Source organism: Glycine max, chromosome 20 (assembly GCF_000004515.6).
Source record: "Glycine max cultivar Williams 82 chromosome 20, Glycine_max_v4.0, whole genome shotgun sequence".
Taxonomy (NCBI): domain Eukaryota; kingdom Viridiplantae; phylum Streptophyta; class Magnoliopsida; order Fabales; family Fabaceae; genus Glycine; species Glycine max.
This window is the reverse complement of record NC_038256.2, coordinates 42452649-42523944: the sequence shown is the minus strand read 5'-3', so window position 1 is coordinate 42523944 and position 71296 is coordinate 42452649. Positions and strand designations below refer to the sequence as shown.

At 31.4% G+C, this 71296-nt stretch overlaps 7 protein-coding genes, 1 long non-coding RNA gene and 1 pseudogene across 11 annotated transcripts; 3 read left to right on the top strand and 6 right to left on the bottom strand.

The window, feature by feature from the left end:
* Positions 1–1128: 1128 nt before the first annotated feature.
* On the bottom strand, positions 1129–5395 carry LOC100791652 (organelle RRM domain-containing protein 1, chloroplastic). 3 transcript variants are annotated; one of them, XR_420391.3, is made up of 11 exons: positions 4886–5392; positions 4709–4806; positions 4247–4487; positions 4066–4163; positions 3924–3989; positions 3509–3598; positions 3060–3128; positions 2847–2953; positions 2593–2692; positions 2000–2167; positions 1129–1903 (listed from the first exon to the last, which is right to left on the bottom strand). XR_420391.3 is itself a non-coding variant. In XM_006606216.3 (10 exons), the coding sequence occupies exons 1-9, from the start codon at positions 5209–5211 to the stop codon at positions 2615–2617; spliced, it is 1173 nt and encodes a 390-aa protein (XP_006606279.1). In that variant the 5' UTR covers positions 5212–5392; the 3' UTR covers positions 1129–2167; positions 2593–2614. The 3 variants fall into 3 exon arrangements, 2 of the variants coding, with proteins under 2 accessions (XP_006606279.1, XP_040869320.1); XM_006606216.3 differs by having other exon boundaries at positions 1129–2167; XM_041013386.1 differs by lacking the exons at positions 1129–1903; positions 2000–2167 and having other exon boundaries at positions 2387–2692; positions 4886–5395.
* Positions 5396–5635: 240 nt separating this feature from the next.
* Positions 5636–10964, bottom strand: LOC100785094 (uncharacterized; annotated as a pseudogene).
* On the bottom strand, positions 8640–10789 carry LOC121172699 (uncharacterized). The gene is made up of 6 exons (XM_041013571.1): positions 10607–10789; positions 9825–9936; positions 9591–9628; positions 9110–9156; positions 8841–8961; positions 8640–8729 (listed from the first exon to the last, which is right to left on the bottom strand). The coding sequence occupies exons 1-6, from the start codon at positions 10787–10789 to the stop codon at positions 8640–8642; spliced, it is 591 nt and encodes a 196-aa protein (XP_040869505.1).
* Positions 10965–15512: 4548 nt separating the features above from the next.
* LOC100791122 (R3H domain-containing protein 2) lies at positions 15513–22489 on the top strand. 2 transcript variants are annotated; one of them, XM_003556221.5, is made up of 5 exons: positions 15513–16079; positions 16927–17629; positions 19852–20218; positions 20899–21303; positions 22202–22489. In XM_003556221.5, the coding sequence occupies exons 1-4, from the start codon at positions 15815–15817 to the stop codon at positions 20947–20949; spliced, it is 1386 nt and encodes a 461-aa protein (XP_003556269.1). In that variant the 5' UTR covers positions 15513–15814; the 3' UTR covers positions 20950–21303; positions 22202–22489. The 2 variants fall into 2 exon arrangements, with proteins under 2 accessions (XP_003556269.1, XP_006606278.1); XM_006606215.4 differs by having other exon boundaries at positions 15566–16079; positions 22208–22489.
* Positions 22490–24457: 1968 nt separating this feature from the next.
* On the bottom strand, positions 24458–29700 carry LOC100790595 (probable aspartyl aminopeptidase). Its single transcript, XM_003556220.5, has 8 exons — positions 29269–29700; positions 28919–29191; positions 28320–28473; positions 27337–27576; positions 26851–26983; positions 26157–26338; positions 25208–25320; positions 24458–24811 (listed from the first exon to the last, which is right to left on the bottom strand). Exons 1-8 carry the CDS (start codon positions 29682–29684, stop codon positions 24703–24705), a joined length of 1620 nt encoding a protein of 539 aa, XP_003556268.2. The 5' UTR covers positions 29685–29700; the 3' UTR covers positions 24458–24702.
* Positions 29701–41205: 11505 nt separating this feature from the next.
* Positions 41206–43627, bottom strand: LOC100789537 (transcription factor HHO3). Its single transcript, XM_003556218.5, has 5 exons — positions 43191–43627; positions 42777–43060; positions 42330–42606; positions 42132–42208; positions 41206–41842 (listed from the first exon to the last, which is right to left on the bottom strand). Exons 1-5 carry the CDS (start codon positions 43324–43326, stop codon positions 41471–41473), a joined length of 1146 nt encoding a protein of 381 aa, XP_003556266.1. The 5' UTR covers positions 43327–43627; the 3' UTR covers positions 41206–41470.
* Positions 43628–46464: 2837 nt separating this feature from the next.
* On the top strand, positions 46465–47235 carry LOC100784572 (histone deacetylase complex subunit SAP18). The gene is made up of 4 exons (XM_003555407.3): positions 46465–46485; positions 46619–46717; positions 46845–46988; positions 47089–47235. Exons 1-4 carry the CDS (start codon positions 46465–46467, stop codon positions 47179–47181), a joined length of 357 nt encoding a protein of 118 aa, XP_003555455.1. The 3' UTR covers positions 47182–47235.
* Positions 47236–58245: 11010 nt separating this feature from the next.
* LOC100784037 (zinc finger protein WIP6) lies at positions 58246–60499 on the top strand. The gene is made up of 2 exons (XM_003555406.4): positions 58246–58744; positions 59253–60499. The coding sequence occupies exons 1-2, from the start codon at positions 58268–58270 to the stop codon at positions 59691–59693; spliced, it is 918 nt and encodes a 305-aa protein (XP_003555454.2). The 5' UTR covers positions 58246–58267; the 3' UTR covers positions 59694–60499.
* Positions 60500–61392: 893 nt separating this feature from the next.
* Positions 61393–62122, bottom strand: LOC102663627 (uncharacterized). The gene is made up of 2 exons (XR_420390.4): positions 61883–62122; positions 61393–61810 (listed from the first exon to the last, which is right to left on the bottom strand). It is a non-coding gene; the product is annotated as an uncharacterized lncRNA (long non-coding RNA).
* Between the last annotated feature and the right edge of the window lie 9174 nt (positions 62123–71296).

Genomic DNA, 71296 nt, shown 5'->3' with positions numbered 1-71296 from the left:
TAGCCTACCGTTGGGGGTAGCCATCAACGTTTATTTAAGGAGGAAAATGTTGGAAAAACTAAAAAAATAAGGAATGATTTACGATATGAGAAAAAAAAAAAGATTACCTTTGTCATTTTATTTGAAAATTTTACCTCTTTTAGAAAAGATTTTAGTTTTGTGGTAAATTTTGTGAAATCAAACAAGTCGGAGTATGACATTTACAAAATTTATTCACACGTTATTGAAACACCACCAAACAAGTCGAAAACACAACATGAAGTGCATGAAACATAAGCGTGTACTAAAGAATACTAGTGCAGATTTACAAAAATAAATAAATAATTGACATAGTGTTACAAAATCAAATAAATAGAATGAGAATAGAAGTGGAGAGTACACATACTAAAAGATTTCCCACTGCATGTCACATGCGGTCATCCAACTTGACAACATTTACTTCACCCCCTACAACAACATGTTGTAGCTCGATGGTTGTTTCGTCAAATACAACAATGTCACCTTCATCAAGATCGAGGACGTGACGACAATTTCATTAGATCTTCACTTCTTTTTTCTTTTTCTCGTTATCTTTGATAATATTAGTGGGTCAAGGGATCACAGTATAATAGATGGTAAAAAAAAAAAAAAGTCTTGTATATGATAAAAAAAAAAGGAGTGAGATTGAATGTAATAAGGACTAACCTCAGAAAGTGTGAGGATACTTTGCTCTAAATATAAAAATAAGGAAAACAAAACCAATTAATTTTTTTCACCATTCTTTCTACTTAATTTAGTTTTAGAACCATCATAATAAGATTTGAATTTAATACTTGGTGTAAACTAGTAAAATCTTTGTAAAAAAAAAAAAACTAGCTAAGTCTTTTGTTGTTAGATCAACCCAAATAAATTATCTTCCTTCAAAGTTAGATATTATATATATATAATAAATTTTAATTAAATAATGGAGTAAAATTATTTTACACTTGTATAACTATTGAACTATTTATATATGAATTTTGTTAACTTACCCCACTTATGTTTTAGAAGGAATAAATTAATAAGTTATAATTATAAATCTTTTTAATTACACTCAACATGTAACTTTCTAATGTACTCCAAAAAAAAACAAGGGGGTGTAAGGAAACAAATTCTTTTATATATTTCTAAAAATTAGTTTATTGGAACTAATTTTGTAACATTTATGATTTCCGAAATTAATTTCCGGAAAGACAACTTTGGAAGAAAATTACGACAACAGCATTCAAAAACAGATCATTAGCTGCTTATATCAATAGGAACAACTCGAAGGGACTGAGCCTTTAGTAAGGTAATTCCAAATTTTTCTTCCTCCATCCATGTCCACATCTTCTGGTTTAATGCAACCTTCAAGCTTCCAATCAAAGGAGTTGATTAGCGAACCCAACATCAAGAATAATATCCTAATAGCTAGCATCATTCCAGGGCATATGCGCCTTCCAGCACCAAAGTTCATGATAAAAAACTCGAAAAATCATGATGTCTACTTTGTCTCTCGAAAATCCATTGTTACCGTTAGTTCTTCACTGGCCGGTCATAAGATTTTATGGAAATATGAGGTACTCTTATAAGGCCAACTAAGTTTTTTGATTCTCATGTATGCATTAATGTTATTTAATCGAAGAGAATATGGAAATTTAGTCCAAATGGCTAAAGCTTCATCCCTCGTTCAGAATATATTATTTTACAACACTATCTCAACCAACAATATGTTAATTTCAAATGGACTCTTTAATGTCCAAAGACCTAACAATAAGAACCCAGATCCCAAACATCACCATTCTTTTCAGTTCCTTAACAGGAAGCCAGATTCCTATAGAGGCTACAATATTGCTAGTCAACTGCAGCATGCTACGGTCTCACTCTCGCACAATCTGTAGGAATCCTGGTCAACATAGAGATTTATATTTTCACTCACATGGGCAAGTGTTGTCATAACCGCCTAATCATATCTAGAGAATATGATTTAGTTGTTAGATACCTGCTAGCATACCGAAGACAAGTCTGGAATCAGAATGAAGGCTGAGGGGAAGAATAAGCCATGAAGTAATAAAGAAGTAACTTGTTCAGCGATGTTACACATGTTGCTAATAACATCTCCCAGCCAAGACTACTTGCAGGAAGTATGCATTGCATTTATCTCCCATATCTGGAAGTTATGAAAAGATTCAAAGTTAACAGCACTGGCGTGACAGCGCACTGAAAACAGAATGCACGATGAGAAATGCAGTACAAATAAGTTACATGCACGATGAGTGTAAGAAGTCTGGAAGAATAGACAAGCATTCCACGGTCAAGAAAATTATATTTGATAAATGATGGGAAAATGAAAGTAAAAAAGAAGAGGTTTATGAAGTATGACAACAAGTTAAGATAGAGGACTAATTGAATTAAAAATGGAACTAAGAAACAACTCCTGACATAGAGGACTAGTTGATCCTATAATATTTACATGATATTCAGTCTTGTGGATATTCCAACATGAACATGAGCCAAGTTTACACTATCATGCCTTGAAAGCATAAAGATTGACAGGCACAAGCTTTTCAAAGGAACTAAATTCACACAGCAGACCTTTTCTCTTTTGTCAACTTGATCATCCAGCATGATTCCTGTGGTATCTTGGTGGGTTAGGCTTGGCAACATCTACCACTATCATCCAGCCATTGATAATCTGCACACAGAATAAAATCTTCAAAGACTGCAAAGCCTCTTTCATTTCTGAATTATTAAACCCATGTTCTTTTTCTCTCTCCATGACAGTCATGAAGCAGAACTGATTCTAAGCAAAACTACATTTTTCAAGCAAGAAAGAAAGACAAATCTACCTTGCCATTCATCTCTTTGAGTGCTGCACTTGCAGCCTCCTCTGTGGTGTATTCAACAAATGCATAACCCTTGGACCTTTTTGAAATTTTGTCCATAATAACTTTAACTGCCAAGCATAACCATTTGCTAGTAAAAGCTGGGATGAATTTGTTTCTGTTTTGAGACACTAAATTATGATGAGCAAAGAAAATAATGCATGAAGATGAAACTACCTTCAACTAACTCGCCAAAGCCTTCAAATGCTGCACGCAAGGTTTTCTCAGATGTATAAAACGATAGCCCTGTTGAATAGACAAATAATTGCCAATTATATCATCTCTTGCAAGAACCAAAAATGCTCTCCCCAAGCAATAATTAAAGCTCCCACAAAGTAAAGAATATGTTGCGAAATTAAAGTAAACATGAAAAATAGAAACAAATACCATCTGACAACTGACAATTTCCTAATAAAATGATTTTATTTTTCAAAAAAAAATGTTCTCTAAAAATGATTTTCTTTGACTACTTTTTCTTGTACCATGCTTAGTATCTCGTAAAGGAACGTAAATACCAAATTACTTGTTCTTGACAAAGTAATTCACATATAATTCTTAGTCGAATATCCATCATATGAATAGTCAGATATAAAGCGGATAACCTATAATAAATGTCGCGAGCATACCTGTCACAAAAAGTTTCTTTGTTTTCAAGGGAGCTTCCTGACTTGCTTCAGAAGAGTTGGACACATTCCAACTATTTTCTAAGTTACTGCCTGAAGATATATAATTAGTAGAAAACCAGAGAGAGAATTGCCATATGATCAACACCAAAGAGTAGGAAACCATGAGCAGGCATAGTTGAACATCAGTGGAAACCAGATCCTCATTAAAAACAATTAAATAAGTTTATCGATTACAAGTAGAATCTGAGTCTTACACCAATTTTTAACCCAGTTTTACCTAAACATGCACAAAACCAGCTTGATACAAGGACCATAATCACACATAACTCTGAGGACTTTAATCAAGGCAAAATTATGATATTAAAAAGAAGTTCCCATGGAAAATATTTGTGGAGGAATTTAGAAAATGACAAACCTGCATAATCCTTATTTTCAGACTCAAAATTGTTATCTGGCTGAACTGACAAGACACCTAGCACACCTGCACCACAACAAGCAATTCATTTGATGGGTAAATTTTAACTTTGACACTTGGGTAAAGGTTCTACAAGGCTAACCAGCAAGCTCTTGTGCACAATCCTCATCAAGTTCACAGCAAAAACCGAAGTTGGTTTTCCAGGAAACATGATATATACACATCTGTGCATCCTTCTCACTGCAGAAATTATTGCTATATACTTTTAGGGAAAGGAGAAATCCAATAACGAAAGCAAAAGAATTAGAATTCACTGTCCTCACTTTCCCATGACCTTGGTCAAAATTTGAGCATAATAATCAACAATCTGAGCCTTGGTAACAGCCTCAACCCCGGGCTTATCCATTTTAACAAGCCAATGCTTTGAATTTCCAGCAGGGAACAACATATTAGTTCTAGTTCGTAATCCTGATAGGTGGCCTGCCTCGCCACTTGATAAACTATAGTCTTTTTTCAAAGAGTTGAACTCCAGGTCAGGCCTAACCAACAAGACCTCAGGTAAACCTGGCAACATGTATGCAATAGATTCAAATTCATTTTAAAAATAATATCAAATGCAATATCATTTCCACATGACTAAAAGCTTCAAACATCTATTTTTGCAGCAACAATATATTACATTGGACAAAACCACATCTGAAATTGTGAACAAACTAGCCTTACTCCTAAGACTCTATCACATCACCAAGGAATTGGGTTAATCAGAGAAGAAGAAAACAACTTACTGGCCAGCTGGGCGGATATTTCTTCATCAATGTCACAACAAAAACCGAAGTGAGTGTTCCATGAAGCATCATATATACACATTTGAGCATCTTTCTCACTGTTAAAAGCCAAATTCAAAGCAATTTTCAGCTAAACAAGAGAGTACGAAAAAGAGACAAAATCCATTAAAGAAGTACCTGCCAAGAACGGTTTGCAGAGTTTTCACGTAATAATCAATGACTTGTGGCTTGGAATTGACCCCTTGAGGAGGCGTGTCCATGAGCACCATCCAGTGAGGGTTCTGAGTGGTGGAAGGATTGAAGGAAGGGTATGTTGTTGCTGCTGCTACCCTAGTAATGGACCAATTACAACAAGGAGAAGAAGATGATGAAAGACTGAAATGATTTGTTTTGTTGGGTAATCTAATGTTTAATGGAAGTTCGTGAATTTGGGGTGCCTTTGGTTTCGGAAAGGATAATGTTTGGCATTTGCTAAGTGAGACAGACACAGAGAGAAGTTCCATGTCTGTGTCACAATCCTATGGTTTGGTTCGTGGATATTCAAACAAAAGTGAGTGTCTTTCTCAGTGGAAATGGCAACACAAACTGAGAACAGTTGCTTATCTGCCGAAGCTGCTGTTATGTTACAACTGAACAGCTGAACTTGTAAATGGGCTTCTCTTCATAACCCGTGGATTAGGAGAAATATAAAATATCTTTTTTATAGGGAATAATTCTTTTGCATAATTTAAAGAATTTTTTTAAAAAAATATTGTTCAAATATGCACTTAATATACTAGTAAGTAACTAAATATTATAAATTACACAAGTATTTTAAATTTAAATATTTTAAAAAAAATTAAACTAAATTATATTTTATAAAACAATTGACATTATATAATCAAGCTTTACAATTGATTAAAATTAAAATATTATTAAAATCTAATTTATCTAAAAAAATGGTATTTTTTATTTTCTATAATGTATCAAAATTAAAATTTCACCCAAAAAAAAATCAAACTTCAATCGGATTTAATTAAGTTTAAGTAACACACACAATGTCCATGTGACTTGATAAGGAAGAAAATAACTCATAAAAATACTTTCTCATTAAGTATGAAGACTCTGATAAGTCTGATTTATATAAGGATGGAATAGTTTTTGCTTATAAAAAATAGTTCAGACCCTACTTACTTTACTCTGCCTCGTTAGTCGTTAAGTAGCATATTATTATAAATGAAAAAGCACAAAATATTCCGGAATTGTTTTTTCATCACATAAAAAATGTTAACCGTAAATAATGTAAATGTATTGCCTTCAAATCTCACAAACCCATTCCGTTGTTTACTATTTTATTGCAAAGCATAGAAAGTGTTCAATGATTAATTTGACTTGTTTCAGTGTTCAATATAGCTGATGACGCCATCTCTCTCTTTCTCCCACCCTTTCCCTATACTTTTGCTCATATTCTCCCATAGCCAATTCTATACAGAAAAAATGATGGATATTTGGAGCAGAAATTATTGAGGCAAGGCTGCCTATTGGCCAAGCATGTGACCAATTGATACAATCAGTTATCACTCAGAAGCGGGGTTTCAGGGCTGCCTTCTATGTCATTACCCAAACTAGTATCTGTATCTGGCTTTAGAATGCAAGCAAAACAAAGAGAAATTATCTGAAAAAATTGCAAGATTTCAAAGTTAGTGGAGAGAAAGTGTGTACAATACAAGAGAGAAGGATGACAGGATTTAGAGAGCTCACCATGCATATGAATGCACATATAATGCTAAAACCTTTGCATTCAAAGGCAGCATTGCTGGATAAAAACCATGCTGAAACAATAGTTAATTAATTATATCGTCAGCATTGAGAATTGTCAAATGGTCTATTAAGCATCTAGCGAAGACAGTATTCTACTCACAAGTCAATGGACTCATTGCAATAGGTGATAGCAAATCAGATATAGATTGTGTCCCGGCAATAAAAAAGTTTGTGCTTTTCCCTGCAGTGAAGTTAATTAAAGCATAAAATTCTGAGAAGGAAGATCCTATAAAGTGCGCTAAAGATGATTCCTTGGAAGATATTATTAATTTATTATTATATACTATTGTGGTTATCTTTCTTATAGAAAAAGCCTTATTTCAACTATGCCATCGTCTCTCATTGTCACTATTCTTTAGTCAATGCAGCAAACTCAGCCAAATACTCTAGAATATTTCACTTGAAATATATCATCATAATTGACAAGCTTGCTCAAAGACTTTTGCTTCATATTGTTTTACTTAGTTTCTGCATTTTCATGGTCATCTGTATCTCGTTGCACCCAGTTCAGCCTGTACTTTAGAGATTTCAAATCCCAATATTATAACTTGTTAACTATATAACATCATAATAGAACAGAAAAAATTGAGAAATCTTTTATTAGTCCACACCAATCATAACAGGACATAGTCTAATTTTAAATTCAATTGGTTAAAAGAGAATTTTGCAGGAGATGACGTATTAGTGAGAAGATTCTGTGTTAGTTGCTTGTAACTGACAGATAATGCTGTTTTGTACAGCATCTTCTCATCTCAGCATTCTGTGTAATGTTTTGTGGCTTGATGCATAAAAGGGAGAGCAAACCTGATTGGTCGAGCTTGATGCATTTGAAATAATAGCGTAAGTCTGCACAACAAGAGATTAATAGACATAGCACTATATCAGGATCATAAAGTTGGTTGTAACTATAAAAATGGGGAATAATTTTATCAATAATAGAAAAATAGATAACTCACAGCAGGTTTCACAAGGACATAGATGATAACAAAAGAGGCACTTAAGTATGGTACCTGCATTGGTGAATTAAATTCTTACTATCAGTAAGAATAAGGAAATGTAAATTTGAAGATTTTCAGCAAGACATATATTTAGTGTAAATTTGTATGGTATTGCAACAAGTGTAAATTTGTAAGGTATTGCAACAAGTACATGACACAAGGTTCCAGACTCCAGTTATAACTTTTCATTCAAGTTATTTAATAAGATTACTGTAGATGAGGTGATAAAGTTGAAGTGCAAGAGTTATAAAATAAACAGTGAATCCATAGAGCCAAGCCTACACAGAAATAAAATATGAATAGCAATGGTATCAGCAAGTTTTCTTTCAGGAAGCAAGGGAAAAGTAAAGGAATACAAGATAACTTACATATGCTATTGATGCAAGCAAGGCAGAGCAGAGTATAACTTTCTCTCCAACCAATGGATTGAGTATTGGAAGCAACAACATCTGGAAGCCAACTGAGGGTAAGTACTTAAAAAAACGACTCTCAAGCATAATCAACTTATCAAACACTGTTAGAAGCCCGACTGAATATCACCAAGTTAGAAAAAATGAAAGACAAGCAGAATATTAATTGCACAAACAAAAGGACAAAGGTTTCTGAATTCGATGGGAAAGTATATAATGAAAATGAGAAAGCAAGCTAGTGATACATAAATAAACAAAAGGAAACAATTCAGAAAGAACAAAGAAAAGAGACCAAGATGATTAGAGATAAATAAATAACCTTAGTTTAATAGAGGTAAAAGCATACTGTAATTAGTTGACAATCAAAAGGTACAAAAACTGAGGATTCTTCGGGTGACAATGATGACATGAACTTAAATAATTAGTTGACAATGATGAAACATACCAGCAAAACATTGCTTATGCCTGACATTCCCAGCTCATAAAAGAAGGAAACAAGAGCTATGCCCCTCAAAGTGGGACTGAAAAATGAAATATATCACAGTATTTATGATTCATGCACATAAAATATTTCATAAAAGAAAACTATAAAGATAATTAAATATTAAATAATGCTTAACATTAAAAAATGACAGGAAACCTGAAAATTACTATTTCCGCAGCTCTCCTCATAGATATATATCTTTGTCGGGGAACATCAACAATTTTAGCCCAGCAACCTGACTATTGATCATTTTTCGGAGCCCGTATCACCGTTTCAACAAGGAAGAATTTCATATAAACAGGACAAAAGGTCAATAGTACTATTGAAACCTGAAATCATTAACTGTAAATAAGATTCATTATCAAAGGGGAAGTATGAAAAAAATGTGATATGATCTGAACAAAGTGAACATTAATGTAGAACTCACCACACAGACATACCGCAAAAATGTACTTTTCAGGAAGAGACCAAGCCAGTACATCCCCTAGAACGTGTGAAGCAGAAAGGACCAGTAATCCAACTAAATACTGCTGCCCTTTTGCTTTCATTGACAACATCTGCCTGACAGAGGAAATATAAAAGGTGTATATAAAATTCTTTACCATCTTATGTTTATATTCAATTAGTTAAGAAAAAATCTCACTGCATATGCAACCGAAATGCAGAAAATACTCCCTTGACTGATTATATTTGAAATTGTGTGAAGCACATAATAGGCATCGACATATTCCTCAGACTAATGCCAGACAAGTAAAACTGCAACAAGAATACAGTGAAAAAGAGTAAAAAAAAAATCCATGAGTAAACAAACTGACATGGAACTAGAGAAAGTCATCATCACAATTTCTCTGTGTTTGTGTATTCATCATCTGACATCTTTCATTTTCTGGATCATTTATTTTGTCATCGTTGAGATTTATTAAAAGGATGAAAATGGCATTCATTTTTCCTTTCAATTTATTTTTTGAATTTTTATGTCCATTTCTAAAATTATAATTTGAAGTAAATAATGTTGTTATGGGCAACTTAACATCACCAACACGTTAGATTGAGCAAAATGTTGACTTCATCACAATTTTTTATGCATTTCTTTTCAATTTGAGAAGGTACACAAATCAACATTAAGCTGTTAGTACTTAGTAGACAACATGAAGTCTAGAGTAATACAGTAAGAAGAAATAATTCAGTACTTTGACAGACAAAACTTCAGCAAAGCATATCAGATTATCTGTAATAAATGAATCTTCAGTTCAATTTGGTATCAATTTTATGAACAAACTACAAAAGGAAATTGAAAGCACAGCAGAATAAAATAAAAGGAGTATTAACAACGAAATTTATAGGTTTTGCTGTGAGTTTAGTCAGAGATACTGAGATTGTAAATTTTCACATGTCTTATATGCATTTGATGTCAACGAGCATACCGAAGGGAAATATGGCCGTGGATATGGTAATCAGGAGCAAGGGTTTACGGCCATACTCATCTGAAAGCTGACCCAGTAGTGGAAGTACCACCATCTTGAAAATTCCAACAATCTGCAGAATAAAATACATTATTAAATATAAAATTCTATTAATTATAAAAAAATAAAAATCAGACTTCCTCATTATAGACACACACCCCAAATATGCCAAAGAAGGACATCATGTATTGGTAAAATAAAGAATCAGCCATATGAACATGGACCAAATTGTTAGTGAAGCAAGAGAATAAATGGAGGAAGTAGAAGTATGGAGAATCTGCCACATATAGTCATATAGTCAAAATGTGAACTAGATGTCAAAGTTTGGCACAATAAAAGTGTAAATAAATATAGGGTTGTGGTGAGCTAGCTGACAAAAGTATCTCTCGTTCTCCCTTTCTTCGTATCTGTATAACATCTTTTTGAATGGTGACTTCATCCATCAATTAGATCTTGTCTCTAAGATCAATGATTTGTCGCAATTTCAGCTCACCTTTCCCACTACCTTACAATAAAATACTGCAGTGCTTCATTAAAGAAACAGACAAATTGCACTCACTAACATGTCACCAAAACAATCCTAGCAATTGAATAGTATAATACTATAATCACACGGCCAAAATGGAACACTTGATTCCAAGGCCTCAGAACTCTTATCCCTCATTTTCCCACCAACCCAAAAGAACATGGTAGAAAAAGTAGAAAGAAAAAGGGATCCTGAGTAATGAGGATCATATTGGTACCGTTTGTTGGACCCCATTGATGTAAATAGCTTTGGAGCAAGTTGATTCCCCAGGGCACAAAGCAGAGGTTGTGACATCAACAAGAACAGAAACTGTCATCTCCTCAGCAACCCAATGGATGCTAAGGGGCAGCAGCAAGTGAAGCAAAGGCCTCAGTTCTCTGATGCCACTCAACCATGACATGTATGTGCACCTTTGCAGCATCAAACGTTGTACTAGTACCTTGTTCTGGGACACCACACGTAAGAAATTGGTTGTGTCAGAAACTGAGCATTGGGATTTGTATCTAAGTACAGAGGGAGAGCCTGTGAAACGGAGAAATTATTATATGATGTCCAACCACTACAGTCTAAACTAACTTTCATGTAACACTAAACTCTTTTATTTTATTTTAATAGATCATAAATATTTTCCATCAGGGACCATCTCATTCAAATTAAATAAAATTATTGTAATTTCCAAAAAAAAATTATTGTGGATGATAAAATTCTTCTTCCGTAATTAATACAGCTCCACACCAAGAATTAATAGTTGAAATTAGAGCAAATCACACTAACATCCCATGAGGTTAACTCTTATTACACTCAATTTTTTTCCTTTTTTTATTATACACAAGACTTTTTTTTTTACCATCCATTACACTTTGATCCCTGGACCCATTAACACCATTAAAGATAATGAAAAAAGGAGAAAGAAGTGTAGATCTAGTGACATCGTTGTCACATCCTTGACCCTGATGAAGATGACATGGTCGTACTTGGTGAAATAGCTCTCGAGCTGCAACATGCCGTTGCAGTAGGTGAAGCTGAGATTGTCGAGATGGGTGACTGCATGCGACACGCAGCAAGGGTGCCGGTCCTTGGTGTGGTTGATGCAAAATTGGAAGAGGCTGTAGATGACGACGGAAGAGATAAGGACGGTGAAGTTGTTGTGATTGGCGAAGGCAAAGGAGTTGACGAGAAAGGTGATCATGTTTTCGTAGGCAAAACTTGCACTAAAATGATAGTTATTCTTAGGACACTTCACAAAAGATTAACACTATTAGTAACGGTTTAGGAGAGACAAAAAAAATGATTTTACAAAAAAAAAAATAAAAGTGTAATAAATGCTAACATCAAGCAAGAAGTATAATTTACTCTTAGAAATTACCAATTAACCTAGAACAATCACGAAGCGATTGGCGCTCCAATGGTCACTAACTAACTCTTTCTTATAATTAAAAAAAAAATTGACTACGAAATAATTTCCCCTGTGGACTGTGGTCCTGTCCATTGAAAAGAGAGGGGTTCGGTTCTTCTCCATTTCCTTAAGAAATGGACATTTTCATTTCTCTTAATATACGTGAAACATGTGGCTTAAAAAGTTTTTACGGCTGATATCAGTTTTCTTCTCTTTCTGTCCTTAACCAAAATAATACAATATCGCATCACAGATCCTCTCCATGTCCACATTAAGATCTCAATCTAGCCTTGGCAGTTGGCACTACAGTGAATGCGTCACAATAACCGTCTTGCTGCCTTTGAAGGTTTCGGGTTTGTTTCTGGGGGAGCATTATCTAATTAAAAAATGGATGCAGTGTTCTGCAACATATGTGATTCTCATGTTTAATTAGACTAAAAAAGAGATAAAGAGAGCTTGATTACTAATTAGAGCCAGAAGAAATAAGCCTTCATTTTGCAGAAGAAATGTAGTACTAGTGCAACTCTACAGCATATCCCTGTACTCAGTACCTAGGGAATTTTACAACATATCTCTGTCTCTAGTACTTAGCATGGCAACATGAAGTAACTTATTCAATGGCAAGTTATTCAAGTCACACCGCGCACCACTCAGATACAATAATATGGGTAAAACTCTCTGCCTATGCTTTTCAACATGTTTAAGTCCAATTTCAGATTAGTAACCTTCAACATTTCTTATTTCTATTCATCCTATTTTCCCCTTATTTATTTCCTTCTTACCTAACAAACATTGCTAAAAAAAATTGATGTTTTGGTTCAACTTACCTTCAAGTGATTCCCAACAAAAAAGAAAAGGCAGATCCTTTATAATATTTTTATAGAAGAGTGTAAGAATTGAGTGAAAAGTGAAGGGCAAGTCGCTATAAGAAAAAATAAAATTAGTAACGAAAGAATTTACATGTAATTTTTAAAAATTCACCATTAAATTTTTTGTGACTCCAATATAACAATGAAAATACAATTTTTATCTCTAAATTTTATCATTAATACATTAATTTTTTTTATTGAGTTAACTTTTATAATCGTCAAACTTTAATTTTATTTCTTTCTGTTTTTTAAATTCAATTTAATTTCAAACATTTTTCTCTCTCTAATTTTTATTTATCCATTCCAAACACATCATTAAGTAGTCATAAATACAATTATTAAAAGCAAAATTATATTAGGTAACCATTGTCCATCGAATTAAATCCGTATTTACTCCACGGTTATTTTTTAAAATTATAATTTACTTCAGAGACTTGTTTGTTGTGTAACCATGCTTATATTATATTTTTGTTAAAGGACTTTTGTTTTTTATTCTGTGGAGAAACAACAAGACAAGAAGACTACCCTAAACTAGCTACTTCTGTTGAAAGACTTGAGAGGGAGATATTCCTCTAAGAAATAAATTTTTGTAATGGTGAGTAATTTCATTACTTGTACCGATTACCAAGGGTTTATTTGATAATAGTTTATCAATAAAGCATTATATACAAAAATTGATAGCAATCAATAGTGAGTAACTATGACGACTATTTGTCTCTTGACATAAGTTAGGATGAGTTAATAAATTAGAATAAATTTTTGTTGATCTTAATCAAAATCTGACTTGAAAATCAAACTCTTTCTTCTATGATGGTTATTTTCTCCAGGGTGGTGCTAATGAGAGATGATTAACATGTGAGGGGGATTAGTTTTTTTTTTTTTTTAGATTTCAGGGAGTAATATTTGCATTAATACTGTGATGTTTAAGTTAATAAGAGTTTTACTAAGGTGATAACATGTATGATAATAAGCGTATCTTGAGACTTGAGTTATGCATTGTGCTATCTTATATAACACTTACAAAAAAGAAAATATTGTCCTATTTGAACTCGACTCATTGTCCATGCAACATTCCACGAGTAGGCAATCCAGCTAGCCAACTTTAGAATCAACCATCATAAGTAAGGAAATAGGAAAAGTTTATTTTCTCACCTTAAAGATAAGAAATGATAGTATCTTTATTTCTATCTCCAAGATCCACGTTACCATTAATGACACTTATATCATGTATCTAGATCTATGGATCTAGAAAATTCTACATATACAAAACTCATAAGACCAAGTAACTCAATATGAATTGTAACCTACTTTTAGATACATGACTCTTATTGTACCATGAAAGTTGAGTTATGTATTGTGCTATCTATGAAATTAATATTTGTTAAAAAAAGTATCATATCATCATCAACCTAGTAAGTAATGTTGATTTTTTAAGTGAAAGTGACTAAATTATATAATTTTTGTACTAATATCTTAATGAGTTTTATCAAATAACTTGTTTAAAAAATATTACGTTAAAGATGGCTAACAAAAGTTATTCAATTTTTAGATATAACATTTGTTAGATGTTTTCTTCACTTCAAAGTTCAAACACTAATTTCCAACAACATATTCAAATTAACTGAACAAGTTTAAGGTTAACCAATTAATCCAAAAAAATCATTAAGTGTAGAAGACAAGTGTTGACATAAAACTATATATACACCGAATAAATGATCAAAATATTTAGAGAGAGTACCTCTAGCTAGTACATCAATTCTCTTAATTAGGGTAAGTTTAGCTTCTCATTTAGCAAGAGAAGTACAAAAAATGGAGTGGAGTTACAAAATAATTGAAAAGTTTTTCTCTCTCCAAAATCTATGCTTTGTATTTTGTACCTTTCACTTAATGAGAGTTGAAGCCTCACTAAATGAAACTCATATTTTGGCGAAGGAGACTCTAGGAACTTTCTGTCCAAAGAAAGTTGTGACTTACTGAGCAAGAACTACATGTCAAGTGGCTTCAATCATCAAACTCACTATTAAGCGAGGCTTACATTTTGCTCAGTGAAAACTTGCAAACCAACAAAACTCCTTCCACACTCCTCTCTAAGGTGCATCAATTTCCTATAAAGGAAATTAAACAAAGTCAATAATTTTAAATTTCACTCCGAGTTATTCTAATTTTTAAACATTCATAATTTAACTAAAAATAGAGCAAATATCACATTAAATAGTGGGAAAAAAAATAAAAGAGATGATTGATTAAATTTATGATCTTGGATTAGCAAATATATCAATTATCATTCTTATTTGGTTTGAACTTTTGATTGGGCCATTTATTTAAATCCAAATCCAATCTGATTGGCAATTCCAATAACATCAGTTTGATTAGATGAAATGAATAAAATTTGTGCATTTTTTTAAAACTCAGAGAACTAAATTGATAATTAAATCATTTTCATTTTCATTTTAAATATGTTTAAATTAATTAAAGATTAGAAAAAAGTAAGGATATAATTGATAAAAGAATAATTAATGTAATTTTAAAAGTTACAAATCAAATGACAAAAAAAATCAAAAAATCTGACGATTTAAAAAGAACGAAGGGAGTATCATATTATATATAATATTATTCATTAAATAAAAGTTTATTATTAATATTTAAGAAAAAAAATATTTTTTAAGAACATAGGACACTAAACTGAATTGGAACGACTTAAAACATAAAACTTATTCTAGAAAATATACGGAGTATAATTTAAAAACTAGAATTTGAACAAATCAATCTTGGACTGGATTGAGTAAGTGATACTTTTCCTGAACTTAGTGAAACTTAAATGATATTGCTTATATATTTTTATATGAGGTTAATCTCTTATATTATTTATATACAAAATGGAAAAAATATAGCGTAGTATTAGAGGCGGTGGACACGTGGGAGAGAGTGTAAGGAAGGAAGCTGCATCCATCCATTCATCCATCGTCGTCGTCAAACCAAACCAAATCCTATATCTCGCATTCTCATTCACTCTGCCCCCAATTCCAAATCCCCATTCCCTAACCCTAACCCTAAAACCGAATCTTCTCATGAAACCTCCCACGCCACACTCCTCCGTATCAGAATCAGGTTCGATTCCCTAACCCTCCACAAATCGCTTTCTTCTCTTTGCAGTTTCTCCATGGAGGGCTCTGCAGAGGATTTCGGAGCCCCCGAGTCATGGGAGGTCGCTGATTTGGACGAGTCCATGAACCGCTTGAACCTCATGCTCTCTTCCAACAACGATTCTAAGCAACCTCACCAACGTGTCGCCGATGATGACGATGCTATGCCGCCTCCTATTCCGCCTCCTTCGTCCAGTGGCGACGAGGTTTCCGATGACGTCATCAATCAGGTTGATCAGTTCCTTCGCGAAGCTATTCAGAACCCTCGCGAACGGCTTTCAAGTAGGTTTACCTTCGAATCGGTGGAAGACATTTATTTATAAGCTTTTCTGAGAGAAATTGCTACTTTGTTAAGCCCTGGTGAATTATAATAGACTCCGAAGGTCTTGGATTACTTTTTTTGGGGGTGTTGTGTGTGTGTAGACTCGATTAGTGCCCTAAATTGTCATTAAGGAGTTGATTTAGGTTATGATTACTGATAAAGTTATCGGGTTGCAATTAAGTACACTGCTTGTGGAATTTTACATTTGTGTGGTCTGATTTGAGAAACAATTATAGCATACTCTCTCTACTTTCAAGTTTAGCTATCATATGAAAGGATTTGCGTCTCTAAAGTGATAGATTCTTATTTAAATTGAAATTCATCTCGCTCTCTCTGTCCCCCTTCTCATCAGCAGATATAATTCCTTAATTCTCACCTCTACAGTGAATGCCTCATTTCAGAGGATCCAAATCCCATATGAAAGCTCTACCAAGCTGCCTCCTGACAGTGATTTTGAGTTTGAAGCGTGTGTTTTGTATGTCTGGATTTGTTGCATAGGCCTTTCCCTGTTCCTTCCAGATTTAGAGTTACTATTGTGTAGATATTTTTTTGGGGGGAGATTAATAACCCCTTCCCAAAATCAAAATAGAGGATGCAAAAAACAAAGCTTATTTAAAATTTGACGCTTAAATGTTCTACAGTTATTATGTGATGCTGTTTCTTGCGAGTTGCTACTTTTATAATGGATTTATTATGCACTTATGCATGCATTATTTGTATGTTATTTGTTTAGATCTAATAAGCTTTATGTTCTTAGATTGTTATATCTTGCCCAACTGATTAAGGCTTCTAATTTGATAAATTCAGTCTTGAGGATGGAGCAAGATGTTGAGAATTTTATTCGTGATCCTACTCAACAGCAGCTTGAATTTAAGCAGCTTCCAACATCCTATTTAAGGCTGGCTGCACACCGGGTGGCTCAGCATTACTCATTGCAGTCAATGGTTTTACTGGATAATAGTTTACCAGATGGTTCTGGGTCAAGAATTATTGTTCGCAAAACCTTTGAATGTAAGCTTCCAGTTATCCGCCTTGCAGACATCCCAGTAAAATTATCACCAGAAAACAGTGCTGTCATGAAGGTTGCAATCAAACAGAGGCCGCAAAAGTGGACACAGATGCTCAGCAATGCAAATTCAAACTCTGTGAAGAACAATAACTCTAAAAGTGTGGAAGAGAGAAAAGAGGAATATAATAGGGCCCGAGCTAGGATTTTTAGTTCAAGTAATAATGGTGGTACTGTAGGTGGGAAGCCAGAATGCGAGTCAAGGCAGCAGGATAACTCATTGCATGGTTCCTTGGTGGTTCCTCGGGTGGAAGATAAATCAGCTTCTGTATCTGATGTCACTTCTGGTAGGGGCCTGGTTGAGTCTTCTACTAATACCAATAGGGCTAGAAGTAGAACAGAGAAGGAGCCAGTTGGTAGGTACAGGCAAAACAATAGGGTGGCTATATTTCGGGACCGTGAGGTTGACCGCAAAGATCCTGATTATGACAGGAACTATGATAGGTATGTGTGCCTTTTACCTAGTTAGTCATGCATTTGTCTGTTAAGTTTTGTGACCTTGTTGTCTTGTTCCTCTTTGTCAAAATAAATGGTTTTAGTTTGCTGGCATGAATGATTTGTGACCTGTACATGATTATAAATTTTTGCATGTTTATTCATATTCAGATCACATTTTCATTTATCTTGTAGTTATGGAGTGTAGACAGAATATCTAACCAAGGCATTTGGACATGCATTTAGCATACATTAAGCATATCCTGTCCTGTGCGCATTTACCGGATATTTGCTAGCACTTCTGTCATATTGAAGATTTAATTTTATGTATCCTCTCTTGTTTGAATGAATAATTGAAAATTGGCTTTGGTTAAAAAAATATTCAGATTTTCCTGTCTGTTTGCAAGTGCTCTTCAAACCTAGAATGATTTGAATGACTGTTATGTTGTTATTTAATACTAAAAATATTATAGAAGCAATGCAAAATATTTCTGCATTATTGTGAGATAGTAGTGGCAAGTGATTATATTCCGGGTGGGGGTGGCGAAGCAAACCAACTCAATCGGTCCCAACCCATAAAAAACGGTTGGGTTGGGTTGAACCCATTTTGATATTGGGTTAAAAATCCAATCTTAACACTACTCTTCATGGGCTGCGGGTTTGGATTGGATTGACTCACCATAGTTTTTTAAAAAAAAGGGTTATATATGGGTGACCTATGGGTTGACCCCAACAATAGCAAAGCTTTATCCCACTAGGTGTAGGCTCTATGGACCTCATGACCCCATTCAACTTGGTTAAAGACCAAAGTTTTAGAGAAACATTAATAAGAAAACAGAAAAAATATAAACCATCCGAACATAACGATATCATTAATTATTCCATCAAAACATCCTAATAATTGAAGCATCAAATACATCCACCAATGACCTTAAAGGTCAAAACTAGAACCATTAATACTTTTAGTTCATTAACACCAATAAGTCCATAACCACAAATAACTCTTGATTAACCAATAAACCACAAAGCAAATGCCAATGGCCGTAGTCAATACTGAAAATGAATCAATAATGGGTCAGTGGGTTGAGTTATTCAACCCAACCTGCCTCGTTTAGTGGCTTAAATGGGCCAAACCAATTGGTTGAATCCTTTTTGCCATCCCTAATTCCAATGTTTGTGTCTATTATAAATCGTAAATAATTATAACTTTTCTGCAGGTTGGCTGAAGTCATGGAATTTATCAATGTCTTTGTTATTTTTTGTTTGAAATTTAAAAGTATCACATTTGTATTTGAATTTTTCTTTCAGCATATTCCTATTGGGTCTTGCTCCATTTATCACATGATTGTCTGTAATATTTATGGTTGCTGTCAACCCATACTCTGCGTGATTTCTACAATACTATAGACTTATAATTTGTCTTGGAATGTTGATTTTGGCCTAACTCAATCCCACGAAATCAACTTTTGAGGTGAGGGTTATCCTTTATTTATATACACTATTTTAGCCTTATCACTAGTTGATGTGTGACTTGGGTTTTTCTCAATACACCCCCTCATGCCTAACACTATTGGGCTTGGTACGTGAATAATATAGCGGGTGGCCCAATAACAGATCTAGGACTGGGTCTGATATCGTTTTAGAATGTGAGTTTAGGTCTAACTCAATCCTACAAAACTGATTTTTGAGGTGAGGGTTGTCCCCCTCTTATATACACTATTTTGGCCTTATCATTAGTTGATGTGGGACTTGGGTTTTCCCAATAACTTTTATTTGTGGATCACTTGTTTGGTATCATAGTTCTTTTCCAGTGAAAGTGATTGGGATATACTTTGAACGAGGAGTAATCCTTATTCCAAGTACTATGCTTGAAATGCCCCAAAATATGTTTAAGCGGCTACCAGCCAATTGACAATATATTAACAAGTTTTTTAGGAGATTAAACCAAAAAGCCAATGTGTCCAAATTTCTTGCATAAAGTATGCATTTAAATGCTGCGTAATGGATGTTCAAGCATCTAGAGATTTATTTGGTTTTAGGACATCTATAGCTGATTTGATGTTGGGATTATGGATTACAATTAATTGCGATTTTATGTTCTTGTTTGTCATGTACATATATTATAGTTATGTGTTGTATTTGACTATATTGAGTTCTGGTTATATAATATAAAAACTGTTATATTTGATGTATGGATTAACCTAATAATTTACTTATAACTTGCATAGCAGGTATATGCAAAGATTTGATCCTGGTTTTGGGTTCAATGGAGGATCGTATGCAATACAGCCAATGTATACAGCAGTATTAAATTACAACACTGAGTTTCCACAGCTTGGATCTGCTCACAGACCCCACCTTTCTGCTGAACACCAACCACGACCTCTTCCACAGCATATACCTGGGCCCTGGGCTGCACAATCAACACCTGCTGGAATTGGATATGGACATCCCGAGACCATGATGCCACCATTTAATCCTAATCAAGTTGGTGCACACTCCTCATCAGCCATGTATCTGCATTCATCTCAGTATCCCTGTCAGCGCCCTGGAATGCCGTTTATACATCATGAACATGTTCACCAACCCTTTGCACAGGTATTAACAGCTACCAAGATCTCCATTTTGTGATTGTTCTAGTCTTATACTATGTTTTAACAAGGTCCATAGCTTCCATGTCAGTGGCTTAATGTCTTGCTTACAGTAAGTTATTACTACTTATATGAACTGAAAGCAAGCAATTCTAAAGAGATATGTAAAGCTTTTGTTGCATAAACTTCCATGAAGTTCAAAGGCATAAAAGGAATTTGATAGCAGTTTATATAGAGATGTAGATCGGCTGTCTAATAGAATAAATAGGTATCTCTAAAACCGTGAGGCAAGTTACTTTCATAGTTGGCCAATTTGATTGATATACATTTATGGGCATACTTGTAAAACTTTTAACAACAACAACAACAACAACAACGCCTTATCCCACTAGGTGGGGTCGGCTACATTTGATCAGTTATAGAGAAATAAAATTCTCTATTCAAAATAATACTATTTTTATGAATAACCTTAAGAAGTTGAACTTATCATCTGAAACTTTATAGATATAAAAGTATAAACTTCAATGGTTATATAATAATAATAATAATTGAATATTTAAAATAGAAAGAAAATTTCTTAGTACACTTGCATTTGACGTAAAAGACCAATCTTATTATTCTTTAGTTTTTCACTTTGCCTTTGAAGTTTGAATCTAATTGCACTCTTTCATGCACATCATACTGCAGTCTCATCAGCCCCCACCAGATGCAAGTTTTGGATTGGCCCGGCCCCGGTGAGGGGCATGGGCCATGCCTGCACCCAATCAGCCAGTGGTATAAGATAAGATCATGGGCTGCTGCAGCTCCAAATTTCTTTTAGCTGATTGGAGTGCAGGCATATAGGCCGAGTTTGGCTGGAATGGATTGGCTTATATTTGAAATATCAGCCCACCAGCATTGATCTATCCCTCCAATCTCGGCTTTGCAAGGATGCTTCCTGCATCTTCCACCAGTCCGTGACTGTGTCCCTAGTAGACATTTGAATTTTTTGAGGAGCTTTTAGAGCACATATACTGTTGATCATGAAGAGTAAATTGAGGACCTCTTCAGAGGAAATGGAGCCAAAGAAGTTTGTGCTTGACTTGGATGAAGGTATGTGTTAGTATAGTATATATGAAAAATATTTTATCATATTTTATAGTCTTTGATTATCCTTTGTTTCCTTATTTCCTTATTATCTTTTAGCATTTTTTCTCATATTTCCTATCTTATCATGTTTTGTTTTCCCAAGTAATTAGCTAAGGTTATGTTTCATATTAAAATAGGGTTTTGTGCTTTAGGTTTTATGAACACACCAATACATTGTAATACATCTCAGTTAAATATCAATTAGTGTTTCATTCTCTTTCATCTCTCTTACTCCCTCTTATTCCTAAAACTCTATTTTCATGGTTTTAGAGTGGTACCATCTTTTGTGACCTATTTTGTCACTGCACCGTTGCTAAGCTCCCTAAAATTGGAGTTCTACTTTAATGTCATGGTTCTTCTGTCAAATTAATCTTCTCATGTTGTGTCAACCTTTTAGCATCTTAAGGCATTTTCTCTTGTTTAGCTGTATTCCTTCATGCTAGTGTGACCCTCTTTTGCTTGTACTCTGCATTCTGTCTGCCTCTTTTTCCATCTGAGCCTCTGCCATGCATTTATTTCTCTAATTAGTTAGAATTATGATTAGTATAAATAAGGGTTAGTGCTTTAGGTTTTATAAACAGGCCTAAAATCATACAATTTCAACAATATGCTTTGCTTAACCTGTTCATCAATTTCATTTTATAAAACTGGGAAAATGAATAAAATGGAATCATAGGCCTTACCCTTTTTCATGTGAACCATAGTGTAAAACAAATTTTACAGTAACGCTTTTCAAGATGATTATGTAATGCAAATAGAGCATTTGTTAAAACGACCTTTTAAGGAATGTGTTCGTTTTGCTGTCCAAAAAAATAAAAAAGGAATGTGTTCGTTGATATTATGTTTTTCTTGTTTTGGCTAGCGACAGCTCCCTCAACAAACTTAAGGGGTTTCGGTTAAAGAGCTCAGTCCGTCATTTGCCATGAGGTTGCAGCAACTTTTGATCTGGAGATTTAACTGAATTTTCCAAGCTCTACTCACTAGTCGCTATCGCTATACTTTACAATATGGTCTGGTGAATTATCCTTGACCTCATGTATAATACATGACTAACTATAGATTTGAGTTTGTATATTTCACTCAGTTCTAACACTTCTTTTTCTGCATTTCCTTATTCTCTACATATATATTATCAATTTTTTTACAGTAATCGGTTATTTGCTTCATTTTACATCCTCGTCTTTTTGTTAACATTATGCAATGCATAAAATGAGACAACTGTTGGCCGGTATTGGTAGGAGTAAGAGAGGGGAAGAGGCAGAAAAAGGGGTGGTGAAGGATGAACTAGGCGATGCTTATGCTGGTTAAACTTAGATTAGAAACAATAAGAAAAGTTAAACTAGATTAGAAACAATACCCAAATAAACTATAGCCCCCAAACCAAAAAAGTAAATTAAAATCACAAAGGAAGTGACGGTTGCTTGTATACGGCGAAGGACAACAGAAGTTTGGAATGCAATGCATGTGGTTGGCTCAACGCCTTGGGGTGCCGGCAAATTTGCAACAACCTGCAGGGTTAGTGTAAGCAGGAGTCATAGAACTCTCCTCCAAGCCTTGAGTACATGGCAGCATTGCCTGCTGGAATTCGGATCGATGCCAACCGCAGAAGAGAGAGATGCAGAATTTGGAAGGATTAATAGACTAAATTTTCGCAAGTATCTTTAGTTGGTTTATTTTAATGTTTCATTTTACAAGATGTCATGTCGAAGCATAGTATATATTGGATCGAAGGCGGTAAAATCAATCTTTTATATTCTCGTTGTTCAAGAATGAAAAATCTTTCTTTTTCATCTGTTGCACTATTTTTTTCACTTTTGATGAAAAAAATCAATCTTTTTTCTATTCTCATTCTTCAAGCTGAAAAATTTTCTTTTTTCTTTTTTTTATTGTTTTCTCATTTCTAGTGGAAGAATTTTGTTTTCAAATTTCTTTATTTGATAAGGTGTTGAAGACCTTTTACAAAATATTTTTAGATTTTTTTATTTAAAAGTATTAATATGCCTTAAATAAATTTTATATTTATGTGAATAATATAACTATATACATCATAATTATAAATAATATAATCAGGGAGATGAAAAGAATCTTATCTTGAAATATGAACTCAAAAGAATGATTTTTTCTTGTGCAAAATCAAATTATAATAAAATTTATAAGTTTCAATCACTATTGACATTATTTTTCCACTTTGAGTGAAAAAGTTGTTCTTTTATTTTTACTTTGGGTGAGAAAAATATTCTTTAAAATTTTCTTCTAGATAGTTTTAAAGACTCTTAAATGATCAAATTCACAATTATATAAATAGAACATAAAATATTCTACCAAACTCAGTATGAATAACGGAATTAACGAGAGAGAAAAAAATCTAACCTTAAAATTTGAATTTAAAAGAATTTTTTTTTCAATTGATTTTTTTCTTGCTGGTTTCAATACCAATTGTTAATAACATGTGAAAAAACAATTATGCTAATATCGTATTAAATGAATGATAATTGTGTATATTTTTTTCAATAGAAGTAACCTATTTATATGTATAAAGAATACAAAATAATTGAAGAAGTTACAAAAAATAAATATAAATAAGAAAACGATTATAAAAGATATGGACAATAAAAAAAAATTATTCATAACAATTAACAAATTAATTTTTTTTTGTTCTCACTTTTTTCTCGTTCAAACACAAAGGATGAGTATTCCCGAGTGATGATCCATAGGACACGGCAGTGATTTAGTTGTGATGTAGTCAATAATTTAATGCCATGTTACATGAAATATGTTTAACAATATTTTAAATTTGAAAATTAAGTGTGACGTAAAAATGACTATTAAAAGGAGATTATTTTATATTACATTTGCTTCAGTTTTATTAGAGGACATTTGTTTCAGTTATTTTTCATAATGTTGACTTTGTCATAATTTGTTATCCATTTTAGTCTAAGCATACGAATATATATGAGCACACCATAATTCCACCACCCAATACTTGATTATCTATTTCAAGTTCTAATCCATCCTGGCATCGTGGCACGTGCCGATAATTAACGTTAAACATGAGAATAGGCATTCAGATTTCATGGTGTGCTACTCTTACCATGTACTCCAACAATCTAAGAACCTCTGACAAGAAAATCCATGTTTTAATTTAATGTATTTACAAGTACCCTTCGGGCAAATAGAAAGAATCGGAAGGCGGATATATTTGCAAAACAAATTCCTGGCATAATCCATCTAAAAGCTAGGGAAGAAAGTTCATCTGCTTGTGTTCACTGTTCAAGGAGAAAAATCAACTTTTGTTCTCAGATTGAAACAGAGAATCCAAAGCCATCGTAAAAACATTGTGCTGATTTTACCATCAACACTTCCTCAGGTATCCACAGTCAGCATCTTGTCTACGCTTGAAAAGTTTTGATAGAAAGCTTTGAAATGCTTGTAAGCAATGTCTATATCTTCCTTCCCACATATTTCCCTTATACTGCAATCCAAGTAAAAGCAGACTCAACCATTTTATATTCTTGTAGTGGGTCAGAGATGAATAATACAAGAAAATAAGAACATGTTTTGCTTCTTTTCCACTCCAGCAAGACTTTTTGCTTTATTTATTACAAAAGTAGAATTTCAATAGGAGGAAGGCAAGAATTTGACCGGGATGATAACTGCACTTAGTAGTGATAAGTAAAAGACAATAGGGGCCTTATACCAACAGCTTGCACCTGATTCTAAACGAGAAATGTAAGCCTTAATCACAAATTGATTTTACCCCCTTCAGTTTAAACATACTAACAAACCCTATCTTGTTAACCTTTTTGGTATCAAGGCTTTATTTTAATTTCTCTTTAAACAAAGTGTTAATGCAAACATCATTTTATACCTGTGCATTGAAAGTTGAGCAATTCCACAGTCAACTGTTCGGATGCCAACTCCAGAAGCAAGTATTGGGCCTATGGTTGATCCACATCCCATGTCATTTCTAACCGCAAATTCCTTCAGTTTGAGTAGACAAAATTTAATTTTTCAGATGCCTCAGTTATGTAATATACTATAATAATCAACAAATCAGAGAAAAGAAGACATAACACTCTTATCTATACACTAATTTTCATTTTTGATAATTCATGCAAGCTTTACTATCTGTCTTCTCTATAAATATATAATTCAAAAATTCCTTTCATAAAGAGAAAGAGGTGCCTCTAGAAAAGTATACTAACTTTAGTAACATACTAACATTAGTAAGTTGCCTCCAAATTCCAATGGTCTGTGAATAATGTATATAAATAAATTAGTAAAATATCAATAATAAAATATATGATTGGTTCTTATATGTGTAATAGGTGAACCTTTAAGCAAATATATTGAAAATTAATTCTAATCAACAATGAGCAAAGATTGTCAAGACTTGCATCGTGGTGATAAGATAGGCCAAAAAATACTCTTTGATTGTTTCTTTTGATACTTGTTCTATTATTCTTGGTTATGGAATTAGGTTGGAATGGGAAAAAAATTAAATATAGTAACTTAAATAATTAAGATAAATTAAACAATTCAAATAATAACTCAAAGAATTAATTCAAAGAGTAACTCCAGTAATTAAGATAGTTTATAGGAAATTTAACTGATGTTGAGAAAAGTAAATCAAGAAAAATATGTAAATCAAGGAGAAGCTAACAGATTAGCATAGTATATGATGTGGCTATTGAAGAGAATTTTATATTTTTGACATGTCAATCAAATAACTTGCAATCAAATAATTCGCACTTCATACTTCATAAATAGATATACATACATGTGTATAAACAAATGCAACCATAAAGAAGAACTACCTGAGTTGGAAGGTTATGGATTTTTCCAACTTCTTTAAAAAGAAAAGATGTGATTCCACTAGTAGCATATCGCTGGTTTGCATTGTGCTTAATAACCAATCCTTTCTGCAGCTCTGGTCGGTGGAGTTCTTCATGCTTATCCATAAAATTTGGATGAACTCCATGGGCCATATCAGCAGACACTGTAAAGAATAGAATCCAAAAGATCCTTTAGTGGTCCCTGATAGAAAGCCAATTGATAAATAGTGAATAGTATTACTAAATCACATAAAATACGCATAATACAGCAGTAGTTGCTGTCATAGAGTCACAGACTCCTACAGAGACGAGTTCCCAGTCCAAACTACAAGGAATTCATGCATAACCTCTTTTACCCTCTTTTTTTATTTAATTAAAAATTTGGTTTGTATCCAAAAATCAAATTGGCATTCTAATAGATCTAGCAACCAAAAGAGAGGGTCCCACACTACACCATTCTTATTTTATATTTACAAATTCTGAACTTTCCATAATTTTTGAGCCCTAAACTTTTCCAGAATCAATTGTAATTGGGTATTCTAGTAGATCTATAACACATGATGGACAACTGAAGTTTGCAAACAATCCACAATATTATAATCAAGCTGATGGTATCAACCCTTGGGTATCATTTGCCTCAAATTTACTTTAGAAGGGTGATAAGTGGATGATATACCAAGAAATGATTGGCGAATAGTGCGCTCAAAAGAGCCTTCACTAACATAGTTATTTGCTAAGTCACCAACTATACGTCTCATGGCCTGAAACATGGTGGGTGCTCCAGCTCCTTGAACAGAACCTGAACCCACCTAAATAGCAGCAGTTAGACATAGCATTGAGAAATCAACAGTAAAATGCCATCATACTGTGATGAACAAATATGCATTGTAACAGGGAAAATCCTATTTTATCTAAATGGCTTTACAGCTTTCAAATGAAGGAACTTTCTCATCTTGGGTTCTTTTTTTCTTTTTCTTTTTCTTTGGGGGGGGGGGGGGGGGGGGGGGGGGTGTTCTACAGGTGCATGAGCAATTTGAATTTAATATTATTAAATGAAATTATTACAAACACATAATTATTTGTTGGCAAGCAAAAATGGAACAAAATCTGACATCTATAAATAAAACATTAAGCACACAAATTAAGCAAGATAAAGAAATACCTCTTCATTGTCAAATAAAGCAACCATTCGAATTGCACTTTCACTTGCTAAGTCACCAGGAGATTGACATGAGTCAATAAGTGCCCTTAATGCACAATAACTTGAGGCCAGATTATCTAATCTTCCAGAAAAAATAAATTCATTGTTTCCACCTCCAAGGCAGCTAGGTTGAGTATCACAAACATTCAGTTCAATATTCACTATGTCATCAATATCACAGTTTAACTCATCTGACAGTACCTGCGAATTAATACAAGGGCTATTATAAAGAATAGTAAGCAAAGATAGGTAATTCTGTAACTAAAACCACAGATAATTTAAAATCATGATGGAAAAAATATTAAACTATTTCATTCTCAGAATAACAGTATTACATTTTACCCTTATCAATTGCTAAAACACCTAGACATCATTCTAGTTTGACCCAATGTGAATTCATGTTAAGTCACTAGTAATTATGGTGTTAGTATCATTTTCGCATAATTTATCAGCTACTCTAATTAATTCAATTAAATCCTTCTCACATGATTTATTTAAGAACTAATATATGAAAGCAATAAAAAATCTTGCTTGCCCTCAATGTAATCATCCCTTTCTTGGACTGAAAATCTTCATTCCCCATCTTCCCACATATTGACATGCCAAACATCTAATGCAACCAATTCATTGGCATATTGCTTTGTAATGAACTGAAGAATAAAAGAATATATAAAAATTAAGTTGCATACAATTTTCTGAGACTAATAAAGTACTACTACAACTATAGAAGAATGGTAATCTGAAAGGTACAAATGTTTCTTATATGATGGTCAGCATCAATTGAATCAATATTGCCAGGTGTGTTTCTTCTTTGTTTTTGGAATTGAAATCAATATCTTTCCATAGGATATTCATGGTTTACTGTCCTCTGACAGTCACAATATGTTCAAACCTATGACAATTCTTCACATTGAACTTGAATGAAGGATAGACAACACAGCTACCTGCATAAGCAGCCGATGATGATGAGCTTTGGATGACAATGCACTATTCTTCTCCTTGGAGTTGGATTCCAAAGAAGTGTCCTCAGGCTTCATTGAGAGTAAAGGATGAAGATGAGTCTCTAGATTTGGTTTAAACCCATCCTGGTTCACTGTGCTAAACAATAAAACAAATAAGAGAGGGAGATAGAATCTGCTGGTAGCTTGCATGTTTCTGTGGCAGAACACCGGTATATGACAAAGAAGTAATGGAAGAAACAATATTGGGGCCAAATATGGAAACCAGACAAATTCCTAAGTTACTAGTAAGTAGTAACACTGTTCTGATATTACAACACAATAGCCAACAAAAATTGAATTGCTTGAATTTTAACAAGGTTGCTTCAATCTGGACAACAATATACCAGCATCCGAATTAGAACAAATATTGAAGAAAACCACAACAACTACATTGTTGACTTTAAAACCGGAAATATCAAGCATATGACCTTACATTTGTTATTCTAACAAGTCTACAAAGCGCGTGATGAAATTAACAATCATATGGTGTGTGTGATGAATGATGAATGATGAATGACATAAAGTCTATATAATATATATACCGGTCAAGATGAATGGCGAGTGTGGGAATGCGCAAAATGGGTCTATTGATTTTGACAAGCTTATGCACATAAGAATTATGGCTACTTCGGAGAATGACTCTGCCAGCAACACTCAAATCCCTATCAAACCAAGTGTACCACAAGCCAGCTCCATAAGTCTGGACATTCACCATGGAGTAGTTACACTTGCAGGACGCCGTTTTGGGCTTCAGTTTGAGGCAGGGGCTGTCGGTGTGCGCCGCTATCACGTGAAAGCCGTCGCCCACATTGTACCTAGGCAAAAACGACCCCGTCAAACAAAACCGTAACGGAACAAAGAAGAGAGAAGGCGAAGAAAGAAGTGAACTGACTTATCTCCGATGGCGAAAGCAACCAAACAGGACATGTTGCGGGTGAAGAAGTAGCGTCCGCCGGGCTTGAGGTGCCAGTCGTGGTTCTCGTCGAGCATGTGGAAACCGGCGGCGAGTAATTGTCGTTTAGCTTCGGCTGTGGCGTGGAATTGGGTCCAGGAGTGGTTCAGGTAATGGAGGAGGTCGGGAACGATGGAACTCGAACCCTTGGAATTGGAATTGATGGAGCAGAAGGTGCGACGAGGAGTGTGTTTTGGGAAGAGGAGAAAGGGTGATGACGAGGGTTTCATCGTCTGTTTCAACCATGGAGAACCAGAGTGCAGTAGAATCTGTGGTCCAGTTATCGACGCCATTTTTTCTTTGAATTCAACTTCACTCTCAGATCGCATTTTAATCTCAGTCATCACATACATCATATTAACTCCCAGTTCTCCGCTTATTTTTTATTTTTTATTTTTTATTTTTACAAAAAGAAGATGATATTTGGTACCAAATGGTCCCACAGGAACCAATATCTTCTTTGGCAAAATACATTAAGAGTTAGTCGAAATTTAAAGTAGCACTATTTGTGTCAATAATTAGTTCTTCACTTATTTTTCGAATACTCATATGCATCCATCTCAAAATATACACCATGGTTGATCTAACAATTATGATTAATTTTGTATGTAACTATAATTAATTTTATTTTATATGTGATTAATTACTCTTAAATATAATTAATTCAAGTACTAGTGATTACGAAAAAAAAAAAAAAAAGAAGCTTGTTTTACAATAATAGCAAATTGCCTTTTCCCCTTTGCAAATGTGAACAGGAGTTACATTATACAAGATATTCGTCAGCTTGAAAGGTTACATAAAATCACTAGCACGAGAATCTCAATGGCAGTTTAGCTATTTTGAGAAGAAAAGCAATCAAGTAAAAATGGAAGATCTGCGACTTTTTTCAACATCTCCACATTGCTGACATGACATCGTTTTACCATTAAAAAAAAAACGAGAGAAAGAACATTGTGAAAAAAGGCCTACAGCTGCTCAAAGTAACAAAGACCTAATTAAATTAGATAATCTAATCCAGCTTGATTTACTGGATTGATTATATTTGCCATATTGCAATAGCATCATATAGTTTAGGTGTAGAAACTATAACTGGATGCATCAGCAATAATATTCCTCAAGCCACCAATAGTAGAAGCCAACATAATGCACACTCCTATGTATATTGCAGCCTGAAAGACACATAAACTGAGGGTCAATGCTGGAAACAGCTCAGAGATCGTCTGAGTTTAGTATTCTCCTTTAGAATGATTCATTTGATGCATCTCAAAGGAAAACTAAAGTTGCTAATGTGAATTGTTAATCATTACCCAATTGATGAACCAGTTGATGCTGAATCTTCTTGGCTTCTTAATTATCAGCCACATTATACCATCAGCCATAGTGCCATACTACCCAATGAGAAATTTCTTGTTGCTTCTTTTTTTTTTTCCTATTTTCTTTTGTTGGTGTTCCTTTCTAATTTTTCCGGGAAAAATTAAACAGATACTTCTCTCTTTGATCAGATTTATATCGCAAAACATCGATAATTTTTTTTAATTATTTTGCTTCAAATTCATCTTCGTCGTTCCCTTTTTTTCACTCTGCTAATTTAAACTTACTTGTTTAGTGAAATAACTGAGCTTGAATTAATATAATATTTAACTAGTCAAATTTAAACAATTCACGAATGATTGAATTTAATTTACTTACAAGTAACACCCCTGCTTGTGCCATTCAAGTTGGACCGAGTGGAAGCAACCGAGTAGACTTCCTTTTTTTTCTTCTTATGAAACATGAAAGCCCAAAAACAAATCAAAATGGCCATGGCATTATTACGTAGCACAACAAAAACAAAATCATAGTTTCCTTACCTACACGGCATGAAAAAATAAACTATAATGAAAATATGATTTTGTTGTATAATTTTTTTCATCCCATATAAGTAATAAAATTATGATTTCATTGTATAATTTTTTCACTCAAAATAATATAACGAAATCATGATTCCGTTATTGTATTTTTGTTGGTCCCAAACAACATAATGAAATCATATTTATATTGTATGAAATGAGTGTTAAAAAAAAATACACAATGGAAACATGATTATGGTGTATATTTTATCAATAGAATCATACTTTTGTTGTGTATTTTTTTTACACCCCTTTTACATAATAAAAACATGATTTCATTGTGTATTTTTAACTAAAGTTTTTAATTAATTTTAAATTGAAGTTACCTTTTTTAAAAGAAATCAAATTAATTGCCATATAATTGATAATTTTTAATATTAATCGGTATCTTTTTTAATTAAATTGAATTAATTGGATAGAAGTTACCAATTATAAACTTAATTGAATTAATTATCTTTATTAATAGTAATTAAATCAATTAATGATATTAATTTGTATCATAATTTAATTTGATTAGAATTAAAAATGAAGTGAAAGAAAATAGTGTGAGAGAGGAAAGGAAATGGTGGGGATGTTATGATGGAGAAGTGAGAGAGGGAGGGAGAAGGGTTGGGGGTGTAGGAATACTTAAAAGGGTAAAATGGTTATTGGATAAGGCTTGACTGTGTCAATAACAATTCTGATAATGACAATAGCAATGTCCTTATAATTTAAGGCCCTCTTTTTTTTTCATCCCAAAACCCAGTACTACCTCCATATACTTATTGGACCAAAGGGAAGGCCTATAAGCAATAATAGGCTAACAGTCCAAGTAGACGTTAATCCCACTGGAGTAAGATGCAAAACCCCAAAAGAAAGAGATATATAAATCAAAACCAGAAAAAAGATGACTTAAGCTGAAAGGCAAAACTAAATTCAATTATGTAATTTCTTAAATTGATTTTGTTATGGTTATTATTAAACCAAGGAGTCAAAAAATGTGTTCTAGGCATGCTTATAGTTGAGAAGGCTCAATAAAAAAAGCTTCATGTAAAAATTTACCCTTCAATGATTTAAATATTTATTAGTATAATATAAATATTAATATAGTTTTATGCAAAGTTTTCTTTTAGTGCGAAGAAAACATTTACTCATTTAGTTTAAATATATTTTTTATATAATTTTCATTCTTGTGTAATACAAATATTTATACACTAATTTAGAAATTAATATATTTGAATATTTTTTTATATTTATACAATTTTCATTCTACGATCCATGTGAATTAATAATAGAATTATTGAATAAGTAATGCAAGCACGGTAAGTATAGATTTTTTTTTCCTGCCGGCAGAAAAGTATAGTACTGATCTTGAGAATTTGTTTTTTTTTTTTTTTTCAATTTTATTAGTTTAGAAATTCAACTCTTTCATTTCATGAGTGGATTTCTTTTTCTTCATTTTAAACATTCAGTACAAGGTTAATGCTTAAAGGTGGTACCTCTCAACCACTCTATCAGTGAGGTATAATTTGGTCGTTGTGACCATGCAGCAAACTGAACAATTAACATATGCATTTGGAGTTGGTGTCGAAGGGGATTGAATCTTGCCTGTGAAATTAATCAAAGAAAATATAAACTAATACTTTATTTCCTTTGTCAAGATTTTTATGTTACATTGCATGCAGACTTTAGGATTTACCCTATTTACTTTGCTATGTCTACGTCAACTGTGACAGTGAAACTAGAACTTAATTCTTCGATTTAGATTAATTCAATGATGACCAATGGCAGCTTTTTCTCATGTTTGTGCCTTCTTTAATTTCTCTTTTGTTATATCTTTGTAAAAAATGGCACATAGTAATGCTCTATCTATTTATCATGTGATCATCGCACTATCAGATTAATGAGAGGTCAAAGATAATCCAGTCAACTTAATCAAGCTCTTGTATTGTACTGACCTATAATTTATTTATTTTTATCGAGAGTGTACGAGGGGTTTAATAAACCTTTTCCAACTAAACATTAATTCTGCAAAAAATAAATGACCCCCCCTCCTGTTCTAAAGAATTACATGCACCTTTTCTGAGCTTGACAAAGTACTCATATAATGTTATAAGACTAGGCTGTTATCTGAATCAATTCATTGTATTCTTTTAGCTGGATGACCAAACGTTACTTCGTGTTCCCTTTGTTTGAAAGTGATTATTTGTTTTATTATTTGATCATATACATGCAAGAGACCAATGCATTTAGCACAATTCAAAAAAAGATGTTATGTTCAACTTTACCGTTCAACGAAGTCCATATTCTGACCTTAATAAGGTCCAATACCAGATGAGAATCAACTTGAGTTAGAAAAAAAAACACTTAGACGCGATCAAATTAATTGACCATATAAAACTCAGAACCATATCAATTTCTTTCCCTCTACTTTCTTGTTATGTTTTTGCCACACAATTAATTATCGTGCATCCTTATTTTTAAAACACAGTTTACTATATTTATTACTTATTAGTGCGCTTTGTGAAATAAGTATGGGATGGATTTAACTTAAACTGGCGTTGACTTGATTATATATGTTGTAATTAATGACCAAGTTAGAATAGGATTGACTAAATACTTTAACATATTATGATGACAAAAAATTAAGATAAATGTAAACTAGTGTCCACACTGGTTAGGAAATTTAAAATAGAAACATTTTAGGCTTAAATATGTTCGGATTTGATTCCTCTGTTATTTCTTTTCAAGTTGTTCCCATGCTGTTCCTTTAAAATGAGTCGTTCTAAGAGTTGTGTTAATATTTTTTTTAAAACGAAATCATTTTGAAGGGACAACTTGAAAAGAGACCGCACATAAGCCAATTTCAATATTTTTTTTAATTTTTGTCTTTATATTTTTTTTCATTTTAGTTCTTACAAAATATGTTTATTTAATTTTGTGTCCTTAAAATACTTTAGATAGTGTTTTAAACAGTAAACAAATCCTCTAAACAGTGAAAAAAATAACTTAAGAATGAAAAACAAAACAAATATATTTTATAAGGACTAAAACAAAAATAAAAAATTGCAAAGATGAAAATAAAAAAAAATACTAAATTACATAGACGAACAAAGTATTTAAGTCAATTTTTTATTAAAAAATATCATTAATGTATATCTATATGATTTTCAATATACTCCAAATATGAATTCCAACAAAAAAAAATATTTTGATATTTTTTAACGGATGCTCTTAGGGGGTGCTTGAAATAGGAAAATTTTTTAGCTATTAGAAATTTAAAGTTGGGAATATTTATTTTCAATGTTCACTTTATTTAAAAAAAAAAATAGCATTCCTAAAAAATAGTGTTTCTTGAGAATATTTTTTAATTATGTTTCCCATGACTTTTTTATTAGGAGTGTAAGCGGGTGTTGGTCACCTACGAACTCGAATTGACCCAATCCAATTCAAATCATTTGTGTTGAATAATTTTTGTGTTTGGTTCAAACCCAAATCGAACTAATCAAATTTGTTGAATTTTTGGTAGGGTCACAGGTTTTAACATCTGAACGTGTTGACCCATTGATTTGTATTAAATTATTATTATTATTATTATCAATATGTGTAATATATAACATATATAATTTTAAATTTTAAAAAATTAAATACTATTATATATTGATTACATAGACTTATCGACCTGGATTGAGTAAACATCAACACATCTTTAACCTTCAAGATCAAAGCGAATAATTTTATTGATTAAAGTCACTTCAAATGGACTTCTAAAAATATTTCGAATCTATTTACAATAAGTAGACCTCGTAATATCCCATTGGTTTTGATAGAAAAAAATATTTGAAACTCATCCTTACTATGCTTATTGAAACTCCTTATCTCGAATATGGTATGTTTAATTTCTCATCTCCCATGAATAGATAGATAGATCGGAGTCAAGTCAGTGAAATAGATCAAGTCGAGTGCGGCAACATCACAAATTTTTTTTTGATAAAAAATCCAACAAGAAGCAATTGTGTCTAATTCATTTAATAAAAAATTTAATTTATAAAAAATATTACGTTTTAAAAAAAAAACATAGAAAATTAAATGTTTTAACCCGTTGACCCAACCCAACCCAAACTGTTTACAAACAGGTTGGTTTGGGTTGGGTTTCATTTTTTTCTTAGAAAATCAACCTAAACTAACCCATTCAAATTTGATTGGGTTGAGTCATGAGTTTAACCAAATTGACCTGCTGACACCCATATTATTAGATTGATTTGGTATTAATTATAAATATTATTTTAGTATGAGTATTTCATAAGATAAACGCTTATTTTTATGTAATGAAAATTTATAATAAATAAATATTTTTAATATATAAGAATATTTTCAACTTGGATGCTTACGTTAGTTGCTTAATCAGTTGTTTATATTTAGATATTGTTGTTCATTAGATATGATCTACGTGTCATGTTGGGTTGCTTAAAATTAAGCTTTGGTTGCTTCTATAAGCAAGAATTGCTATAAGTATAAAAAAAAAATCATTTTATTTAAGGTTCATTTAAAAGGAGTCATTTAAGGGTTGCTTAAAATTATATCATTAAACTAAAATATGTGTGAGTTGTTCAACAATGATGTGATATTGTGCAGACCAATAAGTAAAGAACTCAAAAGGGATGCTTTAATTACACCCATTAGAAATGCTCTTAGTAGTGTTTTGCTTAAATGAATTGCTTAGAGCATCTCCAATGAAGGTTTCTTAAGTGAAGAAACTTGTTTTTAGTGTTTCTTTTCCATGGGAACAAATCTATGTGACAGAGAGAGTTTTTTAAAAATAAGATTTGTATCTTTTGCAAAAGAAATTATTTCTTAACAATAAAAAAATATTTATCTGACATATAACAATATTATAATCAAACTATTATTTAGTGAAAAAAAATATAAAAGTAAATTTTTTGAAGTTTCTAAGAGTTTCTTACAATTGAAATAAAATTGTGTATAAATTATTTATAATAGCATGACGTTGTGACTAAAAAAATAAGTTAAGAAACTTATTTAAAAAATTCTTATTAAAGATGCTCTTAGATAATGATTGATTTGTATCAATAAAGAAATCATTTTTTAAGTCACAAAATTTAATGTGACTCAAGTACTTACTCTTAACAATTTAACGTTAGAATAAACTTTTGTGTAAAGTTCTTAAATGTAACGATATAGATCATATAAATTTAAGATAAATAACTTATTTAAACAATCATGCATTATATTGTAGATGTTCTAAATTATATTATAATTAAAATTTATAATAAATAAATAAATTTGAATATATAAATTGTATTCTGGATTTATAATAAATAATTTAAACTATTATATAAAATTAATAAAAGATGATAGATTGAAATCAATAGGTGGTACATAAAGACAAAAGGAGAACAATTTGATATCATCAGAGAAATTTTGTAGCGAGTGCTGGTAATGTGTGAAATAATGCAGACAGAGAACAATTTGAGGCATTCATTAAATTATATATATTATAATTTATAATATAGGAATAGATTAACTAAAATGTGAATTAATATAAGATCTGAATTGAAATTACCTTTTCAGTGTATCTCATATAAATGAAAAAAAAGTGTAAAATGTATATAAAATAGTGATTAGGAAACGCAACTTAAGAAGCAAAAAAAATTAAAGTTTGAGAAAGAGACAAAATTAAAGTGTGCATTATTCTTGTGAAATTCACGTTAAAACGTAGAATTATCGTAGGTGTCTCGATCGACTTGGAGAAACCTAAGAAAGTTTTGGTTTGCCTTTGCTTTTATGTTAAGGTTACAAGAATATTCCTTATCATAATTATGAAGGGGAAGCTTAATACACGTACCGTACCCTTTGTCTATACGTTGTTTTTCCTAATTTTAAGAGAACATTAAGGGTCACTTGACCTTAGATCCACTCAAGGGACAGATTTAGCTTGACTCTTTACAACTGTACTCTTCCCCGAAAAAGAAAATCTCCATTGGTTCAAGTCCATGTTCTAATGATCCAAGTCATACAATCAACAATAACTAAAATTATAATACCATCGACTTATCAAACACAATTAATATTTTTTAGGCCAACACGTGGTTCAATCAGTCATCAAAAAACAAGTCCTTCACGTCTTCACCCACTATAAATGATTGAGATCTCGTATACGATCTGAATATATCTAGAGAAAAAACCTGTCAATTTTGTGTTAATCCAACACTTTAATTAATTAATTAAAAATAGGTTAAATTACAAATTTAGTCTATATGTCTAATACTATTTTCTTAGTCTTCATATGAAAAAAATACACTTTAATTTCTACATATAGATTACATGCATTTTACATTTTATTGTATTGGAATATACTTCATTAGTTATGACTTTACTGCTTTGAAATTACCACAAAGATTAGTATAGAAATGTATCACAAGGAATTCGAATAAGGAATTTCCTTCACTAATGAAATTTACACACCATGCGTCCACGCATATATATGTCCGCTAGCTAGAAAGCTAGATACCACTCTTATATACACCAAATTAATACCACTGCTAGGTTAAATTTCTGAATGATGGCAGAACTAGAAGGGTGCCTAGGTTGGAGAGATCGGAATATGTTTGATTTGTGACCGTTACCTAAAAGAAGATAATATAAAGTAACAAAGGAAAATATACTATGACATGCATTCATTAGATATTGATATTTAAAATAATATTCCTCTCATTATCCTCGAATATTCCTGATGGGGACCATATATATTGCCCATAGGTGACTTTGACGACAATCCATATATATATATATATATATATGTGAGTTGTTTTCTCCTTCGCTACGTAGATGAAGCTATGTATATGCGCAAGCGTAATTAAGCAATACATTATGATACTTGGTGACTCACTGCTAATAAGGGCAAATGCATAATTAATATATAATTGAGTCTAGTTGGTACATGAATATTGAATTCTCAAATTAAACTTTCCATTTATATATATATATATATATATATGGCACCCAGATCACCGCCATGCAAATAATAACAACATCAAATACTGCAGTGCAACATTTAGATTAGTTTCAGACAGTTGCTCAATTGCCAGTTTTTCTTACTTTTTCTTCGGAAAAAAGATGCTTGGAATAGGGGAATTTGGGTTCTCAAGAATAACAGTTCGTGTGAGAGAGAAAGTAAAGATTTTGTATTAATTTTATTTTAAAAAAACAGAATTACATAGTTACCCCTTTTATTTATACTGGTTTAAATAAAGAAAAAAAAATGATGTTTTTGTAAAAAGAAAAAAGTGTTGGACGGTAACATAGAACTCTTAATTTTTAAGTAGATTTATGTTAGTAAATTCCTATATATACTTTTTTCTCTAATTATAAAATTTGTTCAACTAATTCACGCTCCTTAAAAAAAATAATTAATCATATTAAATATATCAATTTTTTATATTATTATTCCAAAATTATCTTTTTTTTATCTGTCTATCTACTTAATTATATCTAATTAATATTTGGAAAGAAAATAATTAACTAAGAGTATATAGGAAAAAATTAATTAATACACTTAGAAATTAGAAAAAAAAATCTTATAAAAAGAGACAAGCAAATTTCTAAAAAAAATCTTATAATTAGAGATAAATTGAGTATATTGGAACCAACAAGATCCAACACATCCAACACAGTTAGTATTTGATAGATTATTGGATTCCTTAAACATGGTAACAAATATTTAATTTTTTAACCCTAATTATGAAGAAGGCTTTATAACTTTATTGGAAGAGATAAAACTCACTTCAAGGTTAATCTGATTACTTTTGATTATATGGTACGTTACTTTCAAAATATATATATATATATATATATATATATATATATATATATATTATAAATACTGGAAATTAACTTTAATTAATTGATTAATCTAACTAATAGAGATTGATTAATTTTATCCATGTGATCGGAGGGAATATTATTGAGTATCCACACCTAACTCGCAATATAATTAGAAAGGTTGGATGATTGAAAGCTTTGACTTTTTGTGTGCTTGTGATTGTGCATGTACACTTGTTGTGCTTTTAAGGTCATTTTGCATAAAGTAATGTATGTAGGGTGATTAAAGAGGCAATGCAAAGGGTGCTGAGATTGGAAAAAAAAAAGAAAAAAAAAAAAGAGGAGGGCAGGGTAAAAGAATATTATTGACTATTCAGGGGCAAGTAATCTTGTAAAAGATTCTAGTAATGAGCAATGGAGCTCCAGATTCAAATAGAAGTAGTTTACCCAGCTAATTCTTAAAAAAGATAACAAAAGAAAAAATAACCAAGGTTTTGTTTAGCATACCTAATAATGTAAGACCAGATGCTATCTATTACTTACTGTTAAGTACCCTCATACAATGCACCAAATACAACTTTTATCTGTTCATATTGGAGAATGTCAGTCACTTTAGACAGGTAATAAATCTCAATCTGAGGAAGAAAACAAACATTTCCTAAAGAGATTTGATGTGACTTAAGTTGTTCATCTAGAGTGGATTTGCACTGCACGTTTGCATTGTTTAAAATATAGTTTGGTAATCTATCATAAAAAATCAATAACTTTTATACCAATAGTAGATTATAAATTGTAGGGTAAGATTAAATGAAAATTAAATTAAAAATGATAAATATCTTGTCTTTAATTTTCATCATACATAACATGTTAAAACATCTTTAAGGCTCATTATTTTTAAATTGTATTACTTAATTCTTTTTATTATGAGATGCGATTTACGTGTCATACTGGATTGCTTAAAATTAAGTCATGATTACTTATATAAATAATGGTTATTTATGAGAAAAAATATTTTCTTGTCATTTAAGGAGGTAATTTAAAAGTTACTTAAAATTATACAATTAAAGTAAAATATGAGTTGCTTAACCAATTAATATAAAATAAAGAATTCAAAATGAGTTGTTTAAATTACATCCATTGAAAATGCTATTAGAGTTGTAATTTTATAAAATTATTTATGTGTATTTATGTAACTTATGCTGTTAGATGAAAAAATATAAATAGTTTTATTTACGAATGATTTTACATTACATGTTTCATACAAAGTACCAGTTTGCTTAAGGAGAGCATACAAAGTGGTTCTGGTCCATATCATCCTCCATGCATCGCTGCCATTCTAGGAAATGGCGCTGCTGCTACCTCGTTAATTTAGTGGATGATTGTCTTGTTTAAGTCATTTTCCTTGTTTCTATTAGGCTTGTGGCCCCGACAAACAGTTAACAGATTAGCTTCATTTCAGAAATTTTAAGTGGAAATTTAAAAATAATGAAAACAATATAAGAAATCAATTACTACAATAGTCATATTTTGCCATGTAAAGACTAAAATGGTAGTTTGATGAGGAATCAAATTTAGAAGATTCCAAGGCAGAATCCTGCAGTGCAAATGACTTAAATATGTATGCAAATTTTGACTGCTTGTATTTATTTGGCAATCTCTTGTGCAACTTGCAAGCTCATTTGGGGCCACTCAACCAAAAGGAGAGACAAGGGCGAAAAAAAATTAATGAGGACCCTCCAGCAAAACCTAACCTTTGCTGTAATCTTTAATAATCCACAACAGTCACTTGGTCATAATCTTATTAGTTTCATAACTGACAGTTCTAAGGAAGGTCTTCAGAAATACTATGGTAATTCACAGTTGCTGAAATTGGCATTTTCAAACCTGACACATGTCTGCATCTTCTTTTTTCCTATGTAGGTTGCGTTCGTTGCATCTTCCATTGGATATTCTTAGATCCTCCTTCATAGTCATCATGCTACAACTATCATATCATCCATTAATTCTCACTCCAACCAAACAGCCAACACAATGTAGGTGCTTAGGTGGACCACTTTTAATTCACAACAAATAGTGGTGTAATTAATAGTTTGCTCAATGTGTAAGGAATATGACTAAGTCAGAATAGTAACTTTTAATTTGTCACAATCTTGAGAAGCTGGACCAATTAAAACATTGAACATGCTTCCAAATTTAAATTTTGAAATTTCAGTTCACCTTCTGTGCCAAGGAGATAACATGGTAACCAGCTAGCATCGAGGGTGGGACTTTATTTAACATCAAAACTGTCACTTTCTGTGTAACCTCTATGATTTAAATCCCAGATAACAGGAGTAAAGAACATTTTGGTACAAAAAAAAAAGTCAGAAGAAAAATATCAGAGGACTTTCTACAGCAATTTTGGTCACAAAACTTGTGCAACATCTTAAAACTCAGTAGCCAGGGGAAGTAGAGGTATGTGTGGAGGAGGATGAGGTAGGGGAATTTGAATGAACAGCTCCTTCACTGTGATTAGCCCTATCATCTGAATTTGAAAGCTCAAACAGCTTTACTTTCTTAAACTGTGGCTTCTTAATTGAATCATCTGGTGGGTGTGAAACAGGTGTAGGATGTGTGGCCACTGGTGCATAAATTCTAGCAGGTGCTGCAACTGTGGCCACTTCTCTTGATGCTGTTGAGGTAGCTACAGCTGCATATTCTGGTGATTGGACAAAAATGTTCCCTACAAGGACAAAAGGTGCTGCTTGTGGATCGGAACTGTTGTGAACCATGGGAATTGGCCTTCTAGTGTGCAAACGGTATTTCTGTCCAAAACCCCAAAAGATAATTTTAGACTATGGATTCAGAATATGGAACAGTTGGAACCCAAGAATATATTAAGTTACTGTAACTCTGTAAATTCCACAACAAAAACTTATCACTATTTAAGATTGGAGGGGAGGGTATTAAGAAACAAGAAAAACAGTTAACGATGGAAAGAACAGGAGAGACCAATAGCTAAGACTCCAATTATGATTTTACTAGTTAAGCCAAATTTGATAGCCAAACGATGGGAAATTGGGATATATAAATCGTCTTATATAACTAACATACCTGCAAATGGCTTTTGACTTCATCATTTGTGAGGCCATCAACATTCATCAGCTCTCTGATTTGCTTTGGTGTGGCAGCTGTAGAAACAGCCAAAATTATCAATAAGCAATTATAGTAACATCTCAAACACAACAATCAGGACATACTATATATTCATCATTACCAAAAAAAGAACATACTATATATTGAGATACTCACAATCTGCACCCCCAAGCTGCTGAAGGGCATGCAAGAAGCGCTTATGCAAGTCCTGTGACCAGCACCTGCGAAGCTTTCTCTGTCCCTCATTCAGAGATTTTTCTTCTGCGGGTTCTACAGCGCTAGAACTCGTCGCAACTACCGGGGTTGAAGAGGGTGTTTTACTCAATGATTCACTTGGCTTTGAACTTTTTTCTTCCTTGTGGAGTGGCTGGAAAGCACCACCACCACTTCCACTTCTCTTCAGTTCCACCCCACACACTATCTTACTCACATCCTGAACAATTTTCCACGGGAAAATAGAATTTAGACACACATAAACAAGTCAATTCAACTCATCTCTTCAACACAAAGCACAAAACTCACTCAATTAAGCTTTTGATTGACAAAGCACAAAAACTCACTCAAACAATGACAAATTGACAATTAAGCTTTTGATTTCCTTACCTCCTCAGCTGGGGGATCTGGATTCCACAACTGAACAGATCTAAGCCAGTCTGATTTCCTCTTATCACTGTTATTATTTTCCTTTGAAACCCTTTGCTTGTGAGAATGTTGCTCATCATCTTCATCACAACAAGGGGATGATGATGATGCCCTTTTCTTGATTGGAATAAACTCCTCCAAAACAGGCCCTTCCGTTGACGTTGTCTGCTCCGAACACTCCGAGTGGCCATTCAAATTATACTCACTCGTAGTTCCAGACAATTGCTGCTTGCAAGTTTCAATGGCTGACAAAAAAACAAAAAAAATCAACAACAAACCCCAGAAACGAAAACAAACCCAGAAAAGAAAGGAGGAAACTTTATGATCCTCATGCCAAACAACAAAAGGGTATGAATGGTTTGGTAATTGGGTTACCTTGAGTAACCAGTTCCAAGGAAAGAGGAAGCTCTTTGGAGAACACCTGAATCTTACGGCGTTCTTCTTCTAATGTTTGGATGTAGTCAGGGAATCCCATCTTCAAACTCTGCATTTTCTCAGTGAAAAAATACATTTTATGGAAGCCAAGGTGGCGTTAAGAAGAAGAGCGAGAAGAATAGTGAGAGGGAGAAGGGATATATAAGGAAATGTCGTTTTGTGGAAGCAGAGAGAGAGAGAGAGAAGAATATGGAATCTTAGAATCAAATTTAGGAATAAATAAAACAGACTTGTAAACCAAGCAAGAAAAAACAATTGAAAAAAAAAAACAAAAGAAAGAGAAAATTCCCAACAAAGATGGAAGAGAAAGAGAGAGACAGGTCGAGAAAACGAGAGACATTGAAGCGAACGGCTCGGGAAAATATCGCGGTCGAGGCGTCGCATACAAAACAAGAATCTTTGATGCATTTTATATTGCTTTTTTTGTTTAATATGTTCTGCTGCTGTTCTTGGCAGACGGATAAATATTAAATAGTTTTTTAGTTTTGGAAAAGAATGAGAAGATGAAACTGCTATTTATAAAATAAAAATAAAAAATAGAAATTAAAGTATATGAAAAAAAAAATTACACACAAAATAATTTAGATAGTTTTATAATCCCTTAAGTTTGACTCAATCATATTATTTTTAGTCCATAATTTTATAAAAATTTATTAATATAAGTGTATCAAAATAAGTTTGAATAATTAGATATATGTATTATATTAGAATGTCATTAAAAATATATTTTAAAATACTTAAAATCAACTCCAGAAACTAAGATTAATAAAAAAAATGTAAGTACATAATATTTCATAGATTTATCTCTTGAAACAAAAATAAAATAGTATTTCATAGAGAGTGATATAATATTAATAATGATAATAACAAGTAATCAATAATAATCGATCAATAACCTCTTTCATTTCTCGGAATGCCCCCTTATGATTTAAATGTACTATTTTGGTGTTAAAAAAAATCAAACAATAATCTCTACAAATAGGAGGGAGAGAAAGATATTTTATTCGCATTTTCATCGTGCGTTAGCAATTGCGTTACTCTTTCCGGTCTTGTCTATCTATTCACTAGTCACTATTCTAGTTTAAGGATAAGATAAAAAAATTCTCTCCTCTATCCTTTTTCTGCCAACCTTTCTATTTCAATATTACACTAAATCATCTTATGAAAAGTAAGTTTTTGTCAAATTATACTAATTAAAAAAATTATACTAAATCAGTTTATAGCTAATACATTCACATTTTCGGTGAAAAATAAATTTATATTATCATTTAATCATTAATTAATATTAATATATTAAATTTTAATATAATTTTATAAAAATTGATAAAATTCTCATAAATAATAAATTCTAATTAGATAATAATATAAAATTATTTTACTTCATGTATAATATTTTTTTATAATAGTTTTCATTATTTTAAGTTTAATTTTATATAGTGTGATCATAAAAAAATTATATAATCAACCAATTAAAATTATAATAAATATGACTTTTAAATTAATTAATAAAATTTATTTATTTTTATCTCTAAACCCTTTTTGAATTTTTGTTTTTAATTTTAATCTAAATATTAATTTATTAAAGTTTCAAAACTTTTTCTTTGATGTGACTTTCTATCTTTATTATCAGATAACAATAACAATGTAAAAAATGAGATAACAATGACATTAATAATTAGACTAATGTCATCAATTAGTCTAAACAAATAAGAAATTAAAAATTATATATGACTGTTTCATAGATTCATTGGATTAGATTACCAATGTGTGTTATATTATTAATTAATTGTTTTACAAAATTAATTAATATTGTTACTTGATTAAAAAAAACACTAAAGTTGTTAATAAAATAAAAAATACAGACACAAATAAGCCAAGAAAAATCATTGTTTAAAGACTAAGAATAAAAAATAAAAAATGCTTAGAAAGATTAAACCTAAATATATGTTGAAAGATATCTATCTCTTAATCTCAATACTTAATACTTCAAGAGGTTAATTCTAAATTAAAAAAAAAATACATATGCAAGAATATACCCCCATGAGTTCCAAAGAAAAGGGAAAGACGACGTTGCAGGCGTGTCTTATGCGGTAGTATTATGAGTGGTAGGCAAGATGCATTAAATTGGCCTTTCATGCGTTCCAATGGCCAACCCTATTGCTATCATTCTCAATGCTCCTATGATTCTCTCGCGAACCGCTGGTACCAGCTGTGCGTGACTTTTGTTACGTCTCGGTTTCTAAAAATATTTTGGAATAATTGCAAATTCGCAATGACTTGACATTAGCTTATTATTATATTTTTGGGTGTCTAAAATGACTGGACATTAGCTTAGTTTATTATTACACACAACAGTCCTGTTTAGGGCATGTTTAGATGAATTAATTTAGTCCTGCCTACGATTTGCTTATTCTAAAAATTAAGGGACTAATCCTTTATTTGGGTAATGAGAGAGAAGTAGAGAAGGAAAAAAAAAATAGGGGAGAAGAGAGAATGCGTAAAAAATAAATAAATTATTAAAGTTTTTTAATTGAAAGCAATATGAGAGAAGTAAAAGAGAAAGAAAAGTTGAATTTTTTCTTCGCTCATTTGGTTAAATAAAAAAGTGGAGAGAAAGAAAATAATTTTTTTAAAAAGATATATTTACCCATAATTTCTGTTCATATCCATTTCTCTCTTTACAACTTCTCCCTTCTCATTTTCTACTAATCTTATTAAATTATATAGAGTATTAAACTTATTTTCTCTAATCTTTCCAAATACTTTCAATTCAATAAATTAGCTTATTAGTTTTTAACCTTTCAAATAGTTTTTATGGTTTAACTAGCTTGTAGACTAGTTTTACTAAATATTTAATAGTTTTATGATTCTTATAAGTGATGATTCTCATACTTTCTTGTACTAAATGTTCCACTAAAGTATTTTATCCCTTCTCTCTATTTATCTCTCTCCATATAGATTAAAGATATAGAAGGGATAACAAGTAGATGATTGCCTTTCTTTGGGAAATGAATGATAACAAGTAGGATATTTCCGTTGTTTTATGTATATGGCAGTTCCACTACTACAAATATTATGTTTTACGACACTATTTCTAAGGTGATTCTTTGTGGATTGTCTTAAAAAGTATCGCGGTGACAATTTTGTAATTAGTGAAATTAAAAAAGCTTTTTACGACTGACATTCTAAGGCGGTTATTAAAAACCGTCTTAAAATGTATGTTAGTGGAAATCCTGTCATTTTATGGAATGAAAACTAGGACGGTTTTACTTAAAAATTGTCTTCGTTCTCATCCCCAAAATTAAAACCCTACATAGTTGTTTGTGTTCTTTCACATTCTCTCATATCTTAAATACACTAAACCCTAGTCAAACAAACAACAAGGTGGAAGAGCGTTGTTGTCGCTGCCAAGAGGCCCTCCTCCTCCCCCCTCTTGCCCTTGCCTCGAACCCATCAATCACAAAAAGGTACTCATTGTTCCATCTTCTTCTTCTTCTTTAAGAGGAAAAAGATTCGACTTTTCTACTAACAAAACCTAACAAACTAATATTTTTCGATAAAAATAAATAAAAGTCTTCCTTCCTTTTCTTTCAGACACGTCCGTTATTGTTGATAGTGTTCACCAAGATTGGGAGTCACCATTCCATGGAAGACTTTGTCGTCAGAGGCAAAGAGTCCAAAGATGAGGTTCAGATTTACACCTGGAAGGACGCTACTCTCCGAGAACTCACCAATCTTGTAATTTCTCAATTTGACCTAATGTGTCTTCACTCCATTTTTTTTCTTCCTTTATTGCCTTTTATGCTTATGGTTGGCTCACTCAGTGTGTTTTGCAAAGGTCAAAGAAGTGGCTCTGACTGCAAGGAGAAGAAACGCCAAACTCTCCTTCGCCTTTGTATTCCCCGACAAAAATGACCGTTTCAAAGTTTAAGAGGTAATTCGATCTTCTCTCTCTACTTAGGGTTTGTTGCCATCACTTTTTTGTTTTTTTTTCCCTAGCATAATAATAATAATAATAATAATATACTATGATTATGTATCCAAGTTTGAGGATGATGTCCCATAATAATAATAATATACTATGATCAGCATTTTTGCTCTCACGAGTTCTTCTTTGCCGTTACCCTCTTATTCTTTGCTGTCTTTGGAGCCTTCTTTTGTGTGGAACAGAGCAGATTTCACCTCCCGGGGTTTTTTGAACCGTGCCCATGTCTAAAGTTTTCATTGCTCTGCATTGTGTTAGTTTGTTTTATTTGAATAATAATGCCCTGCTTCTGATATTATAATAATGTATAAACAAAAGATTTTTTAATAAATATTATTAAGTATAATTCACGATACAAACATGCAAATAGAAACACATGCATTACCTTTGTTCTATTCTATTATTTCTTAAAAGAAAAAGAAAAAGATCGGAAGAAGAAGAAGATATAAGAAAAAGAAAGCTGTGAGTATGTGTATTATTTTTATTTTTCTTTCTAACTATTCGGTTTTTATGTCAGAGTATATTATGGTTTTTATGAGTGAAGAAGTATTACTCTAAAAATTTTATATGCGTGATAGAGAGACTATTTTTTTTTTTTTACATCAAATTTTGCGAATTGTGGTTTGTACTAGGAATGAAAATATTGAAAGATGTATAAATTCAATGATTGTATATGTTGTGGATCAGACTTTAATTTCCGAGTCCCGTGAGAACCATGAAAACATAGAATGAATTTAAAGAGTTTACGGTATATAGTTATTTTCGTTTTTAAATGTATAAATTGTTGATAAATTTATTTTTGAAAGATTAAAATTTAAAAATTAGTCTTCTAAAGTGTAAAAAATACGATAAATTTATCGGACCATTAACTTTCGATCATTATCGTTAATAAAATAGTCTACGTGATACAAATGAATGAATTTATCACAAGATTGATTGTCAACGTAACCATGTTGAATAGATTAAACGAAAATGTTAGTAAGTTACTATTATTAGACCTAAATATCAGTAACTTTTTGTTGGACGATAATGTCTATAATATTTTTTTGGACAAAAATATTAGTAATTTTTATTTTTGGAACAAAATGTCTGTATGTTTCCATTTGATAAAAATGTCAGCAAGTTATTATTATTGGACCAAAATGTCAGTCATTTTTATTGGACTTAAATTTCAGTAATTTTTTGTTGAACCTAAATATTAATATGTTTCTATTAGTCTAATTTGTTAGACTCTAAATTTTGTTTCATTTAAAGGTAAAATATAATTTTAGGATAAATTTCTCCCAAATTTTGAATTTAAATATTGCAAAGATAAATTTTTCAACGATTTACACATTCAGAGACGAAAATAGTTATTTATCATTTTTTTCATTGGTAACTCAAAAGGCGTAACTCATTTAGCTTGAATTTGTAAAACTAATATGATATACATTAAACAAACTTGGGAAGGAATGAAAAACTTTCATTGTGACTATGTTTAAAATCGGATTGTAAGGTTATGCTTTAAGAAAAAAGATATACCTGTGCATCAAAAAAATTATCTAAAAAACAAATAGTTTTAACAAATTTACGCTTATTATTATTTAAAATTTAGATATACTCATTGATTTCAAGTAAACTAAAATGATAGTTAAAAAATTATAAAATTTAAAGATGACTTTAATATATAATTACTTTATGAATTTATTTCATCTTAATTATGTTATACTTTCATTTGGAACATTATATATATATATATATATATATATATATATATATATATATATATATATATATATATATATATATATATATATATATATTGCATTATTAAAAAAGAGTGGACTTTTTTAGATATTTAGTTTTAATATTTGCATATATATTATTTAATTTGTTTCAAAATTTATAATAATATAAAATATCCAAAGAAAAGTGTCCAATGATGTTAATTGAAATTTTATTAGAAGAAGTCTCTTATTTAATGTTTAATATTGTATTATATTTTAGTTTTGTGTTAATTTTTTTAATGTTTTATATAATCATATTAGTATATTTGTTTTACTAATAAACATCTAGGGTCTAATAAATTAGTATAATAGAAACATATTGATATTTAGGTTTAACAAAAAATTATTTACATTTACGTCTAATAAAAAATTATTGATATTTTGATACAATAGCAATTTACTGACATTTTGATCTAATGATGGTAATTTATTGACATTTTTGTCCAATGGAAATGTACTGACATTTTGGTTCTAAATAAAAAATTATTGACATTTTCGTCCAAAATAAATTATTGACATTTAGGTTCAATAATGATAACTTACTGACACTTTCGTTCAATCTATTCCCTATGGCTACATTGACAATCAATTTGTGTCAAATTTGTCAATTTGTGTCATATATGTTATTTTATTAATAGTAATGAATGAAAGTTAACGGTCAGATAAATTTATTACACTTTCGGAAACAATATTTAAATTTTAATATTTCAAAGATAAATTTATCAACAATTCACACATTCAAAAACGAAAAATGATTATTTACTTAATGAGGTTATTAGTAAAAATACGGAGACGCAAAGAAGAGAAAATAGATAACGGGAGAAAGAGAAACTGCTCATACATTGCTTATACAATAATGCAAGATGTTCTAGCTAGCTAACAAGCAACGAGTTTCCATCATCAAAGGCCTATTCACAGGCTTAGGGAGCTACCACTGATCACTTACTATCAGTTATGATGGATTTGATTTTCCTTAAGGAAGTAGGATAATGTCCCACTTTCATTTGGGTCAATTTCTTAGGCATCTATCTTGTCTATAATGATCTCTACATTCTACCACTAACTAAAACCCTTTGGCATTTGTTCATAGAGAAGAGATTAACCAGGGTGGACAGTGGAGGTAATTTCAAACAAAAATGATAGAAGGAGCACAGGGGTTGTAGAGAGGAAGTTACGGGTAATTGTCACATATATTAATCTTATGTTTGGATGAGCAATTTCAAAATTTTAAGAAATTTGAAATGCCTAGAATTTGAATTGTTTTGATTTTAATTTTCTTCATCTTTCAAGTGCTTTGTTTGGATAAATCAATTCAAATTTATTCAATTTTAAATTTTTTGTTTGGATAGGGCAATTCAATTTCCTCCATATGCAAAATTTCAATTTTATATTTTAAATAGATGAAATTTCAATACTAAACTTTATAAAAAACAAACACAATCTAATTTTGAAATACTAATTAAAATATTTTTCAATTTTAATAATTTAAAAATACAAAATATTGATAATTTTAACTAGGGTTGTTTTGCCTCACCACAACTAGTGATGTTTTTAAATCGACATCAACCAAGACTATTTTTCGGTTGACATCAAATAGGGTTTTTTTGGCAAAGTATGTCGAGAATATTTGTCAGCTGACGTCAGTCGGGGCTATTTTTCGATTAACGTTTGTTGAGTCTATTTTTCAGTCAATGTTGGCTATGTTTTTTTAACCAACATCGGCTAGAGTTTGTTTGACTGACACCAACTACGGTCTTTTCGAATAACATTGACCAAGGCTATTTTTAGCCAATGTCGGCCTAAAAAATCCTAGCAGGCGTTGACAAAAAAATCTAGCCAATATCGGCTAAAAAATAACTTGGTCAATGTCGACCAATAGAACCTACCCAATGTTGGCCAAAAAACATCATTGGTCAACGTTGATCGAAAAATCCCTAGTCGAAGTTGACTAAAAAACAGCCTTGACCAATGTTGGACAAAAAACCCTACTCAACATCAGCTATAAAATAGCCTTGACTGATGTTGGCTAAAAAATAGCTCTGGCCGATGTCGACCAAAAAAACCTAGTGGATGTTGACTGTAAAAACCTAGTCGATGTCGACTAAAAATAGTCATACCCGATGTCGGTCAAAAATACCTAGCTGATGTTAGTAAAAAAACTCTAGCCAACACCAACCAAAAAACCTAGCTAATATGGTTAAGAAATAGCTCTGGCTGATGTCAGCCAGAAAACCCTAGTCGATGTTAGGAAAAAAAATCCTAACCGACGTCGGCTAAGAAAATCTAGTTGACATAAGCCAAAACACCATAGTTAGTATTGGCTGGAAAATAACCCTAGCCAATATTGGCTAAAAAATAGTTTTTGCTGATGTTGGCTGGAAAAACCTAGTTGACGTCAGCTGAAAAACCCTAGCAGACGTCTACTTAAAACTTAGCCACGACTGATGATAGTAGAAAAAATCTAATCAACGTCGGTCAAAAAAATCATTGGTCAACATCAATTTAAAAACCTGAATGAGAACGACCAAAAAAATCCTTGGCCGACATCAGCAAAACATTCCCATAATTGACGTTAGTGAGAAAATAACCCTAACTAACATCATTTAAAAAAAAAAATAGCTGATATTGGTAAAAAATAGCTTTGGTTGAAATAATACAAAAAAAATTCTGACTAAAAAAATCTCGACCAACGTTAGTGAAAAACAACTTAGGTCGATGTCGACCGTAAAAACTTTGGTCACCCGTAGTTGCGAGTGTTGAGCGAGAAAGAGTCACGAGTAAGAACGTGAGTTAGAATGAGCATCTCTGAAAAAAAAAATTCAAGTTCTATATTTTTTGAGAGAATTTGAAATCTCACTATTTTAATCAATGAAAATAATTCATAAAAATATCAAAAATTAAATGTCCTTTCAAATATTCTATTCAAACAAACTATTTTATCATGAATCCTTTTAAATTTCTTAAAAAAATGAATTTTCCTACTAAATTGTTCCATCCAAACACACTATAAGACTTCGATACTCAAATAAAAAAATAGTTAGATGACCAACTTGAGGCAAACCACGTCTTATATACATGTAGAATGCGTCCAAAAAATTGTTAGTAGTTGAAAAAATATATATAAGTAAATAAAATAATAAAAATAATAATTAATTAAAAAAAATACAAATTTTTAGAATTTTTTTTACAAATATAAAGGAACACATTTTATATATTACATATACATATAAATAGATTCAATTTTATGCGCAACACACACAATACAGATCAAATTTTGAAATGGGTAAAAACACTAAAATCATGGTTTCTTAAAAAAAAATAATAAAAGAAGAAAATTACATTTTTGCCTAAATTTATTCGTAATGGGTCTATCAGTTCTGCCAAACAGATTGGATGAGGCCCACTAGAGTTGGTAACGTTAGATGGGTCAGCCTTGTGTAATATGCCACCCATCCGGACATGGCCGATAGAGTTACGTTGCCTTCAAATTTTGTCTGTTTTTTAACCAAAATTTCTTTTTATCGGTTTGGTTTCCAATGCAACCAAGCAAATAACAATAACATGATTTTTTACAATCCCAATTTTCATACGCTAGTCGTTGAATTTTTTTTACAGACAAGATGGTAGTATATAGCTTTTTTTTGGGGAATGAGTATATTGCTTAAAGCAGAATCGGTCCAATAGTAAATTAGACCTGAAACAATTTTTTTAAAATTTATTACTTTTAATAAAAGTTATATTTTGAACCTTTTATTTTTCAACGTATGTGGTCTTTTTATTTTATAAAAATCAAAAATATTTTTTTATTGGTGTACCTAAAGCTTGAGTTTCAGATATTTTACTCTTGGGTCAATCCTGACCTAAAGGAAAGAAAAAGGAAAATTTAATGAATAATTACGGAAAAAGAAATAGACATATAAAGATACAAGATAAATATGATGTAATATAACACAAAACCAGAAACGAACACCCTCTGTCATTGCTGCATATATAGCTTGAGTCAAGTTCTTCTATTTAAGAATATGGTTTACATATAGTACCGAAAAAAAAAACAATATGGTTTATATTGCGTTGCTTTGACTAATAATATCGTATTGTAGAATACAAATATGTTGCACGTCTGATTTTTAAGAAGAACAAAAAATTAAAAAAAGAATACAAATCAATTAATTATGAGTCAATTTTTTTGTTCCAAATAAAAAATATTAAATAGATTAAAAAAATCTAATTTTTAATTTAATAATTATATTTTATCTCTTCTCTTTCCCACCATCATAACTTAACATTATCAATATCCACATTATTATCATCTATATTACATACATACTATTATCATCCTTTTAATTGTCATCTCTACTGAATCATTGTTATTCTTATTATCGTAACCACTATAACCCTAAACTCTATAATTACAATTGCCTCCTTTGATATTGTCATTATTGCAATTGTGGTCACTACTACTAGTACAAACACAAACCTAAATGCATTTTATTTTGATAGTTTTGGACTTAATTGTGTAACTTTACTAAAAAAAAGTTATTTATACTTATTTTTTAAAATGTGCTCAGATAAAATCATTTCAATTGATTAATTAACATGTTATCATCAAGTTCTATAATTATGAATCACTTGTGGGTTATTTGTTTTTCCTTATGCCTTCATGGAGTCTGTGTGATCACTCCCTTTTCTTTAGATCAGTTGAATGGTAGACTATTGGAAGTTGCGACCCTTTAATTTGGTGGCTCAGTTTTGCCTTACACTATACTTGCATGCTTACAGGCTAACTGGTACTTTTAGTTAACTTAACTGACCACAGGAAAAGAAAGAAAGATGGTGATTAAATTGGAGGGAAATATCAAAATAAGAAGGAACACTGATTGAAAAATAGCTGCAGAGGGCAACGTGAAGTGAGGAGCTAGGCAGTGACAGATGAATGATGAGGAGCTATGAAAGTCTGAGATTCGAAGTTAATTTCCTTTCTCGTACAAAAACAACAAAATGGCAAAGTTATCTTCGGCTTTCCCACATTCAAGTCCCACTTAAACCTAATTCACAAAGCATACTCATGCACCACCTACAGTGCTCCTCTGTCTGTACTTGTTTGGCTCATGTCATTCAATCCATGTGTTGGATCGAATCCAAAGCCTCTCTTGGCCATTCATGCATCTTCTAATTGGTCTAACCCTAGAAAGTTTTTGCTTTCACCTAATTAATTAGCACCAAGCTAGCATGTGGAATTCCTGCTGTGAAGAATTTTATCATAAACATGCACGGGATTTGAATTGACAAATGTTATTTCCTATGATTTTGGAAAGGACAAATTTCTACATATGGCCAGTTATTATGTGGGACGTTGGTAGACTAAAATATTTCCAGCTATTTTGGAAGGACAAATTATTAACTCATTGAAAACTTAAGTAGTTTTGTCAATGGGATAACTAACTTACACAAGATTCTAAAGAAATAAAAGACATCCAGTTGAATAGACTAGCACAAGCTTTTAAAAAAATAATCATAAGAAAAAGAACTTTAATTACCATTTGTATTGTTTGGAATTGTTATTTCTTCTTATAATTTCTGTAGAAAGTTTTGACATGTAATGTTCAAATAATCTCATGTGGAAAGAGGGATAGGTCAGTCAAAGGCTTTTCAAACATTAATGTGTACCTAGATCTTTCATTTTGTCTGTTGTAGATATATTTAATAGGAAGAAGGAAACCCATCAAATGGTACTTGGTCACTGACAACTCGCATCACGTGGAAAGAGAAAGATTTATGTTCCTAGACGTTCAACACATAAAAATGAAATTGGTTGCCTTTAAAGGCAACCAACAAAGACACGTTGTAAATATATGCTGGATTGGTAAGAATCCTCTGTACCTGCCATAAACAATGTGTAATGTTGTATGTCAAGGTTCTAATAATTAAGCCACAATATAGCATAAGTAAATTTTGTTATAGTTAAATTCATGTTTCCGCTGGCAAAAAAAATGTATATAGTACAAAAGCCTCATACGAAACCTTTATTTCTAACAGATACCACAATTTATATAAGATTGCTAAGGAAGAACTAAACTATTAATTTGTAACATGTTTGTTTAATTTCAAGTGATGATGAAAAAATGAATTTGTAAAAAAAAAAAACCCTTAGGCATGTTAGTTTAAAATATATTTCAAAACTTTACAAGAAACATCTTGTAAAGAGACTACTTAAATTTTATTTTAAAAGTCACTTTTTATGTTAAAAATGTCAGAAAATAAACAAATCAAAACATCTTTTAGACAAAAAAATAAAAAATCAACTTCTAAAGTCTAAACCAGTGAAAATATTATACATGAATTTGCTAATTAGTTCAACCAAACTCCTAAGCCTAAAAGGTAATTAATATAGTCATTTTAGACAAATATATTAGTTCAGATTAACATGAATTAATTTTCTTCCCCACAAGAATGATATTTCTCACAATTTCTACCCAAAGAAGATATTTTTTTATATTAAATAAATCAATTTACCTTAGTTCAGACAGTCAGGTGTTCAGCACTCTAGCTACATTGGATAAACTTTGTTGTCCATGATCTGTTTCTTCTTCTCATCAAACTAGAGTAGTCTGGGAGAGTTGATAGGAGAACAATTATAACCTAGAGCCTACAAGAAATTAATCTCTAGGCAGTAGGTATACTGAACTAGCTTAGATCAACTCAAATTGGAACTTCTGCCTAACCTTTTGCTACCTTTTTTAGTTGGTGGATCACCTGAATGAAGGCCAAGAGATATAGGTTGGTCATTGATGAGATGATTGACCAGTCACTCAAAGATTCTAAGTTTTAGGGCTATGTCCAATCAAAGACATGGCCTACCAGCCCTTTACTTCAGCCCATTAATGCTGCCCCCTATCAATTTTATCCACCATCGATGGTACTACACTGTTCACGAGATACTTCAAGTTAAGACCTGACTCGCCACCACAACAATCTCCCCATATTTCTGACCTTTTCCTAGACATTGAGAATTTCATCATTTTGTTATAATATACCTTGGCGGCAGCTATTCAAAATTTACTAGGGTGATTTCACATGAATTATAGTAATTACTTAATTACATACGTAGTAGGGTCATGGATACTGAGTACTTATTAAAATGAGTAAACTACACTCATCATTTTTTAGGTCTCTTAAAATTACACAAAATTTTCTTATTTTTTTAACATATATTTAGAGCAACCTTTCTGATAAAGAACCACGCAGAGTGTGATATTTTTCAAAAATTTAAAAAGACTAGTGTAGAAAATTAAAAAAGTGTCATATGTAATATTTTTTAAATAATTAAGATGATTAGTGTAGGGATAAAAAGGCAATGAGAATCCGTGTATTCGATCTTATGAAACTTTAAGGATAACTAGTATAATTTACTTTGTTAAAATTTTGCAGTGCAATTTTATACAAACATGCTAGATTAGTTATATGAAAAATGATTATTATCTTGATTTATGTGTGTGTATATACGCAAAAGCTACACGTACAGATGCTAGATTTCTTTCTCTGTAGGAATTGGCCGGAACAGTTAAAGTTGATTCACTCGAGTTTCATTACATGCAGTACTTTTCCATCACTATCGCAATTCCTTTGATAAAAACTAAGTGAGAGAGAGAGGGACACATGTCTCCGCTTCTACAGTTCTCCATGTCTACTTACTCTGTTCCTATTACCACTCACACTTATAGTTTTGCGTGTTTACTGTCTGTATCTGAAATGGAAAGAGACTGTACCATTGCACACTCACTCTCACTTTTGGGTGTCTGTGCATTGCATATACAGATAGTTTTTTTTTTTCAAATTAAAAAAAAAGAAGAGAGATAAATCAAAGAGATGCTATGGTAGCGAAGGAAAAAATTGTCATCATATATATCCAAAGAAAATCTAAAGGTTTTTGGTACACTTAGCTTTTAAGTCAATAATTGAATGAGTTTGTGTACCCTATCAATAACAATATCAAAATCTTTAAATTTTTTAAAATGTTGAGTTTCTCAAAATATAAAGAAAAAAGAGTCAACCAATACTGGTTGAAAAATTTATTTTACTTTTGTAATTTTTTACAACAATTTTTAACAATTAAGATAGAGAAAATAAATTTAAGTAAATAATATGATAAGAAAAAGAATATGATACATAAACATATGTTATTTTAAACATCTCGTTAATATTTTTTTCTCTCTCACACAAGCTATTGAATAACAAGTGAATATCCATCTAGTGATTTGGTGCAGAGTGAATGGTGATCGGTGAGACGAGGGAGAGGTGAAGGATTAAAAAAGAGGAAGTGCCAGTGCCACTGTCACCAGCAATCTAGTAGATTCCTCTGCAGTTTTATGTCAACCCTACTCTTGCGTGTGTAACATTATAATAATTATTATTGTCTGAAATTCTATTAGTATCTTTTGTCATCAACACACTAGCATAGTTAATTAGTAGTAATAAAAATAACTGATGGACGTGATATCGATAGATGCTAACTGTAACTGATACCGTGTAAGAAAATTAACTTGCATTTACGTCTGTCGCGACTGAAATTAAACTTCTACCTAAAATACTATTTGTGCTTCTATTCTAAGCTTTGCCTCCTCCACTCTTCTGTCTTTGCTGGTGCTGTCAACTCCATTTCTAAACATGTCAAAATGCACACATCGTTATCATCCTTATTATTTCCTTCATTCCACGTGCGCCTACACAGATGACACGTGCCTCCTCTCCTCATACATATACATTAATATTACCCTCTTTCTCTATGCTACCAAGCATAGTAATCCCACAGTGGAAAGAAAATGAGAAAGCAGACAAATATTTAAAACCTGAGTTTAATAAAGAAAAAACTGTTAATTTTTGTTAACTGGTAAACTTTTTTCTTCAATTTCTTTTAACATTTTATTTAATGAAATAAAAGAAAACACACTATTATTTGTATTTTTTGTTTTTTTTACTAAATTAAATGTATAAAATATTTATCTGTTTTGTCATGATTAACCTCTCTTAAAAAATTTAACTAATCACTTCTAATAAACTGTTTTTAATCACACTTTTCCTGTGTACAAGTTTCAAACATTTCATTTAATAATCCAAGTTTAGTTTCACTTATAATGATGTAACATCAGTTTCTTTTTTCTTTTCCTTAAAGCTAGATAAAACACCATAAGATAAAACAAGTACACAAAAGCAAGCATTTTCTTATTAAAAATTAAAAACACTCGAATAAAAAAACACACAGATTAATTATGTTTATTTATGGCCTTTCTCGTCCCTCCACATTGAAATTCTCAAACCAAAACTCAACCCTCTCCCTCACTGCTCTCTCTCACCAAATCACCATGCAGAAAACATACTCTTTCTCCTGCATATCCTCTTGTGGAAGTGATAGTGCCTGCTTAGAAGCTGACGAAGTTAACAATGAAGATTCCATTTCCCTCTCCCTTGGCCCTCCTAGTCAGCACAAATTCAAATCCAGAGCCTCTAACCCAAAACACTCTTCTACTATGCGTGATCATCAGCAAAAACCTAGCTCCGATGACCTGAGTGGTGTAACAGTGGCCCTCCACATTGGTCTTCCCACCCCCACCGCTGCCACCAAACCTTCTTCCCCTCCAATTCACGGTCGATATTGGATCCCTACTCCTCAACAAATCCTCATTGGACCCACCCAGTTTTCTTGCACAGTCTGTAACAAAACCTTCAACCGTTTCAACAACATGCAGGTTAGTCAGTAACAGCTGAAACAAAACTACCTACTTAGCTTTTTTTCTTTCTTTATTTTTTTTTCTGTTGAATACTGAACTACCTAGCTAGTACACATTGGTAAGAGCTAGCATTTATTAGACTCGGATGAATAATTTCAAAATAGTACTTTCGTATCGTTAAAGACTTACCACTTACATATATTTATATATACACAGCAAAAGGTAAACCCTTGCATTCTCTATTGAAAGTGTAATTTAAAATCATTAGCCATTTGAAATCTCAAAGAAGTCTTGCATTTCATGTGTACAATAATAATTATAATCATACCACGCATTGCAAAATATATAATTCTATTTTTAAAATTCACCAAATGCAAAGCAGAAATCTTGTATATATGGTTGCTCCATCCAATTTTAAAATATCTACCAGTACCATAGCATCATTTTGTTGCACTTTATTTTGCTCTCAAGAATGGGCTTACATAATAACTTTATAATGTGACTCACATCACATGATTTTCTGTAGATGCATATGTGGGGACATGGATCCCAGTATAGGAAAGGATCGAATTCATTGAGAGGGTCAAAAGCAGGTTCTCTAATGCTGAGGCTACCCTGCTATTGCTGTGAAGAAGGTTGCAAAAACAACATAAACTATCCAAGGTCAAAGCCACTGAAGGATTTCAGGACCCTCAAAACACACTACAAGAGGAAGCATGGAGAGAAGCCATTCGAGTGCAGGAAGTGTCACAAGCCATTTGCAGTAAGAGGAGATTGGAGAACACACGAGAAGAATTGTGGGAAACTTTGGTTCTGCGTCTGTGGTTCTGATTTCAAGCATAAGAGGTCCCTTAAAGACCATGTTCGTGCATTCGGCAATGGCCATGCTTCACATAACTTGAGTGAAGAAAGAGGGGACGAAGGTGGAGATGATGACAGTGAAGTGGCTGTTTTTACTTTCAAATAATAATAATTCAACGTAGGTGTATGTTAGGCTTTTTCTTTTCGTTGTAACTAGGACTTGGATTGATCCATTAAAAGATTGTACCTTGTCTGTGGTCTGTGGTGGAAGAAAAAGGAGTGCAAGACAAACAGTGAAATGAAAGCTAAGGTTCTTGCATTATAGGTTGAAGTGGCAGGCAGTCTTATCAACTTAAAAGGACGTTTTCTTTTGATGCTTCTTTTGCTGTGATATTCAGAGAGAGTAACGTAATGGAGGTGGTCAAGACTGAAGAGTAATCAGTGAGTGTGAGTGCAGATGAGATGAGAAAAGGGACATGCAGACAAGAGCAGTCACAGATTCTATTGTTCTTGACTTTGCATTTTATTGCCAAAGACAATATGCATCTCTATATTATAAATAAGGTTTAAATACTTTTGACTCATATATATATATATATATAGTTGCACTTACTTTTCAGCTGTAATTTAAAACATGTCAATTTAATTTCTATAGTTATGTTTTTATTTTTTTTTTAATTTGATTCTCGTTATGAAGTCACTGTTAACGCTATTCGTTTGATCATGACGTGACTTTCCACCTTTGAATTTTGTAGACGTAACTTTTCATCGTGCTTGAATTTTAATTTTAAGGGAGGAGCTAAGTGTGTTTGTAACGTTAGGAAAGGGGTTAAGAGAAGAAACTCTAGAAAGTGTGGATATGGCAGGTGATGGTGAATTACGATTGTAGAAGGTTGGGGTCGACCTTGGGGTTGATGCACAGTAGAATAAATAATATGTCATCAAGGATGGAGAAGAGGACTTCAGCTAACAGTGATATATCGTGGTTGAACAAACAACGTTAAGGTGATTTTACGTCAAGAACTAAATTAGATATAAAAAAATGTAATTGTAGGGATTAAATGATCATATTTTAAACTATAGATACCAAATGAAAAAATAAGTGTAATTATAGGATCAAAAGAATATATTTAAACCTATAAATAATTAGAACAATGGACATCCTTTAATTACAAAGTTTTCATATTGACTTATAACATTATATTATTTATCATATTTATATTTTTCTATTATTTTTTATATCACTGGATATCAAATAATATAGTGTCCGCCATCTTTTTTTATAACTTAAAATAGTTAAGTCGAAAAATGAAAATTTTATTCTACACACAATAAGTGAATGAATTGTCGAATATAGGCCTCTAACTTTAGATTCAATCACATTCAAATAATAGGAGTGGTCTCTCTTGATTACTCTATGATAAAATTCAAAATAGAGAGATGCAAAGAAGGAAAAAGAAAAACTGAATATTACTTAAATTAATAACTAATTTGTAAAAAGGTTGAAGAATATAATACATCAATATCAAAAGAAATGAGAATAAAGTCTAAAAAATTGAAATATAGGTAAACATGCTGGAAATACATTGATCAAAATAAAAATTTAGAAATAAATCAAAATGTAGGTGCACTTATGGTGTATCTTTTAAAAACCTTTGATCAACATTGATTTTTTCAATCTTCTTCCAACGTTCAAAGCAAACATCAAAGCTTAACCATCAAGGAAAATCAACAACAAGGTCATTTGGCAGATGTTCAAATCATCAATCCATGAAACTATTAAAATTTAACCACCAAATAGAAATTATACCTCAAAGTTTAACCACTTAACAGAAACAATAAGGCTTAACTATCAAGAACAAAAGTAAAACAACAATTCAATGCTTAACCATCAATGAAAAAAGTTCAAACAATACTTAATCATCGTGAACAAAATATTACATCAACATAAAACATCAACAAATAGAAGAATACAAAATCTATCTTCAATTAAGACTTTTCAAAAATATTTGTGAACCAACAATAACTAAGGCTTAATCATTTATAATAAAAATTAAAATAATACTTAACCACCATGGACAAAAACTTAAAATCATCAAATCAAGCCTAAAAGGCTGAAAGCCATAGGCCAAAGTCTTCAAAATCTTCAGAATCATTTAATCAAATACCTTATAAGCAAAAAGTGAATAATGCTAAACGTCGAGAAACTTACTCTAGCCATACAAATTAAAATTGTTCTAGTTCCTCTTCTCCTTTCCCTAATATCCTTTATCTTCACAAAACCTGTGCGGCACTAACGAAATTGAGATATGCAGACGCAGTCTCTAAGAGTATGGAAGGAAGTTTAGAGCATACAATGCTTCGCCTAGCAGATCCAGGAGAAGAAGAAAGGGAGAGCGCACAATCGATGTTGCCGCAGCACAGCGCGGTTGGAATGACGTCATGTCTGAGCGTGACTTCCAGAAGTTGTCGAGCGCTTTCTCAGGGCACATAGTTAATTGAAAAATTGCGGGACCAAGCTTTGATAAAAACACAGAGCAGAGATAGAGAGAAAAAAATAACGAAGCAGCGGAAAAATTATGGATGGAAGGTGGTATTCATCTGATTTCATGATAAAAATAAAATTTAAGGTAGAAAGATAAAAACAAGAGAACAGACAAACTAAATATTATTTGAATAATGTTTAAAATAAACAAATCAGTTTTTATATAAATACATTAAATTTTATATAATTAAACTTATAACTATCTTGTAACTAATTAAAATAATAATTAATTTATAATTAACTAAATTAATATATATCTTTAATACCGTAGGTTACAAAAAAAGTATCCTGTTGTTTACTTGTTTCTAAATGACTCCTTAATATATATGTTTGACGTAATATATATATAGTGCATATGTCTATATATGATTAGCCTATACGTAAAAAATGTGGCGAAAAAGGACAGAATGGGTGATGAATGGGAGGTTGGATGAAGTGGTAATGTGTGTGTGAGTTACGATGGAGCACTGATACGTGCTGCTGTTTTTGGGGTTTCACCCAAAGGCCTTTCTTTTGCCTTTTCAGATCAACTACAATCTGATACTATGAAACATTTTCAGACGCTCTGCTTTTACAATTATTGCCTCACTGTTTTACCCCCCTCCCCCCACACACACACTGTATTAACTACTACAATTATATTTATAAAAATAAAACATTCAATTACAAAAGAGATAAAAAGAGAGAGAATTGTATTTCTTTTTTTATCAAGAAAAAAAAATTCGAATAAAATCATTGATATAATGAAAGAGAAAAAAATAATCTTATAAAAATCTCATATAAATAATATAACTCATAAATTATTAGATCAACTCTAATATTTTAAAACACCTATTTTTTATTCGTATCTTTACATTTTATAATTTTTTAATATTATTTTTCATTTTATGAACAAACTTTCACACATACAGTCAGTTTGGTTGGGATATATACTAATCTCTTTTTTTCTTGAAACTAATTTCATCTCTAATAATCGTGTTCTTATATCTTCCCTCCTTGATTAATTAAAAAGTTGTTTTTATTATCTTTTAGAAAGAAAATCTTTCATTATAAGACACGATTAAATATGATTTTAATCCTTCAAATATTAAAATATATTAGTTTTAGTCTTCCAAAAATAATATTATTGTATTTGATTCTTGAAATTTTCAAAAAAATTATTTTAAAAGTTTACAAAAATAATTGTTTCAACATTAACATTTTTATTTTCATCCTTAACATTCCTTAAGATTCAGTGTGTCCAGCAAGAATAGAAAAAACTATATTACAACTCTCTTATTCCAAAACAAAGACATACAATTAAACTCATATATATTACTTTTAATTTGCTGTTGGTAGAACCAAAATTTAAAAATAAACATAAACACGTGCATTATCGGTAATTGAGTTTTAGTGACATTGTCTGCAGCAAGTGAATAGCTTCTATTTAACAGATAATTTTGAAATTTTCAAGTAGCAAATACAATGAAATTGTTTTTGAAGGATCAAAACTAATATGGCCATACACTTACATAATGCATGGCCATTCTCAGCATTTTTCTTTGCTCGAGGCTGTCTTGTGTGCCTTTTGCGTTGAAGCCTTTTCCCCTTTTTCTTTTTCTTCCCCTCTGGCCTCTTTCTTCTTTTATGTTACATGAAAAAGTAGATTGAAAACGAACCATATATAAAAAAGATTTGAAAACCTATATAAGATCATTAAATAAGTAATTGTATATGCACCATGCAGGCTTGCATCTTGAAATTGAAAGTACGCGCCTTTTTTCATGCTTTTATTTAATTTTCATTAATTAATAATGAAAAACAATAATGTTATTTATATGTCATTTTATTTTATATCCTTAAAGAAGGACCAAAGTTTTAAGTGTAACAAAGTCTTAAATTAAAAATTAATCTCAGTCAGTTCAACAGATCAAACCTTATTTATTGGAAAAATAAAAATCCTAATTCAGTGGTTACCAAAATATGTCATTTTATTTTACATTTTTATCTCATTTTTATATAATGAAATAAAAATCACACTTTTTATTACACTCTTTTTTTCGCGTTAAAATTGATAATAATAAAAAAAATTGAACTATATAATATGACTTACTAGTAAATTAGACGGTTCATTAATTAGATAATACTTGGAGACTTGGGGTCTTGCGGGGATATCCTTGGAAACCATAAGTTATTTAAAGGTGTTAAGATAAACTCCTGTATTCATTCAAAAAAAGATAAACTCATGTATATTGTTTGAAAAGGAGATATGATTCTGATTAACACATCATTTCTATTAAAAAAATTATTTCTCACCCTTTAAAAGAATGAGATAGTGTACCAAAAAAAAAGAATGTGATATGATAAAGAATATGATGAAAAAAAAGAAAAAATAAATGGAAGAGAAAGAAACATGAAAAAATATATATTATTTTTATCATAACTCTCGATAGATATTAATTTTCAAATAGAAAAAAGAAAAAAATATATAAAAAAGCTATTACCCATTAAAATTGTCCATATGAGGGTTTAGCCCGCCGTTTAGGTAATTTATATGCGATGATAGGTTCATGTACCTAAAAAATTAAAAATTAAAAACAGTTTTAGTTTTATTTTTTAAAATAAAGCTTGGTAAAATTCCATCCCATCTGGTTGCACAGAATATTAGTTTTGGACTGGGCAATCTCAGAGTTTACATTAACTCATTGACGTTTGTTTTTCGCAAACATTTTTTTTACTTATAGAACTAATATTTTTCAGAATTTAATTTCCGAAATGTATTTAATTAAAAACCAAAAACATCTATGATCTATCTTGAAAAGGAATGTGGCGAGGAAAAAAAAAAGTTCACATAGAATTACCAAAATAATCAACATAAATTATATTGTCTTTAAAGTATATGGTTATGAGTTTTATCCCTTATTCATGTGTATGAAAAAAAAACAGATTAATCGCTTAAATGGATTTCTAATACTTCAAAGAATTAGTATTTAAAGAATTAGTCTTTATTTTCGACTGATATATACTTTGATTTCATTTAAAAGATAATTAATTACCAAAATAAAATAAGATGGGGAATTTACTGAAAGGCCGAAAAGCCCAAATCCATTGATGCACTTATTTTCCGGTTGGGCATGCCCAAACGCTGCTGGCACTCATGACCCAAATAGAAGGGGGGAAAATGCCTTGTTGACTTTTTTTTTTTTAATCATATGTTTTCTTTTGTGCGGGGGGTTGGATGCTTTGATTTATATAATATAATAAAATTTTTATTTTTGGATTAAGTAAAAATTATCATACTTTTTTAAGAACTTGACTTTAGTTTTGTATGATATTTTTATATTTTTTAAAAACGATAAATAATTAATTACTTTCAATTTTCACAATATTTTTTTCTTAAATTTCAAGTTTCTTCCCGAAATATTTAATTTCAATTTTCTTCCATTTAATTTACTAAAATAATTCTACTTTATCCTTGAGCATTTATACTTTTAAAATAACTTTTTATGTTTAAAACTTGTCCTTTTTCTATAAATTTGAGCTATTAATATTTGTATTTATTTATTTAAATAATAATGTAATTATTCTCTTATAAATGCATGTAAAAAAATATTTAGCTAAAAATTACTAAAATGTTATGTTGTCTGACAATATATTTTAAATCATTAACAGAACATATCAAAACTTAAAAATAAATCTGCTAGGTGTGTGAAAAAAAAATGAACTAGATCCTAACCAAACGAAAACCCAACCGGGTTTTAGTGTTTTATCCAACTAGTTTGAAAAAAGGTTATCCTGTCTTAAAATTAATCAAATTATTTTTACAAAATCAATTTAGAATTTGGAATTTTTGCCTGTTCGATTTTGAACCAGTTTTAAAAATCAGCCTGATTTTTAAAAAATAAAAAAGTGTGGTTGACAATCAATTTTTAAAATTTCTGAAACCGGTTTTAGTTTTTAAAAAACCAGTCCAGTTTTTTTTTAAAAAGCCTTGTTTTGAACCGATTTTAAAATAACCAATTTGGGTAAGGATCGGTTTTAAAAAACAAGTCCAATCCGTTTCAAAAAGTATCCCTTTCAGAACCGATTTCAAAAGTTCGTTTCGGAACCGGTTTTTAAAAATGGGTCCCCGGTTTCGAACCGATTTTCAAATGCAGTCCAATTTTGAAACCGATTCAAAAAATCAGTCCCGTTTAGAACAGGTTTCACAAAAGTAGTAGGATCCAGAAACCGGTCCAAAAAAGTTCGGTTCAAAACGGATCTTGAATACCATTTTGGTTTTGAATCGGTTTAAAAGACCAGTCCGATTTTGAATCTAGTTCTTGAAAATAGTCTGATTTTGAACCGGTTTTTGAGAAACGATGTGGTTAGAAATGGTTTTAGAAAATCAGTTCGATCCAGAAATCGGTTCTAAAAAAGTTCGGCTAAGAACCGGTTTTACAAAAGTAGTACAGACCAAAAACTGGTTCACAACCGGTTTTGAATATGAACCGGTTTTGAATAACAGTTTGGTTATGAACCGATTTTGAATACCAGTTTGGTTATGAACCAGTTTTAAAACCAGTCCGGTTTAGAATCGGTTTTAAAACCAGTTTGGTTCAAAACCGGTTTAAAAATGAGATCGATTTCAAATTGATTTTAAAAAATGAATCTGGTTTCGAATCGATTTTCAAATGGAGTCCGAATTTGAATCTGGTTATTGAAAATAGTCCGATTTTGCAACCAGTCGGATACATAACCGGTTTTAAAAAGTACGATTGTGAATCGGTTTTTGAGAAACAAGGTGGTTAGAACCGGTTTTAGAAAGAGCGGTTCAATCCAGAAACCGATTCTAAAAAAGATCAATTCAGAACCGGTTTTAAAAACGAGTCCGGTTTCAAATCGATTTTCAAATGCAGTCCGTTTTTGAATCAGGTTCTCAAAAACAGTGCGGTTAGAACCGGTTTTAGAAAAAGCATTACGGTCTAGAAATCGATTCTAAAAAAGTTTGGTTCAAAACCGGTTTTACAAAAGCAATACGGTCCAGAAACCAATCTAGAAAACCAAACTGGTTGTGAATCGATTTTGAAAAACTAGTCCGGTTCGGATCCAGTTTTAAAAAGTTCGGTTATGAACCGGTTTTAAAACCAGTACGGTTCTCAACCAATTTAAAAAGCACCGATTTTAAAATATCAGTGGTTCGGAACCAATTTGAAAGTACTTCAACTATTTTGATATAAAACAACCGACTAAAACGGTTAGGAATACTAGGTTTTTTACTAAATCGGTTTTTGTACACCCCGGAAATCTGGCGTCTGTTAGATCTTTGTATATCTAATGGAGACATGATTGATCTAAAATATAACTCTTATCTATATTTTGTTTTATAATTATACAATAAAAAAGAATTGTATAATATCTGATAATTCCCTATTACGGTTAGGGTTACTTACTTGAACATCTCTGGAGAGAGGTGCAAGTCGAATCCAAAATCTAAAATATCTACGATTTCGTTGGCGACCTTCTTCTTGTTGGCATCGGACACCATCTTTGATCTCAAACAGTAGATCGAAGAAGAGAGAAGAAAAAAAAAATCTAGAAAATGATCCCAGGGTTTCGCACTGCACGAACCCAAGCGAGTGCTTAGTGTTCGAGGTTGGAGTAGAGAGTGAGGCAAGTTTGGGATATTTACATAGAGAGGGTGATTGCGTGTTGGAGTTGGACTCAAAAAAATAAGGTCAAATTGTAAAATTTGTTTTTGCACAATGATGTTGTGCGTCTCTTTGATTTTATGCAACGTGATAAATTTATTGGAACAATTTTGGTGAAATGCTTTATAGGGTAACATATTAGAATTAACTTTTATGTTTGAAAAACTATAACTAAAATGCTGTTACCTTAAAAACTAATTTTATCTAAAATATAAACAAAAATCTAATAGCATCTCCCAAACATCAATAAGTTGACAGATTTTTTCTTATTCCAGTTCACTCAGTAGCTTTTATGGCATACTTTTCCCTCATGTTACGAATCATTGACAACTATGTTTCATGGGGTCTAATTAGAATTCAAATACGTTTGTAGGAAATTTCAAAAATAATTCTACATTAAATTCATGAATGTAAAAATAAATAATGACGTTTATTTTTAAGGAAATAGATAGAAATATGGACCAAAACAAAACACAAAACTTTAGCTCCAAATACATGCGCGTTCAAACGCGACAAATATTATAAACCAAATAGGGCTAGACCTAATACAGTCCCTAATCATATGCATAGAATGAAGAATCCAAATTCAACTTCCCTCTAATTGAAGTTTCGAACAATAATTGACACATTTAAAGAATATATGGACAGACTACATATTTTTATATTAATTTTTTTAATCACATTTACAATTTAATTTCAGTATTTTTTTACCAAAAAAAAAAGTTAATATTTTTAGCCAAAATATTATAATATTTTTTTAGTAATAACTCAGTATTAATTTTAAAATTATATTTGTTGCACTGAGTCATAAGAATAATTATTTGAAAAAAATATGAAATGTAATGATATTTATAGAAAGGAGTGAGTAAATTAAATAAACCCTTTATTGTCAAACTTGAATTTATTATTTTAGGTCTGCTATTTTAAGATCTACAAACACGAAGTTTGATTGTTTACATAGTCAATATAGAATTATCTTTTTCTTTTCTGTCAAAAACTTTAACCAATATTAATAATAACAGTTCATCAAAATAAACATAGTTAGATTCTGGGTTTAGTATGCGAACCGGACCATCCTAGTCTTTGTATTGCCATATTTCTGTGTATATTTAGTAGGTTCACACACGCATCACAATTTTATGGGCAGATTTCTGGACCAACTCACTTTTTTTTGAAAAAAAAAAAACAAAACTTGATTTATGGTTTGACCAACTAAATAGTTTATAGGCTAACATAAAATGATTTTTGATTTCAAAATTTAGTATTATTAAAAAATCTATTTAATATAAAAATATTTAATGTATAAACTAAAAAAATATTACTTTATAAAAATATTAAATAGAAAATTAAATATGTTTAAAGTAATAAAAATATGTACAAAAAAAATCAATATATTAGAAGATTTAAAATATATAAAGAGACTTAGAAAACGCATGTTCTTTTGTTTTTCTTTCAAAACCGATCGAAAGCTATGCAAAAAGTTTGAAAAGGCAAACAAATGCATTTGCCTCCTGTTTGTGGCCAACAGCAAAAGCAAAAGTTAATTTTGCTTTTAAACCAAAAATGCAGGGGTATAAATCTTTTTTTTTATTATTATCAAGAGCAATGATATAAAACTTAAAAAGTCATCAAGGTGGGTTAATATTGGACCTACTACATTGTATCTTCAATTGACACAATAGAATAGGTCTAATATTAACACGTCTAATGCTTTTAGAGGAACTCAATACAAGGTAATTAAGACTACAATAAACCACTTTAATAGTGTTCAATTATGGACCATAAATGTTGATTCTTGATCTCACGTTCACAATGTTATGGTGCACCCCTCTACATACTATATCATTATCTTTCTTCTTCTCCCCGGTAACCTCCACCATTGACAATCATTTGTCGTCACTAGAGATAATTTTCGACAGCAGCATTTCAGTTTAACTTTTCTCTCTTTTTTTCATGCCGTGGAAAACGAGAAACTCATGTGTAGGAGTGCAACCTCTTCTCCATCACCTACTATAGAACGCCATTGTCGTGCGCCATGCCTCCTAACGCATCATCTCCATCAAACAAAAAGTGGATATTAGAGGTAACGAATACCACCATCACCATCATCCATGCTACCAATTGAAGGTCGAAGCTAAACTCTTCAACATCTGCATAGGAATCATCATGCTCATCCTCCTCGCTCCTCGTTTCCTTCGCTAACCACAAAGTTGAAGTTTTTTGATTCATTATTTTCCTAAAAAATAATTAAGTTAGCAATTTATTGTTGAAAATGCAAGTTTAATTAGAAAAAGTAGGAAGCAATGAACCGAAATGTAGCCACCCACAGCATGTGTCATCCCTTTTAATGGAATTTCAGAACAAATAGAAAATTCACTCAAGTTTTTTTTTTCATTTTTATAATGTAAATTTGTTTGTTTTACTAAAAAAATTCATGGTTGGTTCCTCTTATGAAGCAACAAAATTTGTTTTTGCTAGGAACGTGGTAGCATTGACAGATACGTGTGTGCAACATATGTATTTTTCCTCTCTTTGGATCTCCTTTGCATGCATTGGGGTTTGCTGGTGCTGCTGAAAATCATTTCTGGCGGTGGTAAATAGTTGCTAACCGTGAAGGTTACTGGAGAGAGAGAAAAAAGTAATGACAAGATGTACAAGATACATCATAATATTGTAAACATGAGATCAATCTAAGTTCGTTATTTATGGTTGATAATGAATCACCTATTAAGGTGGTGCACGATAATCTTTGTTTCAATACAACATATTGAATAAAAATGAATTCAGAAGTGACTTAATTTGTGCAAAGGAGTATCTTGTTATCTTTTTTGATTTGATGGTTTACGGATATTTTGTTATCACATGAACCATTTCATAAATAATGATACAGTCGTCAAGGCATCTGTTTCATGTTGTAATTAACCTTGCATTTTCAATTAATTGAAAGCTTTACCGGTAAAAGATAATCACAATAACGGATCCAGCTGACCAGGTTTTCAAACGAAAACAAGAGAGAGAAAAAAATCAGCAAGGTTTGATGCAAACGTAAGCGTTTGTTTAATTGGCTTTTAACACACGAAAATGAAAGAAATTAACATCTATTAGAAGATGGCCGAGTGTAAGATGCGCTTGACCTTGTGCACCCATCATTTCTAGTCCCAAGACTATGAAAACAAGGATGGATATGAGTATGACAATTCGTTTTGAAAATTCCAAATCGTGTCATTAATTATGCATGGCAGGTAAATTGGAATTTATGAGAGACTACTTGCCATTTCATTTACAGAAATTCTTAATGAATGAGTAAGCGCAACAACACTGAATTGTTTTACTACGGTGAAAAAATAATACTGTTTCCTTCACCCATGTCACCTCATAAATAGAATAGAATAAATTAGCAATTGAGATTTTATGAAGCAGAAGGTTAATCTAATGAGTTTAATTAATTTTGTTTTGAAGGGTTTTTTATAGAATACTTCCACTAGTATGATAAACAATTATACTCATCTAATAGTTTACAATGAATAACCTTTTTTTAGAAGCAAACTGAATTAA

Bases quoted from the DNA above. Each gene is read 5' to 3' on its own strand.
- LOC100791652 (XM_041013386.1), bottom strand. From the start codon at position 5,211: ATGGAACTTCTCTCTGTGTCTGTCTCACTTAGCAAATGCCAAACATTA. The intron at 4,164-4,246 runs GTGAGGACAGTG...TAATTTCTGCAG, and splicing joins TTGACCAAGGTCATGGGAAA to TGAGAAGGATGCACAGATGT. The intron at 3,599-3,923 runs GTTTGTCATTTT...ATATATCTTCAG, and splicing joins TGAAAATAAGGATTATGCAG to GCAGTAACTTAGAAAATAGT.
- LOC121172699 (XM_041013571.1), bottom strand. From the start codon at position 10,789: ATGTCATGGTTGAGTGGCATCAGAGAACTGAGGCCTTTGCTTCACTTG. The intron at 9,157-9,590 runs GTACTGAATTAT...TTCTTGTTGCAG, and splicing joins CTGAAGTTTTGTCTGTCAAA to TTTTACTTGTCTGGCATTAG. The intron at 8,962-9,109 runs GTGCTTCACACA...TTCCTCTGTCAG, and splicing joins AATATGTCGATGCCTATTAT to GCAGATGTTGTCAATGAAAG.
- LOC100791122 (XM_003556221.5), top strand. From the start codon at position 15,815: ATGGAGGGCTCTGCAGAGGATTTCGGAGCCCCCGAGTCATGGGAGGTC. The intron at 16,080-16,926 runs GTAGGTTTACCT...TGATAAATTCAG, and splicing joins CCCTCGCGAACGGCTTTCAA to TCTTGAGGATGGAGCAAGAT. The intron at 17,630-19,851 runs GTATGTGTGCCT...CTTGCATAGCAG, and splicing joins TATGACAGGAACTATGATAG to GTATATGCAAAGATTTGATC.
- LOC100790595 (XM_003556220.5), bottom strand. From the start codon at position 29,684: ATGATGTATGTGATGACTGAGATTAAAATGCGATCTGAGAGTGAAGTT. The intron at 27,577-28,319 runs GTAGCTGTGTTG...ATTAATTCGCAG, and splicing joins ATCATCGGCTGCTTATGCAG to GTACTGTCAGATGAGTTAAA. The intron at 26,984-27,336 runs GTATTTCTTTAT...GCTGCTATTTAG, and splicing joins CTTTATTTGACAATGAAGAG to GTGGGTTCAGGTTCTGTTCA.
- LOC100789537 (XM_003556218.5), bottom strand. From the start codon at position 43,326: ATGTATTTTTTCACTGAGAAAATGCAGAGTTTGAAGATGGGATTCCCT. The intron at 43,061-43,190 runs GTAACCCAATTA...TTTTTTTGTCAG, and splicing joins CTTGGAACTGGTTACTCAAG to CCATTGAAACTTGCAAGCAG. The intron at 41,843-42,131 runs GTATGTTAGTTA...GGTTTTGGACAG, and splicing joins AAGTCAAAAGCCATTTGCAG to AAATACCGTTTGCACACTAG.
- LOC100784572 (XM_003555407.3), top strand. From the start codon at position 46,465: ATGTATGTTAGTGGAAATCCT. The intron at 46,486-46,618 runs GTCATTTTATGG...ACTAAACCCTAG, and splicing joins TGTATGTTAGTGGAAATCCT to TCAAACAAACAACAAGGTGG. The intron at 46,718-46,844 runs GTACTCATTGTT...CTTTTCTTTCAG, and splicing joins AACCCATCAATCACAAAAAG to ACACGTCCGTTATTGTTGAT.
- LOC100784037 (XM_003555406.4), top strand. From the start codon at position 58,268: ATGTTTATTTATGGCCTTTCTCGTCCCTCCACATTGAAATTCTCAAAC. The intron at 58,745-59,252 runs GTTAGTCAGTAA...GATTTTCTGTAG, and splicing joins ACCGTTTCAACAACATGCAG to ATGCATATGTGGGGACATGG.